Source organism: Limanda limanda, chromosome 12, assembly GCF_963576545.1.
Source record: "Limanda limanda chromosome 12, fLimLim1.1, whole genome shotgun sequence".
In the NCBI taxonomy this organism is placed as follows: Eukaryota; Metazoa; Chordata; class Actinopteri; order Pleuronectiformes; family Pleuronectidae; genus Limanda; species Limanda limanda.
Genome location: NC_083647.1, coordinates 12,547,019 through 12,607,966, shown reverse-complemented (window position 1 = coordinate 12,607,966; position 60,948 = coordinate 12,547,019). Strand labels below are relative to the sequence as shown.

The following is a 60,948-nucleotide window of genomic DNA, read 5'->3' as shown; positions in this document are numbered from 1 at the left end:
TTTTCCTCTCTTACCCACGCATATATACATAAACACACACACACACACTCACACACATGCTTACGCACACGCGCGCCCACTCAATCCATCAGAGTCCAGCATACCTGTGCAGGCTGGGGGGGTGCGGTGCCGGAGGGGCTGTTGGGCAGCGTTCTTGTCTCTGAGGGTGCTCTGCTGTCATTTGGGGGAAGAAGCCGGTCTCAATTGTTTTCTCTTTCCTCTTCCTCTCATTCCTGGAATGCTAAAACTGGACTGATGGACATTTCAGAACTTTGTCTTCCAGACCCTCTCAGCTATCATAACCAGTAGGTGCACCTCCTTTTCTTTCTATTCCTTCTTTCACTTCTCGTTTTAACAGCTCTGTTGCAATGTACTTTTGTTCCTTCTTCTTCTTCCCTGTCTTTCCTCTTCTCTTCTCTTAATCTTTTTTTGAAATCCTCACCTGCTCCTCTTATTTTTGTTTTATGTTCCTTGAACCCTACCAGTCTAGTGACTTAACTTTTTCCCGTCTTAGCAGTGTGTACTTTTCTTTTTCTGTCTTCCTCGTTCCTTCACCCTCTCACTTTCTTAAACTTTCTCCTGCTCATTGTTTTAAGGGCTTTTGAATCATGTAGGTCTTTAACAGTACAGAGCAACAGGGCAGGTGCTACTGTGAGTGTGTGTGTGTGTGTGTAGGTTTATTTTATGTATCCATCATGTACGCCAGTCTTTACAAATCTCATTCACACCATGGCAGATTGATTTAGTGTGTAATTTTCTTTTTTCCTAAAGAATTTTTTGGGGTATCTGTCTGGTTGTGTTAGGGGCTTGTTTGCTGATGGCTTTGTTCCTATAGAGGTGGCCGCCCGGGGAGAGGGGGAATCATATTTTAAGGAGATGAGATTAATGGGAGTCCGTGGAATTGGAGAGGATGAATTACACACTGTGATATGTGCAGCCAGGGAAAGACAAATAAAAGGAGCGTGTAGCCTCAGCAGGTCTGTCCCATGCAGACAGCGGCGCGCAAGGCTGCTGGGACAGTCAGGGCTTACGCCACATTACAATGTGATAAATCCATCAATATCTTATATTTGTTTTAAAGGAAATTATATCAAAGTTGTGAGAAAAATTTAATTTGTATTCATATTGGAAGCTGTTAATATGTATTTACTTCAATGCCTGTAATGTGTGTATTTTCATACACGTATTCATGTATGAAAAACCAGGGTAACAAGGATATTTTATTATATCGGTCTTTGATATTTTATATAGATATTAATGATAAAGTGTTATGAATGCAGAAATTCTGAAAACCAGTCAGATGTATTTAGATAATTAAATATTTTCATCCACTGAAGGGTTTGCTTATAAATGTCTAGAAATGTGTTCCATATAACACACTGAATACTTTTTTTTACATAAATGACAAATTGCCTTATTCCAACTAGTCTTTTCATGTTGTCAATATTATCTAATTCTGTCATAATTAAGCAATTTTAAAGAAATACATCCAGTGAAAATAATTCAGTGTAAAGTTGTTGAGCTGAATTCTGTACGTGTCTTTACATTGAGCTTTAATCACTGCAAATCCCCCAAATTCATCATCTAAGCATTTTAATATTTTACACCTACATGTAAGAATCTCCATTGTGTCTTTGTCTAAAATGCATTTATAAGTTTGACTTTTCTCTCAGTTGCTCCTTAATATAAATGTATTCAAACAGCAGAAACAAAGTGGAGATTCCTGCAACACGTCAGGTGCATAAGTTCAAGTGTATTTATATTTTTCAGTGTAACATGTCGTTAAATTTAAAGACAAATTTTATATTTTTATTTAATTCTTAGCTATAAGCAGTGTTTTGCCCCACCCCAGCATTTCCGTAAAATAAACACGATAATCATTTGGTTTTAGGATAAATTAAGTTATTTCATTTTCCAGTGATTTTCCCTGCAAATGCAGTTTACATCAAATACAGAGTCATATTAATTCAAATTAGGAGAAAGGCACATTGACAATTTGTGTTGTAAAATCATTTATTTAAAACATGTTTTAGTTTGAGTTGACGTTGACATTTCTACATATTAATTTATTCAGTAATATATTTCAATTAATGCTGTGCTAATATTTACAAATTATTTATCCAAATAATACAGCTCTAATATTATAATTGTATTATAATTTCTAATCACCCCAAACAAGCAAAATGTAAAATAACAGTGAAAAGAGCTCTGAGCTATGTGTTCAATGTGTAACTTATAATTAATTGTATTGTGTGTTTATTTCTAGTAGAATGTGGATCTGGGGGAATATTTTTCCCACCTCCTAAACTAAAAATCTCTCATAGCAGCTTATGTAGAAATGATCACAGTGAATGAGTGTTTTCCTGTTTACTCGGTAACAACCAGTTATTTGTGGGATTCCTCCAGCATTGGCCCCAGGTGTGCTGCTCACTTTGCCTCAGCAGTGGCTCTCCTCTGCTGATAGTGCAGCAGTGTTTGCAGCCATTCAGACCTGGACGTGGCCGTGATGCTCGGCTGAGAGGATTATGAAGACTGTACGTGCTCCTTGTAATTAGCACAGCGCTGTTGTGGAATCGTCACTGTGTAAACTCCACAGACTGACCTGAGGTCATCGCTACAGTCTGGGACTCAGACTGAAACAGAATAGAGAGACACACTCTGCTTGTCTCTTTGCAAACGGACAGTATTTAGAAATGCGTGTGCATGGAAGTGATTACCAAAGAGACACTGTATTTGCTCAAATTTCGTACATTACCATTTATATGTGCCCCGTTGCAACCCAGCCTTTTATTTACTCCTTGGCTCATGCAGCCAGACGAGTTGTTCACTGTACGACTTTGACAAGCTTATTGTTCATCTGGTGTTGCAGTAGCTGTTTGTGCCACTCAGAAGTGAGCCACTGCTGAGGACTGTCAGTTCAGATTCCTCCGTGCTCGCTTGAAAACACACACACACACTCACGCGCGCGCGGTCTGAGCGGCAGCGAATTGAGATGTGACTTGTTTCTTCTCCTAAATGTTCCATCAACAACCTTAAAGCCCCGGGCAGAGCCACTGCTGGAAACTCACCACCCCAGCCCGTTTCCCCTTTCGTGAAATAAGAGCTTTAATGTATTTTTTCAGAGAAGGAGAAAGAAGTTATCGCACAATGATGAATTAGATTTCAATTTATTTGACTTCATTCCCAGCTTGCTGCATTAGAGGCCTGAAAACACCCCATCCAGCAGTCCGTCCGCCTGATTCTTATTAGGTTTCAGAAAACAAGGCGAGGGAATTGCATTAGTGTATCTTAAGTTAAAAGCTCTTTGCTCTTTGACCAAGTGTTTCATTGTTATTGGGTTAATCAGATTTTTGCTGTCTTCATGGAGATGCTATCGCAGGGTAGAGGCAGTGGTGGGTAACCAAAGCAGCCGCACACAGACACTATCCAGATGGGATCAGCTTACGGTAATTTGGTTTCAGAATACATTACCAGAAGAGGCTCCTGGCCGAGAGCGGCCACCCCCGCCCCGAGCCAGGAGCCGGTGGCCTCTGTGGCTGCAGTGACCGGCCAAACCACCTGTCCCACTCCCGCACACATCTCCCATGAGCTTTCAGGAGGTGTTGGGATGTGTGGCACTTTACTGCAGAAAACCAAATGTTTTGAAATTCTATTATATCTGTCATCCAATTCTAAATCCCTCTTCCTTATACCAACAGGGCTTTGTTGTCCAATTCATTAGAGAGATTCCTGAGTCCACTGGCCACGCTGGAGCCCTCTCATTTCTGGTATCTAGTATCATTACTTTCACTGTAAATATGTCACTCAGCTCAGGCTGAGCGGGGGGGTGGGGGGTGGGGGGGAGGGGGGAGCATGTTGTCCCTCTCCAGGCCAAATGGGGGATGCAGAGTATATTGACACTCTGCTGGATGTTCACTATTCTGTGGCTGCAGAGCTTTCAGGGCTCATGCTTGTTGTTAGCACTGAGGCTGAGCTGCCACATCAGACCCCGCCCCCGGGTGATTTATCACCCAGGTCAATAATTGGGGGGGGAAAAAGAAAAAGAAAAGCATGCAATATTATTTATATCATCAATTCATCTGAAATTCTGTGTATAAAATCTGTGTTGAAATAGTCACATTGCAAGTATGTTTCTGTTTATAACCTCCAACATGGCACAAGCAGAACATTTTAGAAGATTTTAACATTCTGTCCTGAGACGCCATCTGATGTTAGGCCTCGGCTACCGCGCCTATTCCACGGCGTCCACCTGCACAACCACCGACCGTCACCGCACTCGCGTCCCTCCCGATTCCTTGTCCATGGTAACCTTGGACACCTCCACCGCAGTGTGAGAATCTGTTTAAAAATAACCAGGTCCATTAGTCAAGAAGGATAATGCTAGCCTACGTGGGCTCTCATGCCCTTGTGGCAGCAGAGTGCTATCACTGACACGGTGCGTCAGCACTTCTTCCTGTTGCTCCACATTGAAGGGCTCCTCTTCATTTCCACACGCACACACACACACAAATGCATACACACACACACACACACTTTAGAGCATAGAAGTTGAGAAAAATAACTGAGTCAAGAAAAGGGCTGTTATCATGATAATGCACTTGACAAAAAGCTGTAAACTGTAGTTGAGAAGTAAATGAGTTTCAAGAAGTCATCAAACTGAGAACTCTAAAAGTAAAGTTGGATGTGTTTGCTGAATCGCTCGTGTTTCGTAACCCTTATTATTTCTGTGACGTCTATTCTGACTCATAAAATCTCTTTGGAGCAAATCTCAGGTCCATTAGTTCACACTCGGTAAGAAAATGGGATGTAGGTGGGTAACGATATGGGTGTTTATCAGTGAAGGCTATTGGGATTGAGCGGCCAGTTGTTTGAAGGTTATGTTTCGGAGCAGTAATTGAAATGCAAAATAACATTAGGATCGATGGTTAGCTTTGTTTATTTATGAAATCAATATTGAAACCCTCCGTCACCGTGGCAGCTCTGATTCCCACTGACAGCTTCACCAAGTCTGGTCTGCGTGGCAGCGCTCAGCCGCGCACTCATTACGGCTTCACACCGAGCTTTGTTTAAAACCAAATAAATCATCACTCCTTGTGGGAAGCTGAGAACTAGTGTTTCAGGCTTGTATGTTTAAACACACAATCTGTAGTTTATACAAAAAGATGTGTGAGAAGACTTAGCGGTGTTGGGGTGTGTGAGAGAGAGATAGAGAGAGAGAGAGCGAGAGAGAGAGAGAGAGAGAGAGAGAGAGAGAGAGGGAACAGGCGAAAGGCAGAGAGATAGTACTACGATTGCTCTCCCCTGATTTGCCCAAGGGAAGTAGATGTGACCAATAACAGCCATTAACATAGAGCCAGCCATCACAGGCCTAGTTTCTCTTTGCTGAACAGCCGGCTCTATTGATGTTTCTCTTGATCCATGTCTAATATGCACCGCTCCTATTACAGAAATAACCAAATAGTAGATTTTAAATGCCACAAACACTAAATCTTGAGCTTTCAAATATATTTTTTTACATGGAATTTGCATTTCAAGACTTACTTAATTCTTGCTTTACCCACGATACAAGATAGGCTTTTGAGTTTGTTTAATTCAGGATCAACTTTTAACGTGCTTGGTTCCAAATCCTTCAGCAATTAGACTACGACAGTTAAATACAATATATATAAAGACATAAATAGGAGAAATAGCTTGGCCCTGACTCTCCATTACAGAAAACGATTAGAGAAAATGCTCATTAGACACTAACTGCGCTTGTCTCATTTCTTCTATCGGGGATGTTTTACTCAACTACTATAGCAGCCTCATCCGATTTTGTTAGTTCAAAGTGTGTGTGTGTGTGTGTGTGTGTGTGTGTGTGTGTGTGTGTGTGTGTGTGTGTGTGTGTGTGTTTGTGTGTGTGTGTGTGTGTGTGTGTGTCAGCGCATGCCTTCCTGCTTCCCTGCCTTTAAACTATACAACTTATTGCTCAGGTGCGTGTTTGTTGGTCACATTAAAATGCCTCCTTATGAGTGCCCCCCCCTACAGCACTAAGTGAGATGGAATGGTCACATCGAGTGGCTGCTTGTTGAACCTGCCACTCGGAGCCTCCCTCCCTCCCCCGGCTTTCTCCCAGTGCGTCCGCTGACACCAGACGTTGTGTGAACATGTATGTTTAGATGCCCCCCCCCCCCCTCCCAAAGCCCCACCCTAACCCTGAAAGGAAATGCATTAATTCAGGAAATACTCCCAAAGTTTAATTATTCCTGAATGGCGTGGTGGTTGGATACCAGCGTATAAATCAGTTTGGGCCCACCCGCCTTTTTATCACCAGCACTATTTATGGCAAATGCTGGAAGAGATGAGCCTGTAAAAAGCTGGAGGCTCCGGCTGTGACTGTGTCAGGCGGCGTCGGAGCAATAGTGTTTCCAGCGACGTCAATTCATTTTGCTGCCGTTTGAGTAATGTGTCCAGAACAACATTTTAAATGTGCGAAAATGAAGTCATAGTTTGAACTTGATGATCATGCTGTATCATGCACGTTATTTTAAACTCAGCGCTGAGCCCTGATCAAACACCGAGTGTGAGCCTGCACCAATATTTACACACGTGAGTGTGTTTAAATTCTACCGGACACCTGATAAACCTGCTAATTTTGGCCCGTTAATTCAGACTTTTATATATATACATATATATATTTGTGTGTGTGTGTTTGTCTGTTTATATTTGGCTCTTCCTCGTGATGAAGAGGATTATTTATGGAGCTCTTTGTTTTAAGCAGGTAGAGTCGACCCCCCCCCCCTAAACAAGACCAGCCTATCAGAAGAAGATTAATGAAGTAATTTCATGCATGGCTCTATGTCTCCGTCCCCCTGTACGCACAGTCACTGTGTCTAAACCTGTGATTTACACTGGACTGTGTTAAATAGCCTTAACCCTTTTTTAATAATATGTCTCTCTTTGTTGTGATATATACACACTGCAAAAAAAAACACAATCAGGAATATCCTTCCTCAGACCAGTCTCTTGGATCTTTGACAGATCCTGAACATTTCTAGTGAACCTTTTTTTTTTTTTTGCTTGAGTTTCCAATTTTATAATTTCTCCCTGTTTATTTTACACAAGAAACTTATGTGAGAGGCGTTCATATCTGCTGGTTTTCCAAATCATTTAAGGCAGCTAAACAAAACTCAACCTGAAAAACCTTAAAACACCTATTTGAATTATTCTTGCAGTGTTAATCTGTGATAGTCAGTTAACATTAATACGTTTTTGTGTAACCTAAAATGATTATACATGAATACACTGGTGAAATGATCTGCCTTTTTGGGTGTTTTCAATTTCACACAGTTTTTTAGCCAGACAAGTAAAAACAACTTACTTTTATTCATTCCAATATTGTAAGTAATGTTTACAGTCAAAAGTTAAACAAAATTATTTGAAAACTTTATTTCTGTCATTTGTGGACAGAGAAAAGAACAGACCCAGGGACAACAGACAGGGTCATCACAGGGTAAATAAAATGCCTAATGTAAAATAGGAGAAGAGGTGAAGCTAGGTCACATTGCGTCATCGAGACCTGTGAGTCCTGTGCGTTCATGATTGTCTCTTGAAATCCTAGAGGTCCTTGTGTTTCCACACATTCGTCTCCATTCCGTTGGTCTTAGTGCAGACGATGATACTACAACATTTTCCAATAAACATCAAAAAAATTAGAACATTTTTAACTAAAACATCCGCCCCCTGTGCCTCGGGTTTCAGGAGAATGTACTGTGATATCGGCCCCAGTATCACTAATGTATCACACAACACCAGGTTGTGTCTGATGTCACTACACACACCAGTCGTCTTAATGTCACAAGCTCTTGCAGGAGAATTTTTAAGACACTAAAATGTCTATAATCAGAAACAGTTTTTTTTTCTCCCAGCACTGGACTATAATTACTTTTTCTACTTATCACGAGCCATTGTAAATTGGTGTTGTTAAATTATACCATGGTCTTACCTCATAATGGATGTAATGGAAACTAATCTTTTCTAATGAAAAGGCCGAATTAGAAATTTGATCCCAAATGTGCTGCTCGACAGGCTGGACTTATCACTGGAGCTCTTTTTTTTTTTTTTTTTTACATATACAGTGTGATGAGCTGTCCAGTTCTGCAGGGAGCTTCCCCATCGGGTCTGTGGAGGATTGTTAACTCTTTACGCTCTGCAGTCGGAAATTTAAGACGTTTCCAGACATGAACTCCGGAGAATTCCCACACAATTGGGTCTGGACATTCTCTGGAGTTTGTTCTTCACAGCTGAATAACGCAGCGGGAGAGAAGAAGAGCAGTTTACAGTCCATCAACACTAGCGTCGGCCCTTATCACAAAAATCTCTGTGTCGCGTGTAGGGTTGCAAAGGGGCGGAACGTTTCCGGTAAATTTTCGGAAACTTTCCGGAAACTTTCCATGTGAAGTTAAATCGGGAATTTTGGGAATTTTGAAAAAAAAATAAACACGCAAATTAAACTCTGAGCAATAAAAAAATCATTCAAAACTCTATTTTAGTCAGATAAGTTGCGATGATATCACTGGGGAAAATATATTAGCATGCTGATTGAGGATTGTTCATCTGTTCATCTAGCCTGTTTCCATTCATTTATCCATCAATTGTAAAATATTTTTACAGACGATTCCAATTGTTTGGCTAACTATTTATATCTCTGGCATTGCATTAGTGTTTTTTTACAAACTTTTTTCTCATCTTATTCTACAGAACAATGCCACGTGCACTATCTCATGTGTGGAGACATTTAACCCCATCCAATGTAGAAGGAAGGCTGTGTACATTTGCAAATACTACAGTTAGTATAAATTACCCACAACATTTCCAGTTTGTTCCCGTTAATTCCCGTATATTCCTGTTAATTCCTGTTAATTCCCATGGAAAGTTTCCAACTTTGAATATTCCCGGAATTTTGTAACCCTCCCACTTGATTGCGGTGAATCCTCTGGAAGATCTCCTGCAGTTTTCTCACATACGGGGAAAGTCCTGCAGTCTCTCACTCACATTGTCGTTCTCACATACAGCCTCTCCGGAGAATGCCCGATGATTACCCAGAGTTCACTGCAGGTCTGAGAGCAGCTTCTCACATCTCCCCCCCCCCCCACTGACGGCAGCTCTATCACGAGCCATTTGTCTCTCCCAACATCCTGAACTCAGCCCCTTTATAAGAACCGGATCTGCCCAGTGCGGCCCAGACAGTTTACGTCAGACAAACAGCAGCGCCTGTATCACAAGAGGGCCCTGGCTTTTCCTCCCAGCAGCATCTCCAGCACAGGAAGGAGCGGGAGGGGGCGGGGGGGCGAGATCGATAGATGTGATCTGCTTCTTGGCCGGCACTATCTTGTGGTGCCGCTGGAGCACGGGCTCATGTTGTTGTAGTGGAGTGAGCTCATGGCTTTATAAAGACTTCGGTGACATCGCTGTGGTGCGGCTAAATATAATCCTCTTCTGGAGACTGGAAAAACTTAATTGCCCGAGCCGCAGAGCCAGCGCGGTAGCCCGCCCCCCCCAGTGGTAACCCTGCACGAGCCCCTAGCCTATGGACTATTGATCCAGGGGCTCTCGCTCTCCATCGGTACGATGAACACGCTCTGTCTGTCTCCCCTCCCTCCGCCCGGCGTGTATCGCTTACTTTCTCTTTTCCTGTTTTTCTGTCTCCTCAACTTCCCCTTTTGTTTGCCTCCATAGATCTGCACGTCGTAAATCTCTGTCAGCTTCTCGCAGAGTGTCTCGCGTATCCGTGAATAAAGAGGCGCCGCCCCTGCCTTCAGGTCCCCCCCCCCCTCTGCTCCGTCCTCCCGCAGCCAGAGCAGGACTAATGAATGAGAAACTCCAAAAATTAGGGGCCTCTCCCTCGTAGATTAGAATGGGTCCCTATGGAGGGCCGGGCTTGCCTCCAACCAAACCACAGCCGTCAACCAACCCCCCCCCCCCCTACACAGACCCACATACAACATATTTTCATATTCTGTCTGCAACACAAACTCAGACCTATGAGCTCATGAGTCCATGCAGCGTCCGTACAGACACACACACATTTTGCCCCAAGAGTCCTTTGGCCCCAGAGTCCCCTGATGGTCATTAACCTGGAAATCGTTGGACTCAGAGGAGTCCTCCACATTTCAAGTGTGTTTTGGAATCTCCATTCCCCGACTTTCTCCCAAGGGCCACCCCAACTCCCCTCCCTGAGCCCCCCACTGCCTTTTCATTTACATTATCCCCTGTGAGAACACACAGTGAGCACCCTCGGTGGCGTACAAGCGTCTCTGTATTACTTAGTTGGGGGCTGTGCACATTTCCAGCATGCGTCTCCTCCGCTCTCCCAAAATATGAGTCCCTGGCTGCGTGTCGGAGCGGTAAGAGGTGGCAGTGGCCCCTGGAGGAGAGGTCAGCGTGGCAGCTGCCACTGGTTTGTGGCTGTGGCGGCGAGGCTGAGCCGGGCTGAGAGGAGGTCTGTCAGGAGCTAATTGAGTTCGTCCTACCAGCGCTGACTCTGGGGCCAGTGGCTTATCAGGCCACATCGCCTGGGGCCCTCCAGACAGATCTGCCCCTACTGGGGCATCTGATATCACCATCACCCTGCCTGCAGATGTCAACCCCCCACTCCCACCGCCCCTTTTTTTCCTTCCACTTACCCAGTCTGATCAGGTAGCAGGGATGTGACACTCGGGGATGAGGTTAGCAAATGTTAGAAAATGATGTTTTTTGGCATCTGGTGGCCTTGAGAGGTAAAAGGACATCAGGAATTGACTCAGTGTTTGAGCTCAGCAGCTATGAAGGTTTGTGAAATACACGTAAAAAAGGGAGCGCTCTGTAGAGAACAGCTAAGACTCCGCCTCAAGCAGGAACCTCTCAGCAGGAAAACGTACAAATTGGCTCAATTAGATCCTGAATGTTCAGCATTCTTATACGACAGAGTCACATGACGATCAGAGTCTTGCTGGCGGGCGAGGGAAGTCTCGAGACGCGAGGAGAGGCGTTCTCCTCCTCGGTTCTCCCCTCAAAGTCGAGGAACAGCAAGTGTGAGATGAGTTGCCAGATCATTAGTCCAGCTAATCCTGGTCACAGCAGCACCGGTGGAATGATATTAGGGATCTGAAATGCTGTTAGGAGGGCTGGTCGGAATCAGATTAAAACCAAACTGTGCGGTGTGCCTTTGTGGGCCCATAACCCGCTACTCAGCATGAATTTTGATCGGTACAAAGGGAACAAAAGGAGGAGGAACAGAGAGGGGGAGTAAAGGAGGGAAAGAGGGGAGGGATACTGTATCTTAGACGAGCGCCGCTCCTTTGGTCGGCCAGGCAGCAGAATTTGAAAAGCTCTTACCTTGAGGAAGGAAGTGCGACAGAGAGAACTATAGATTTTACAGCGTCAAGTCTCAGTTAGTTCAGCAGACCCGTTCCGCTCGGCTCTGTCCGTGTAGCACACAAGCTAATTAGCACCTGCCCCACATATTGAATTATTTATCAGGACCATTGCTGCTGTCAAACTATTTAATGTTCGTAATTCATTTTCTTATACAATTGTATTTATAGATTTAAATTGGACCTGTCCCATTAGAGATTACAAATATTTATAGAAATATTTTTGATTAATACGGCAGGTTCAAGTGGTTAGTATTCCCTCAGTATCATTAATCAATATATGCAGCCTTGTTAAAAACATAAGCATAGCAGTGGTATGATGTGTCATAGCAGAATGAGTTAAGGGGATTCTAGCCAGCACATGTATTATAAATGACCACATTGAGCTGGAGGAGAAACAGTTAAGACACTTATGCAATTATGCTAAGTGTCACCCTGAGGATGGCCTTTGAACCGGGGTTAAGCTTACTCTGAATTTGTGAAATAAAAGCTAAATGGAGCCATTTTGTGCTCCTGCGTTTTAATATATAGCCTTTAATAAGCCAAGTGCAGGTGCCCTATCGCACAGGTGCACATATCCATCTGAAACCGAGAACATAAAGCAGATGAACACAGAGCCGCGCGTTAATTTATGGGGATGCAATCTGCATTCATTATCAAGAGCGGCAAGTTCTATTTCAGAGAGGCATGAAATTGATTCACTTTTTCAATTTTCTGTCTGCAAGGACATTTAAGAGTACAAGTGGGTCATTTTTTAAAACAGCAAATCTGACTTAAGTCCCACAATGTCATCGCTAATGGTCACATATTTTATGTTTTGTTTGAATTGAGAGGAACTGAAGGATAAGCGTGTCGGACGGTGATTTTTGTCCCGGGAAGTGGTAGTTGTGTATCAGTTTTATATAGCGGAGGCTTTATATCGTAAGAAGAATTCCAAGGAGTACTCAAGCAAAGGGCTTATTCCACAAGGTCAACGGTTTTAACAGGGGGCATTTTTTATTATTTATTTTAGCAGTTAACCTTTTTGTGAATTTCCAGAAGTGGTAGGCACCTGGAGCTCCGATGAATATACATGACAGCAGGGAAGGAAACGCGGGAATGAGATTTAATTTGACACGCTGACCCCCATCTCCACGGGCCTGGAAGCCAGGGTGAGAAAATAAGGTTGACCCACTGACCCCTGGGCCTGAACCCCTCCGTAACCCACCCTCACAATTAAATCAGTCTCAGAGAGCCAGAGGTAGTGCGGCCGACCAATAGGGGACACAGCCGAGGCCTCTCGTTCTGAAGCACTCTGAGACAGGCGGCTATCGCCCGGCCCGATAGATCCAGAGAGGGGACATCCCCCCCCGCTCTCAGGGCTGACGGTAAACTGACATGTCAAATATGTAAACATTACCATTAGTTGGCAATATGCTAATGGAACTAATGTGCTAAGGCATAACTTGGGCTGTCTAGCTGCCACTCACTGGAGGCCCGCGTGTCTGCATTTGCATAAGCCATGCAAGGCTCAATTTTGTTAATGCAGGCGAGCGCAGGTGACCTTTCACCCCTTCCCTGGTACCCAATGCAAAGGGGTGTGTGTGTATGTAAGTGTGTGACCTCGCCTTGACCCTAGGAGGTCACCGTGTCCACACGGCATCCCCAATACATTGAGTTATCCATCTCCTGCAGTCCACCCGTTCGCTTCACTTTATTTACAGACAGGAGAATGAGCTGAACGTGTCCAGGCTAAGTTTTCTGCCCCTCGTCGCAATTTGAAGTTAAAGGTTACAGAGCGAGAATGAAATAGATTTATATGGAAGGGCTTCAGAGTGCATTTTGTGGCCACAGCCAAACGGCTGCACTTTAGTCTGCACACGTTACAGCATCGGATTGCATGTACTCCAAAATACAGTTATTAGGCAGACAGTGAAAAAGTCAATATCTTGCCATCCTGATTCCTTTTGGTTGACTGCTGACTGAAGGAGACAAGCCAAGGTCCACCTTGCTCTCTAAACTATGGAGATGCCCCCGTGGCGATGCGCTCTTTGTGTCTGCACCTCTGTGTGTGTGTGTGTGTGTGTGTGTGTGTTATATTTGAGTGCTCTCTCTTTTCTTCTTCTCTCTATCCTTCCCGCACTCACATTTTCTCTCGCTTTGCTTTCTCTCTGTCTGTGTGTGGGGATGTGTGTGACTCTGAGTGTGTGTGGATGTGGATTTGTGTGTGTGGATGTGTGTATTTGTACACTGAAGCACGTTTGCAGCTGCCATGGTGTGTGGCTAATGAGGCACTTACAGTAGGACCCTCCCCCTGGTTCACTTGTTTATGAGGAAGGTTAGGAACAGAAAATTGGAAAGACTTAAAAATAGATACAGGACAATAGTAGATGTGAAATACGTTTAAATCTGATTATTAATAAATTAGTGCTGCTTGGCCAAACGAAACCCGTCTAAACTCTGCCATCTTTTCTACAGTCGACGTTATATTCAGAAACACACTTTATTTGATTGTATTTAAAAAAGATTTAAGCATGAAATCAAAGGGTTTGAGATCTACTAGAAGAACAGTTGAACTGTGTCATTAAATAAAGTATAAGTATGTTCAAATACATCTTATTTTAAAACCTAGTTAAAGGAAAGGAGCATTTGTGTTGTAACTGTTGTTGGCTGCCACATAAAAACGTTTTTCTGTCACTCACTTGATTGATGAGATTCATTTGCACGATTTGAAGACCTCTGCTAATCCTCCTCCTCTTCTCCTCCTCCCTCTCCCCTCTCCCCTCTGTGTCTCACCCCTTACCTCACCCAGGCTGCTGAATAGAATGGCCGCTGATGACCGGCACATTCCCTCCAGCTGCGGGTCTTACATCAAGACGGAGCCGTCCAGTCCCTCCTCGGTCATCGACACGGTCAGCCACCACAGCCCCAGCGGCAACTCAGACGCCAGCGGCGGCTATGTCAGCACTATGAACAGCCACTCCAACGGCCTGGACTCTCCACCTATGTTCACCCCCAGCGGACTCGGGGCTGGCACCTGCCGCAAGCGCTATGACGACTGCTCCAGCACCATCATGGAGGACTCGTCCATAAAGTGCGAATACATGTTGAACTCCCTCCCCAAGAGGCTGTGCCTGGTCTGTGGAGATATAGCCTCGGGGTATCACTATGGGGTGGCCTCCTGTGAGGCCTGCAAAGCCTTTTTTAAAAGGACAATACAAGGTATTTTCCCCTCCTCTCACCACCTCCCAACAAACACTCAATACCAGTTATTCAAATCCCATGTCGCCGCATCACCAGACACAAAAACAGGCTCCATACAAGCCACCTTTGGCCCCACAACACTGGGACATACTCAGTCCAAACGATTCTCTATGTAAAAAAATCATTGGAGTGTGCAAGATGTTTCCTCTGCCTCCTGAGACCAGGAACATCCATACAAGAATCTCGTATTTGTATTTCCGAACAATGAATAATATCTAATATGAGAGGAACATTAAAAACATGCCAACTTTTTTCAAAATAAATGCATTTTAAAAATATCTGTTCACGCTGACTTAAACGAAAACAGAAAACAAAGAATAATATGACATGGGCCAGACGACGAGTGAGTTATGATGACATCATCTGTCGTGGTGTCGGATAGACATGACATCATCACTCAGAGGTCAGATTTTGTGGAGTGTAGGGACTGTTTGGGGGGGGCTTAGAGAATGTGCTTTATTATCCATGTCCTGTCTATATGTGTGTGTGTGTGTGTGTGTGTGTGTGTGTGTGTGTGTGTGTGTGTGTGTGTGTGGGTGTGTGTGTGCGCACGCCTGGGGACTATAGGGTGCGATTGGCTATCTGCGAGTCATGATGTATCACAGCTTCTCATTAGAGAGGCAATGAAAGCCCCCCCGCTGTGAAACTGTGCGCTCCGCTCCAGATTAATCAGGAAGACGTGGATATCGTTGAGCCTCGAAAAAAAATAAAAATCCTCACAACAGTCACAGCTGCTCAGGTCCAAGTCCTGCTGGTGGAACACATGCACAAAAAACAACTAGATAAAATAGGTAAGATGAGCCAGAGGGTTCGGGTGACGGTTAAATGAGATGAGTAAGAGTGGAAGAAAAATAGGAAACTTGATATTGTAACCGAGTGAGTATCCACTGCTTTCAGTCTATTTTAATCAACACATAATTTTATGGAGAGCAGCGTGTGCGTCTAGATGTGAGGTGTTGATTTTGGACGTTGCAGCCATATCAGCTTTAGACAGTCTATGTACCTTTTGCAGGCAAACAGAAGCATTAGGCCAAATCCTCCTGTTTACCCATGCTGCCATCAGCAATCCTGTCTATTGACAAAAGATGAACATTTTCTCTCAAGTAACATAACTGGGCTTTTGTCCGCTGACTAAAAGTACACTGACGGCAACATAATGGAACAGAAAAGAGGCATCGGGGGAAGAAAGAGGCGTCTTAAGTGGAGCAATGGCCCAAACAATTAAGAGGAAGGTACATGGAGGGAGAAAAAACTGAAAGCTCCTCTTTTCTCCCCCCTCACTTTGCATTGTCGATTTGAAATCCCTCTCTTTCTCTTCTTGGAGGGCTGCCTGTAATGGAGCTAATCTGCCGTCGTTTGTCCGAGCCACAGGAGTTTTGTCAATAACAATCAGCGTTTGGAAAGTGTAATTAAGGCCGAGGCTTTTCATTAGGAAGAAGGGAGGGGGCCGTCTCCAGGGACAGGCATGCCAATTAGAAACTCAGGCACGCGTCGCCGGGTAATTTCAGGGAAAGGAGGGAAGAGAAAAAAAAAACCAGGACTTCTTTAGATTGGAGAGGGACCCTGCTGCTCTTTCAGAGGAGAGGAGGAGAGGCTTAATGGCATAATAATCAGACAGGGGTCCCAGGCAGAGGAGGCAGGAGGAGGCAGGGACTTTTTTTTGGTGGGGTAGGGGGGGTGGGAGTGGAAGCCTTCCGAAATGATAAAAAGAAACGCACGCTGGATCGCTGGAGGAAATTGGAGGAGGTAAATAGCGGGGATGTAGAGCCCTTGAAAAGAACGAGAGGGTGCCGTTGATGAGAACTGATTAATTAAAGGAATAACGAGGCAGTGGAGGGTGGAGTGTGTGAGACGACCCTCTCTAATGAGGAGAAAACAAAGGAGCTGTCTTTTCCAGCCCTTTATCACATCGTTCTATAGCACTTAGGGCAAACTGAGCCCTGTTAATGTTAACCATGGACATGACACATTTGTTATCACCTTGAGTAACTGGGCCTTTTCCTCTTGGAGCAGCAAATTCTCAATAGAGACATTTGTATGAGTTTCTTAAAGATATATTATTTGATTTTTGGATTTAAAATATATTTAACAATTTAGGCCTTTATTAACTGAAGCCCCTTTTCCACTGGGCAATAACTCACATGGAGCTTTGCCTGCACCCCCGGGTCAGATGACTCTGCAGTGGACACAGGATTTAAAAGGCTCTGATCGGCAGTGATGGAAATGTGACACTCAGGTGAATGCGCTAATTTTGCAAAACACAGAGGCGAGAGAGTTTACGGTGCATTCGTGACGTCAAAGATGTTTCACTGGGGGAAAAAACTGAAAAGCAAACACCTCTTATGGCAATGGGAATGGAGTCATTTGTCTTTTTTAGCAGGTTTACCCGCGTTTCAATAACCCTCTCTGTAAAAGAGTGGAGCGTAATCATGGTTGTCTTTGCACCCGTTTCGATTCCCTCTCTGGACACACGTCCTCAGATAATCCCTCCACATGTTTCCGGAGAATCCATCTTGTGTCACCTGCTCAGCCATCGAAAAGCCCCCTGAACTCTTTGGTGGTCACGGTTACATTAGTGAAGGCCGGGTCCAAATTAATGTCTACCTGGATCTCCATCTGTCCCAGAAGCACCCCCCACCCTTTTTTCTGCAGTGCTCCCTAATCACCCCCCGTCCCCATCACTGCTCCTCATGTTGCCCACCAATCAAAATCATAAATCTCTTATTGAACCATGTTTTCTTCTCGTTTTGAACCCCGAGTGTAAAATTGCCCGAAAAAACCAACTGAACTCGGTGGCCCTCTTTTTATATGAAGTAATAGACCTTGACAGTAAGCCTGTAAAAGTCAGTTTAGATTTTGATGAGAAATACCTGCCATTTTACTGTAATTTACTTACAAGACCTGACTTCCCCCCTCTGTGCCCTGGCATGGGTCCTGAAAAGCCATAAAATAGATTGAGACAGATACTTATCAAGAGAAGAAGGAGGGAAATCTTTTTCTTCTGCCTTCACTCCGTAATGTTATTGGTAACCATACCGTAACCTCTCTAAAGACGGATCAACCCGAGAATGGCCCTCGGGTTAAAGGGGTTCACGCCAGAATGCTTCATTTCTGAAAGTGAAACACACACAATGCTATTACTGTCTGAGCTACGAGTCCAGACATCGTTTCTGAACGGTAAAATGAAACGTTTCAGTCTATTGTAACCAGAAATCCCTTTTTTAAATCACTGCCTACATGTCTCTCTGTATTGAGACGCACATTAGATAGATGGTTTCTTCTCCTGTTCAGAGTCACAAGCACACGGTTCAGTTTGGCTCAGTTCTCTCCGCTTAGTTCTTTCCAGGAAGAAAAAAAATCCTTTAATACGTAACTTTAAATAACTTTAATGACATTTTTATTTAACAAGAACATTAAAGGGCTAATCGGTAATTACCCAAATAAATTGCAGGCATATTTAGCATGTAGCATAAATGAAATGAAAACTTTGACGACCGGCCATAAATGAAATTGTAGGCTTGTTACTCCAAACGCTACTGATGCAAACAAACATTTAACAGGATCAGATAATAAACTAAATTAAATTGAGCTCTTCTCTGGTGTCAATCAGATCAAAGCAAATTCTAATCCAACAGGCATTAGGCGATGAAGTGGGACTTCCTGTATGTATATGAACTCTAAACTTCTCTCCTATATATATATACGTAGTGTTGACAAATGACAGACCACCAGACGCACAGGAAGCTCGACAGGACAGGTGGACACAGTAGCTCAGCGGTGTGTGAGTTTGTTGTGTGTGTGTCTGCCGTGCGAAATAACAATGGGCTGACTCCTGTCTCAGTTAGCCACCAGGTGTGGTGTAGAGAACCCCCCCCCACCCACCACCACCACCACCGCCCATAAACAAAGCATCCTCAGGGACGCACAGGGTCAACTGCGGTCAGAACCCACACACACGTGCAGAGGCGATTTGCTTTTTTTTTTTTTTTTAAATGATATACGGTAGGGATTTAAGTTAAAACAAAACATTTCTTAGATTCAAAATCAAACTTCCATGTTTTAAAAAAATATTTAGTCCTTTACATCCTGCTGATTGGTTCGTGAATAATGTGAACACTAACCAAAAAGGCCTCCAGGAATTGATTCCATCGCAGGAGCCGCTGCTGATTATCCCTCCCGCCAGCATATGGGAAAATGGGTTAGGATTATTATGGTCTGGTTCTGCTCAGACAACAGAGAGAGCAGACAGAGGGAAAGACAATCAGGGCTCATCAGCCGACTCCCTCACACCTTTATTTACCCCAATCCCGACGAGATGAGGAGAATTAGCATAATGATTTCTAACCCAGATATAAGGAGGAATTTCTAATTATTTATAACATCTTGGGAGCCTCGGCTTGATCTGTCCAATAATGTTAACATAATTGCATAAGTTGTCGAAGGGTGTTGGAGGGCTAGTGGAGGGAGGACGCCGGCGGAATACTAGGCAGCCCTGTGTTTCCTACGTACAGGAAGATGGAGTGAGGGTCAGAGGAGTGGAGCAGCTGCAGGATGTTGGTGTGCTGTGTGGATTTGTGTCCGTCAGACTGAAAAATGAGAAAAATACAAACTGAGATCTTGCATGTCTGTTCGGAAATATATTGTTTTACCTGCATGTATTTAAGTGTATTTTGGGAATTATGATGATTAAATTACATTTTTACGTGGCTCAATAACCCGTTGTCTGTCAGATACAAAGGCATAAACCCGGGGTTAAAAAAAAAGTTTAGAAAAATACCAATGTCAAATGCTTTAAAGCTGAAAGCCCTTTCAGGAGGAGGATTGAAACCCCCCCGAATACAGTAAAATGCACAGGAGCGGAGGAGGTGCCTCACAGATCCGGTCGCTCTCTGGCTAATGCTAGAGCCGAGCAGAACCCACTCTTTTATTGTGCAGCAGTGAAACTCTTTCATTGCTCCGTCCTGGAATCAGACGCTTGCACTTGAATAATGCATCAGGCCTCTTGCCTGTACACTATGTAAATAGTCAACAATGGGCAACAGTGGTAACAACAGGTTTGGGTCGGCTGCAGTATTATGTAAAGTGGTCGGGGGGGGGGCGGCGTGCGCGTGGCTCCTCCAGCTATCGAGTCCAGCGGCCGGCCCCTCTGAGCGCGGTGGGGGGGGGGGGGCACGTCCTGCGCCCCGGGGCCCGGAGGGGACACGCGCAGAATTAATGAGGCCAATTTAGTGCCGGACCAGGACGGGGTCTACTTATGGGTCCTGGAGGACTAGAGGAGCTTTGCCTCCAGCCAGCCCCCCCCCCACACCCCCCTCCACCACCAAACTTTACCTTTTTACCCCAGCTCCTCCTCCTGCTGTAGCCCCCAGGAAGGTTCTGTGCTCGCTGGAGGACGCCCCAGCCACCTTCACACCGCAGAAATTGGTTCTTTAGGAATCTGGATGATTAACAAGTGGCTTGGTTAGTGTAGATGATTTATTATAGAGCATTCGATGGCACAGAAATAACACACTGGTGTTTGTTAAACCACCAGCAGGGCCCAATTTAGCACTGGGTTCCCTATAGTGCCAGAAAAAATGCCTCTACACACCCAATACTAAAAAATGATCACAAGATTTTGCTTTGAATTTTACTTCTCTAGGCCCTCAATTGAAATTTTGCGGGTGCTAACCTGGTTTTCTTCTTCTTCTTCTGGTTCCCAGGTAACATAGAATACAGCTGTCCTGCCACAAACGAGTGCGAGATCACGAAACGAAGACGCAAATCATGTCAGGCCTGTCGCTTCATGAAATGCCTCAAAGTGGGGATGCTCAAAGAAGGTAAGAAGAGTAAGAACATTTTTTATTCTTCCTGCACCCACAAGATACACATTACAGCATACTGTATGTATTATATATATATATTATTTTGGGTATAAAAACACATTTATGCAAAAACAAAACCTCCATTCACGTGATAAGGGGAACAGTGGAATACTACGACATCACACTCTCACGATGCTTTCTCGGCCCCTCCCTCCTCCCCCCCCCCCCCCCCCTACCTACACAGCAGTAAATAATTTGCAGTTGAGCTGGGGACAGAAATATGCTGAATAGGTTGATCCCGCGGTCTGAGTAATAGAAATGTAACAGTATTCCGCCTGGAAGGGCTCGGGCCGGGTCCCTGAGCACACACAGGCTCAGCTCTCCCCGGCATATTGATCCACTAAATGTTTTCCGAACATCTCAGCTCTCTTCCTGTGGATGCTTCCCCCCCCACCCCCACCCCCCCCTTTTTAAGTCACACCAGCAGGGAATTCAGCGACAATTAAACATGCTTCCGATGGATTTGTCTGGCTGGGGCTCACTCCCCTATCCGTTCCCTCTTATCCCCGTTGTATTAGTGAATGTGCTCTCACCTGCCTCTCTTTCCCTCTCTTTCACTCTTCCTCACTTGTTGGTGGCTCCAAGAAGCGCCAGACAAATGAATAATGAAAGATATGTGGCTCGGGGGGGTGAAGTGACAGTGTTGTATTTATTCAAGCCTCCTCTGGGAGCAGCTTAGGGATTCTGTAAGGAAAGATGTTATTCATTTTTTCTTTCTTCTTCCTTTCCTCAAGTGCTGATGAGTGTGGGTCAGGTGGGGCGTCTGTGTGATCGTCTCTCATAGTTATATAAATACGAGCAGATAGAAGATGTAACCATGAATGAAATTCTGCAAAAACCATACACTTTTTCAATTCCCTGTCAGTCTCTTTAGAGTATATATATATATATATTCCACCATTATCCTTCCTATTATTCATCAGAGAGCAGGATTTATAGATGCATATATATCCTTTTGCCACCCGAAGCCGGAGTCATAGCCCGTATGGATCTCCTCCCAGTAACAGAATCCCCTGGACTGCATGCAGCCAGATAAAGCCTCAGTGCCAGAAAGACAGAGTAATCGCATTACTATCTGATGAAAAATTTATGCCAATATATCATCTTGGTGAATAAGAGACTACAAAAATATGTGGCCGTGGCTATAAATGAATGACCAGTGTCAGGTCAGAGTTAAAAGAGTGTTAAACTCAAATATGCAGACTTCGGCTAAGCCCGGGGTTCTAATGCACACTTCTGTGTGTTCAGCACATTGCTAGAATAGGAATGACCCTCCTCTTTTACATAGCGCCCGCCATCGCCAACCTCTGCAATTATTGTCCCAGACTGATTGAAGCCTTGTGCAGGTGCTGCCGGAGATCCTGGTTCCTCTCACAAATGATGAAACGCGCTCGTTTTGCGTCAGCAGTGTCACCGGGGTAAAATGGAAAGAGAGAGACACGTGGTCCGTGGCCACCGTAAGCTCCACGAAGCCGTCGGGCTCAACGCCATGCTCGGGCCCCGGGTGTGGAGATGGTCACCGCTCATGTGACTGAGGTTGCAACTTACTTTCATTACTGCAGAAAGGTCACATTGTATCTGAATGGAAAGTCGCCTAATTATAACTCCCTCAGCTCCAACAAAGTGCAGTGCTGCCCCCCAATGAAACAGAAGTTACAATCCATCACTACTTCCCAACAATATTGTATTAAACTTAGAGGAAGGGGCGGATATTTCTAATTTTACACTTCAAACGATGAGTTCATACGAGCAGGTGGAGGGAAAATGCTCCCAGAAGATCAGCGGTCTAATTACAGGAGAGCTGCCTAAACCCTGTGTTGAGTCGCTGTACTTTCCCTCGACTGTATAAAGGAGGAAGTGATCAATAGAAGAATCAAATGTCGGGGGGGGGCAACAGGTTTTTCCCTCTGATCAATGGAAACGGATCAGAGCTTAGAGCGAGAGAGAAGACAAGATACTATTGAGAGATTACATTGACATCATTCAGTGGCAGTTGCTCCCTGCACCGACTTCCTTTCTCCGCCCCGCCCCCCCGCCCAACCACACACAGAAGCCTCCACATACACAAATACAAATAGAAAAAAAAAAAATTGTTAAATATATTTAGCTGGACTGACCATGGTCCAGTTTTACATCGCAGCCTGACTGATAAGAGTTGAGTCCATGTTGAGGTTGGACAGCCGACCGCCTCATGATTGACTGAAGTTCCACTGATAGCTGGAAGTTTCTCAGTTGGATGATTCCTTTTTTTTTCAAATTAACATCTTATTAGATTTCAGGCGGCCAACTGGCCAGTGACCACGATGACACTTAACCTCTTGGCATATTGACAGTGTTGATATTAATATGCACTCTCCCTGAAAAATAAATCTTTGTCGATACATTAACCATGTTCTCACACCCTATTTTTTCAAAAAGCTCTGAGTGACCAATTAACCATATTTTTGGACTAAGACAGTTTTTGAAAGACATCATTACGCTCAGTGGAGCGCATACACAGCCGTCAGAGCTCAACAGCCACCTTAAATTCAATTAAGCTGCACCAAATTACACACACTCTTAGATATCAGTGCCCTAAATGATGCCTAATTCTTTTTTTTTTAATCCAAATACATGAATTATTCCCTGGGAAAATGGGGAAAAAGTAGAAATATTTGGCAATGTTCCTGGATCCAGATATATGCACCTTACTCATCCACCAAGTTTCATGGAATCCGTCCAGTTGTTTTTATGTAATCTTGCATTTAAACAAACAAACCAACCAACAAAAAAACTGAAAACATAAGGAGTATTTTAACAGTGCAGTGCAGCAGCTCGGAAATAGTTTGGAAGTGACTGTTGGGTTATATTTGATTCCTAATTGGCCTTGTTTCAGACACTGATATCAAACATACAAGTGACGACAGGTTCATTGACAATTTTACTGTTCTCAAATGGTAAAATACTTCATATGTGAGCACAGAGAGTCAAATAGAATCAATCCGATAAAGAGCTGAAACCAGCTGACACAAGGCAGAAAGCAAAACGACAAGACGCATCATGAATAAGCAACTAAGACCAATGTGGTTTCACAACTTCTCACATGCACACCTCACATGGTTCGGTCATATATATAAGAATTTGACCTTGTCTAGTTCTGTACCCGTCTGCTGCCTTGACTACAGACAATATATTGTGTCCTCACAGCGTAACGAGGTAGAAGAGATCTTGCGTTACGAGAGCATGGCGACACTCGTGTACATTTACTCAACGAAGAAGCAAAGTGTGCGAGTGCTGATATACAATACACCTCTCATTGTCCAGCAGACATGGCATGCAGAGAACCACCACGTCCCACAATAGCCCCATTACAGTCGCATACACAACATACAGAACATGCATGCAAACCACACCACGCTCACATGTATGGTTCCTGAAATACTAGACATGTAAATGCGCCCGTGTGTCACCGGCCGTCTGTTCAAAGAGCCTCCGGGACGTAATGACAATAGTGAGATAGTAATAAAGAAGCTTCTGCTGATAAACTTGGAATTTTTAATTCTTTTCATTACTTAAATCTAAAGCAATTAGCAGTATGAGGCAGGGATGTCAGCTCAATAGGGATGCTGCAGCTAACCTGTAAATGGAGTATGTGACGAGGGTGTCACTATGGCAGCCCCTGAGGGTCAGCAGGTTGTCGGGGGGGGAGCAGAGGCCTGACAGTTTTTCCGCTACCCTCGCTCATCACCACTCGTGATTAAAAATGCTGCGGCACACTTACAAGCATGCAAAGCTGGCAACGGGGGGGGGGCTCTTTGAAATAGTGCTGATGGCGGTTTAACAGGGGGCGGCTTCCTTGAAAGGCAAGGTTCACCATGCCTTTGCCATGTGGCCTTCTGATTTTCCCAGCTAAAAAAGGGTCCGCCTAAGCCCCCCTTGGCATTGCCAACCATCCCAGACATCCTGACACTTTCCCCCCCCCAGGGGAGAGACACCCCTAACAGGTGAGCGACTCAAAATAAGGGCCCCCGAGCACGGCCCACCGCACAAAGTGAGTGAAGACAGCCTCTTCTGTAGGAGTGTGCTTGGAAGGGGATTATTATTGTTTTTGCAGAGAAAGAAGAGCCCCAGGTCAGCTGGCCCCAGCCCCCACCCCGAGGCCCGGGCTAATCCGTGCACAAATGCCAGCCGCCTTGGCCGAAAGCCCTCTCCCCCAGCTCGCTGCTTTGAAGAGATGATACCCGAGCTCAGCCGCCGCTACCCTTGCTACACGGTGTAGTGGGCCATAAAACAGTGAGACGACTTTAGACGATATGGCGATCAACCCTTTTCACACTTTCGGAACACACCTACTGTTTACTCTGGAAGAAGCACAACACACCGGTCACTTAAAGCCTCGGGTGTCACCAAAGGGACACATGAACCTCACAAAGGCTTCTATAAAGTCCCGGACTTAGTGTCTGACAGCGCGAGTGAATGAATCCCTCTAGCTGCTCTTAATCACTCTCTTCCCCTCTCTCTGCCTGTGTCTGGCCCCGGTCGGACAGTAAAATGAGACAGGTTAGTGCCAAGCTTTAATTCCTGTCAGCATCTGTTAATTATGGCCAGGACTGCTCTAATTAAAAGAGGCACCCATCTACCTTGATGGCTGGCTTTACACCGGCTGACACAGCCACATGACTCAGGCAGCCGAGAGGGTCGGGGGCGAGCAGAAGCGCAGCCACCTGGCAGCGGCCGGGCTCATCGGCAGAGTGTCGGGAGAAAGTTTAGAAAGTGGTGACATCAGGTTTTGACAGCGAGAGGAATTTTTTTTCCCGTGCCAGCAGTCGGAACGGCAACATGTGCGCCGAACTGCAAAGTTCTTAAGCACTTAAACCCCGAGCAGCGAGTGCAGGGAGGGGGACACTTTTCTCGAGACGCCTTCACAGTGGAAAAAGGATTTCTCGATATGATACACATAAAGTTTTAAATTGTCGTCGTTTGGGATTGTGCGTGGGTGTGTGTGTGTAAAGCACAGGTTGTTGCTATCAGTTGATTCCCACCCCCCCAGTGCCTGCTGGGAAGGTTGGGGCTCTGTTGGGAATCGGGGGTAATTAGGTTAGTGGGTTGTCAGTGTCAGGAAATTGAAAGACAATCCTAATCAGATTTGTGTTTCCAGGGAATCAAATAATTTATATAAGTAGACAAAATCTCTCTTCTACAGTTGCATGATAATAATACAGTTTGCTGGACACCCCCCCTTCCCCACCACGCTCTTAGTTTTGGTAAAAGGAGCCCTGTGAGATAAAAAGTAATTTTTGCATAAATCCCCTGTTTGTGGAATAAAGGCCAGCGCTTCCAACAGACATCATCTGATTTCCCTTTTCCGCACCGGGCGACCTCCAATCGCCACGCATGGGACACATCCAAACTCATCCTCTCCAAGAGCACTCGCTGACGGACAAATTGTATTAGGCTCATTTGCGGTGGGCTATACAATGCCCGGGTTTGACACCGTCCTCCCTGTTATAAAGTGATGAAATCATCAAGGAAGTGCTCTGGCTGCCGGGTGTTGTTCGCTCAGAGGACGCGCAGGGGGCTGACAAATTAACTCCACCACCACCGCCAGCGTTTCATTGAACCTTTCCTCCTCCACCCTTTAGTATTAAATTTGTTTTGTGTGTGTGTGTGTGTGTGTGTGTGTGTGTGTGTGTGTGTGTGTGTGTGTGGTGGGTGGTGGGAGGGGGGGTTGCATTATGCATACAAGGTAAATTGAAGGGATTCTCCCTCTTGACAGGATTAAGATATCAGGGATATTTAGGCTGCACGGTCACAGTGACACTCAACGGTGCCGGATATAAATGTTTGCATACAATTACATTAAATAACCAAATACCTGCCCGGTGGTATCAAATAAATAGAATGAAGAGTGTAGATGAAATATTTTAACTATGTTGGAAAATTAATAGAATAGAAAAGACATCCAAATGGAAACATCCTTATCAAATAATGAGATAATAAATAACTTATGTTATGATGAGGCCGGTTTGACATTTACAGTATCAGTGTGGAACCTGGGCCCCTAGGTGTGGCCGGGGGTGATAAGGCCCCGGTGCTCCTCCGGTGAAAGAGGGGTGAAATAAGGGTCTTTTATGGGAAAGCAATACCTAGTTATCTATCTGCTGGATGACAATGGGTGTTGTGTACAGTGTGTGTGGGGACTGTGTCTTTGCTTGTAGGCTGGTAAAGTTTCTTTTTTCTGGATCCTGACAAGCACACACCTGAGACCGCTCTCTCTCTCTCTCTCTTATACACACACACACACACACACACACACACACACACACACACACACACACACACACACACACACACACACACACACACACACACACACAGAGACACGCAAGGAAGCATGTAGCTGGCAGCTAATTAGTATGCAGTCTGCCTCGACCAAAAACCTAAATAATTAGAAGGCCAGTCTGTGAGATCATTGACCCTGCGTTAAATATTCATATGTTTAGACCTGCTCTGGGCTCAGCTGTGTCACAGTAGACCAGCCAGGCATGGACCACATATGGGAAGGCAGCCGCGCCTCTGACACATTCGCACACACACACACACACACACACACACACACACACACACACACACACACAGACACACACACACACACACACACTGATGCACCTATGCAGTCCTTTTACAATGCTTACATACAAACTAGAGACAAGCGCGGTCACTCCCACCACAGCTTTTACGCATCATCTAATAGTATGTTGGGATGCATGTACATATGGAGGATTTATTTTGCATATATGTGTTTTTTACCGCTGTAAAAATCTTCACAACTTTTAATTTTCATGTATTTGATAAAAGAATGCACAACTCCTCATTGAGCGTCCGTTTGTCATGTGGCTCCGCAGGGGTTCGTCTGGACCGCGTGAGAGGAGGCCGACAGAAGTACAAGCGGAGGCTGGACACAGAGAACAACCCGTACCTGGGTCTGACGCTCCCCCCTCCCACCAAAAAGCCTCGTGAGTACAGCTCTGCCACTTGCCCCTTGTCTCCCTCCTCCTTCTCCAACCAAGACTAAATCCGAGGGCGGACTCATGTTTCCCTGTTTCTCCCTGGTACCGTTGGTAGTGTATCCATGTACTCCAAATAAATTTTCAAAAATAACTTATATTTCTTTCTGTGAGAGTCGGGGAATCAGACTTCCAAGTCATTGCTATACATTTCCTGGCCACACATAAAGCAATTTCTGCAAATTTAATGGGGAGCTTCGTTAAAGACCCGTTGAAAGTTGTAAAGTTTCCCAGTAAACATAACTCGGGATCCAATGGAAAGGTAACTCCTGTGATCTTAGTTAGGGCATTACAAAAGTCATACCAAAAGGATCTCACCTTTGTGCGAAGCCAGGTACAGTGTAGGAAGGAGCCAACCTCTATACCACATCTAAAACACATTTCTGACAATTCAGGTTTGGATTTATGTAGCTTCTGTGGGGTGAGGTACAGTTGATGAAGAAAATTATAATGCACAGGAGAGGAGCTTTTTACTTTGTTCCATTCATTAGTTTGCATAAAGAGAAATAGAAAGAAATAGTCAAAGTGCATGATATTTCACCAATGTACAATTCTTCCTTATCAGTGCGATGCATCTTTGTGCTTCGCTGAGCTCTGCTGTGATTCGACCTCTGACCCCTGCTTTGCTTTGACATCCCCCCCCTTTCCTTCCTCCTCCTCTATCCTCAGTCACAAAGATAGTGTCTCACCTGTTGGTGGCGGAGCCGGAGAAGATCTATGCCATGCCTGACCCCACCATGCCCGAGAGCGACATCAAGGCTCTGACCACGCTGTGCGACCTGGCTGACCGCGAGCTGGTGGTCATCATCGGCTGGGCTAAACACATCCCAGGTATAACGCAATTATTTTTCATTTTTATTTTGAGGCTCTTTTATCCCTTTTTTAAAAATGTCTTTTATATCCTTCTCTTCCTCCTGTCTCACACACACACCCAAAAAACCTGCACACACACACAGACACACACACAAAGATAATTAATGACAGCAGCTCATACAGCCTCGGGGTGTGTGGAGGTTGGAGGTGGTGCAAAAATTGACGTAGCTGCGAAAGGAACAAATCAATAGAGGGCATCTAAAAATCCCTGCATTGAATAGAGAGGGGGGGGAACACACCCGGTGCCAATGTATGCTGTAATCACCAGGGAGATTTAGAGCAAAGTTGGGGACCTGCCCAGTCAAACAAGACATCATATCACACACACACATATGGACACACACGAGCAAACACACACACACACGTTGAATTATTGATGGGCATAATCGTGTTTCTTCCTTGCCCCATAGACATTCTGATAAACGAGGTGTTAGGTTATGAGAGGCCGTCGAAGTAAGGATGCACTGCCTCACGTCGGCACAGATTTCGCTTCCTTCCAGAGTTTTCCCTCTGATTTTGACGGAGAACACCTTGTTTAGCCGCTCCTTTATTTTTTTTTTCTGCAACCGAGGCAGATTCTCCTTGATCTCGTGCTTGACCCCCATAACTCTATAACATTACGGTGCTCTGCAGGCGTGGAGGGGGGAAACAAACTATATGAATGTGTCCCTCAGCGGCACCTCCATAACCTCATCTTCTCATCAGCATAACTTGGGACAGGCAGACAGCTGTCAGCGTGGGATGTGCCACATCGCTGCAGCACCGATGCACACACACATAAACCGGCTCGGTGGCGTGTGCATACTGGAGCATCATAACAGTTCATTTAGGAGATTAATCCACAGATTCACGTGTTCGTTTATTTCCCAGTAAAGAGAAGTGGACTCCAGCTGACCTCAGACAGGTGCATTTTGTTCCGAAAAGGTATTAGAGGCACTTCTCAGAAGGAGGGGTATTAATCGGGTACAGATCTGATAGTAAGGAGATTAGAGATGGATATGCTCCCAGGCCCTGGCTTCAGCCGTGGCCCCTTACGCGTCTAAACTGCTTGGATCACTCCTCGCAGACCCTGCATGGTCAGCACCCTGAGAGTTTAACCAAGGAGCTTACTCAGGACTGGATCACAACTGACCCGGTAACACACTCTCATCGTTGTGACCCAAAAATTAGAGCAAACACTGCCACATTCCCGTGCCGGCTCCTGAGGGTAGATTGTTTGCAGGCATGGTGGTATAACTCAGGACGACACACACACACACACACACACACACACACACACACACAAACACACACATACACAGGAGAAAGGAAGTCTTATCTTTTGTATTTTATATTGTGGAAAAAAATAGGACACTTAAAAGCCTGAATGTGAAAATTGTTAACAACACTAGACATTTATAAATAATTGTTTTCTTCATTAACAAGCTCTTGACACACTGTATATATACACTGGGTTGAAAGTTTTCAGCTTGTATCCTGGAGTGCGTCATCATTTTAAGATGTGTACACTGTAACTCGGATTTTATGTGTCATCGTGCTGAAGCTCCGTTAATCAGATTACACTAACACGTATTGTACAGTGGACTGATCCATAATGTTAATGGGATTTGCCCCATCAGACTGCGGCAGGGAACTTGTCATTCCGAATGTGTCGATAATGATCATGTAACTCAAAATGCGGGGGGGCAGTAAGCCTGCTGGAAGGGAGCGAGTGCCTTGTACCCAACAGTTGCTCTGCACCTGCAAGCCGATGCAGTTTAAGTAGATTATTCTGGTTTGTACAAACACAGACACTCAGACGCTTGTGCTGTTGTTTTATGGTCACGTTTTAACTTTTAGACAAGAATCACACGTATACCTCTTAGATCAGAGAGACAGTGACAGAATAAAGACTTCCACTCCAGCGAGAGTGCCTGGTTTGTGCCGGTCCCTCTGGTGGTGTCTGTATTAGGACAGTGGGTGTCCTCTGGCCATGAAATGGCTGCATAATTGAGTTGTACATGGCTGAACCTGATCAGAGACGGTTCACTGGTTGAGCGAGACTCCGTGCACTAACACTCCGTGCACCAACGGTACCCCAGGGCGGCCTACCATGCTCCGCTCCTACCATATTTCTCCCTGTGTCCGCTCGGGGACAAGAAAGGAATGGAGGTATAAAAGTGCTGATTGCATTCTGATAGATTTTTGCAGCCTTAGGCAAAGGAATTAAAAAGATTAACAGTTCATTATGAACTAGACCACATTGATTAGGGCCATTGACAGATGGGCCAATAACTGAAGTCCAAACGTAACAATTTAAATGTCACGAAAATTGGCACTTACCTTCTCCCAATTGATTTTTAAATTTCCCCCTATTCTAAGCTAACATTTGAGAATGTGTTTCAAAGTGGGATAATATGGAGTCGAGTGGCCCTATTGAGTTTTAATTGGAGGGCAATGGGAGGACATCAAAGCTCTTGTCATTAGCGGAGATGGTGTCTTTGCCGCACCGGGTCCAATGTCATCTTTGTCATCCCGGCCCTCTTTAGCATACCATGAAAGGTCGGCTTGCATACGTGAAGTGCTTTATCTGTTGTACAGGATTTTAAGAAATGATTTCAAATGAAATGAAAACACAGTTAATCAATCGGATCAGGTGCATTTGTTAGTGTAATGAGTTAGACATTGAAGGCTGCTGTCACTCATCAAGAGCCTTTTCACAGGTTGGCCATCGCCAGGCTGCGGCCTCGCCCTCGCTCTGAGTCTGCGTTTGATTAATTGATAATCGCTGCAGAGCTTTCGGACACGAGTGTGACTGCTCTAAATAGCACCATGAAGCAGTCTAACACGGCTGTTGCCTGGGGGGCAGGGTCATTAGGAGCAGTGGTAGGGGGATGCTGACAGATGGCTTGTTGCTCCTAAGGTGCTAACAACCTTTGACACACATAGCAGTGCACTGTCCACCCCTCTGGCCCCCTTCCATCCCATAAAGCTGCATTTCACTCTGTCCGAGAGGTTTAGGGAGGAACTGAGTGTTCTGACAGCCCCGGTACACCCGACCCTGTTTACCACCTTGACACTGTCGGCTTCCTCAGGAGTGACAGGACGTCGGCGTGACCCCTGAAGCCCTTTGACCACCCAGCGCGTCCCTTCCCACCCGCTGTGGGAATGTCATGTGTTCATATGTAAAAACTGCGGTCGGTGCATGCTGCTTATCCAAGAGGCGCTTGTCGTTTGGTGTTTGCCAGCTTCCGCCGCCGCAGCTTCCCCGGCCCGAGTGGTCTCATCTGGGAATTCTCTGAAGGGTGAGGGGCCAAGCAAACATTGACACTCTGCTGCTGCTGCTGCTGCTCCTACACAATAAAACATATTTTTGCTCTGGCATGTCACCACTAGAATGTAAAATATTTAAACAACATTATAATTTATACCGTGTCAGACACCTATTTTTGTTTATGGGGTTGAGATATTAATTTCCTACATCCTTCTCTTGTGTCGCTACATTTTTTAGTATTAGATGCCGACCAGATTAATCTAATGAAACAGGATTGGTTTGCATTGTTCTCTTCATTACTGGTGTTTTGGGAATATTCATCATCTGCGCGTTATTGGATTCCAGCTCATCAGCTCGGGTGGTTGACAGACAGCCGCCTGCCGCGTTAGCTGTTAGCATCGGAGGCAGCGACGTTAAAAAGAGATCGCACCTCGTGTACGCTGTCGTGTTTGTGTCAGCTCAACCCTCCGCCGTAATCACCCCCCCGCCTGCCCATCAGCCCACCCTCCTCCAGCCCCCCTCCGGGCTCCTGTTTTCTCTTTGCCATTAAATTGTGAAATCTACTTACTGTGTTGCCAGCCTGATCCCACTCAAGCTGCGTAATCTCCTTGTAATAGAGTGTGAATACTGCCCAGCAATAAATCAGCACCTCATCAGTGCACTATATTAAATATAGACACCAACAGACAGCTCTTAGTATATTCAATTTACCCCTCTGACGTAGGCTTCAACACAGGAGATAAAGATAGATTGAACAATCAGGTGGATGCTGAGGCCCCGGGACCCGGGCAGGAGAGCGGGAAGACGGCGGAGAGATTGAGATGAGGGCGTATCGGAGACAGACAGGCAGTCAGGAGCGAGCACGGCCGGGAAGGGGTCATTTGCCAGGCAGGGTGGGGGGAGGGCTTTGTTTAGTTACTGTGACGAATGAGCAGGTACATAAAGCATCACCATTATATATGTGTACACTGTTGTGAATCGGTAGAAAATTCGTACAAATACTAAAAACCCATCCTCACGTGTTGAACTTTCCGCAATATTTGATTTAGATTGCTCTGCAGGAAATCTTGAATGCTGATGTGCCTTTAAGTGATCGTCGGCAGTGCACCATCCCTCATTAAGCAATGTTGCTTGATGGCAGCGGAGATAAATTATGTGTAATTACGGCAATGATTAAAGCCTGATTCGCGCTGGCCTTTGCGGCTAAACAAGAGATATGTAACAGTCAGTGTCGGGGCGCTGGGACCCTGGGGAGGGCTAAAGACTTCCCCCGCCGGGGTCACAAGGTCACTGGGTCCAGATTAAAACAAGGGGATTACTGTATTTGATGTTATTCAACCTAATAACGTTCACAGGCTACTGGTCAAATCGCCCATTCCCCCAGCTACTTACAGAGGGATAATGGGCTGGTTATCACGTCCAAAGTCGGCAGATAGCTGTCTCTCTCTGAGAGAGTGAGCGCTGGAGCTGAACAAAATTAAACCGAGATTAATTTTCAGTCTTCAACCTGTTTTTTTTTTTTTTTTTTTGGGATCGTTTAGTTTGTATTGACACGATTTTGTTTGCTATAAAAACTCCCGATCTGTCATTAAAATCGTCATCCAGAGGAAGCCGGAGCTGTGTGTGTTGTACATGTGGCCGGACGACTCCAGGTCACATTATTTATGTCAGCACTGCAATTTATGACCCAGCAGCTATTGATTGGGTCCTCCTGATGCTGTCATGTAAATTCAAGAAGAATCATGGTCGGCAGCTGCAAGCCACACACACACACAGAAGCACACAATAACACACACACACAGACACACAAAGAAGCACACAAACAAGCCTGGGCGCACACTCGCCATTATAAAGCTGCTCTAAATTGCCATTCATTGCCGTGCTGGTTATAGATCTTACACTCGTCAGATCACAGGAATCTATACAAGGAAAAGTGCACACCTTCTTTCCGTCTCATATTGAAAGCTTTGATACGGAATAATCTCGTGATCATTCGGTTCAGTTTGAGGTTAGGAAAGGGGGGGAACGAGGCGTGCTGAACCTCGGGGGTCCTGTTAGGGGCAGTTTGACTCCAACTGGAGCCCGGAGAGCACTTGACTTGGCTGAGGTGAGATTGCCTCTGGGCAGAAGTCTTCAGGGCCTGCTTGTCCTTCTGATAGCCGGCCATGATAGATCAGCCCGCGTCCAAGGCAGAATTACTCTCTTTCCTCTTTCTATCTTACTATATCTCTCTCTCTCTCTCTCTTCCTATTCCGCTCATTCTGCGGCCCCCCTTTTTCTCTCTCTTTCCCTTATCGCGCTCCTCTCTGGCCCATATCTTCTCTTCTCTTTTATCCCCTATTTCTCTCTCTCTCTCTCTTGCCATCTTTTTTCCCCTCCTCTCTCTCTCGCTCCCTCGCTCCCTCCCTCCCTCCCTCTGTCTGCTCCGTTGTCTGATTGAGGCTGAGTTACGAGGGGGCTGCAGCTGTAGGGGGCCACCGTGCCTCGTAATTACATCTCTTTTTATTACCCGTGCTAATGGCCCTCGGGGAGAGGGAAACAATAATAAATTAATAGAATATGAACTCCAGCTCAACAGAAATCTCCAGCATTTCATTTTGGACCGTCCCATGATCTGGCAGATGAAGCGGCGTGCTGATTAATCTCTACGAGAGGTTTGGAGCAGCCGTCTGTGGGTTCGGCCTGCACCCCCCCCCCACCTCCTGCCAACAGCCGAGGGCTTTTGGGGAGATAAAGGAAGAGATGATAGTTTTGGCTTCTGCTGCTGGTCTTCAGTTGGTCTTGTTTTCACCCTCTGAGCTATGAGTGATGGTGTTGATGCAGTTAGTGGTCAGCTGGGCTCTCGGTCGTCCATATATCTTGTTCTCCCTCTGTCCTGATTGAGCCGGATTTCGGTCGTTTGCATGCAGGACGAAACATCTCGGAATTTGAAAATCCTTTTAAGAAACAAATGCATGATGTTGTTTTTTATATAAGTGGGATGCTTACATCAAAGTGAACAAAGACAAACTCTGCATGGTTATTATCTCTGTATCCCCGCCAACAAAGACTTTTAGACAGATATCTGCGGGTGCACTCAGCAGTGGAGTGGAAACGGCTCTTCAAGTGCGCAGACAGGCCTGTCTGATTTGGTCAATATTGTGTCATGTTTGGTCAAACCCCGCCAAGGCAGTGGGCTGGAAATGAAGATGTAAATATTGATATTTCATTAGAGGAAATCACCCACTCCGACGGCACTTAACCGGGCCACCTTCAGAGTGTGGCGGCCGGAGCGCCGGCGTGACCTGCGGAGTCGGGAAGTCACTTCATTACTCGATTAAATTGAGTGGAAAAAGGCGAGGCAACGACACGAGATCCCATTTGGAGCGATAATTTAGGCCCTGAAGAGAGGGGATGGAGCAGGGGGGGAAAACACTACCTCTCCATCGCACAACACTGGATTAAATTCAAGGACTTTTAGCGTCAAAGGTAATTGTAGGCTGCTGGGGCTGCATGTGTGCATCTGGCTGAGAGGTGTCTGCCGTGTCAGAACAACTCGAAAGCCTCCACAACGAGCCCTGAACAAGGCCTCCACACGGGCTGTCACATTGGGAGCAGCGCTTTAGTTCCGCTTCGCTCCTCCTTGGCATTAAAAGGCTTCGACAAAGCCTCGCCTGTGATTGCGATGCCAACCTGATGCGGCAATCAAGACCGCGTCCGCGCTTGCATGACAATTTCCCTCCGGCCAGTCCACATGCTGTCCAACTTAATGGCCACGTATGCAGACAAGGAAATAACACAACAGAATTTTTAAGGCGCCGCCCGGACACGGGTAATGGCGCGGGCCCCTTCCGCAAAATATGGCTTATTGCCTCCGCTGATAATAGTTAAGTGTTGTGAGTGCTTTCGGCAGTTTGCTGCGCCGGGTCTAATTTGGGCTCTTCAGACCTCTGACCGGTCCGGTCGGGCACCGGCACCTTCCTGTTCGCACTCTATTCTACTGACTATTGATTCCCCTTCAAAACGTGAAGGCCCTCACATTCTGATCACAATCTGTTAATTAATGTATCCTCCAGCTCTTCCCCTGCAGTGGTCATCACCACGATAAGGGTAATTGAACACTCTGGTAGCACTCTCGCTGGCTCTTCTTTTCTCTCTCTCTCTCGCTCTCTCTCTCGCTCTCTCTGTCTCTGTCCTGCTTCTTTTTTAACTTTCTCTCACGCTTCCTCATCATGTCTTTTAGATTCCTCACCCTGCACATGTGTGTGTGTGTGTGTTCCTGGTGTCCTGGCAGGAGAAGATAAACATCAGGCTGGTGGCTGCACCCCAGTGAGATCATTTATATTTAAGCGGAAACAGGGGCATGTGCGTGCGAGTGTGTGTGTGTGTGTGTGTGTGTGTTTGTTTGTGTGGTGAGCAGCCCTGGTCAATACTGTAATCTATCGCCTCTTAATCACGCAATGGCAGGTAGCGTGGCAACACCAAAACTTGTGAAAGCAATCATATTAATCAGTGGCGTAACAGAAGAGCCTAATACGCTGTCAGAGAAAGGGCCGCCTGCAGGCACACAGTGGGGGTGTGGGAGATGAATGGGGAAAAAGTGGAAGCTGAGTATGTGTATGTATGTGTGTGTGTGAGGGGGGGTTTGTGCAATTTATTGACAGCTGAAGGATAGCACGAAGGGAAAAACGGGTATGAGACATAGCTCTCTGGATATCTGCGCCTCCCGCTCTGCCTTTACCGGCTCTAATTTGTTTGAGTTTCTCAGCTCATCTTTGGGGGATCTGGCGGTTTGTTTTATTTGATGTTCTATTCTGAGCACATGTAGAGGTGTTGAAGGGGAAATGTCGGCGGTTCGATGCCACCGAGCCAATTTCAGCTCATCCAGCTGCCGTTGTTGGAGAATGAGACCCGGGGTTTAAGCAGGTCTTCGGGCTGGGCTTGAACCACGTGAACCCAGCAGCTCTCGTGTGTGTGTGTGAGCGAGCGGGTGCTTGTGTGTAGTTTTATGTGTATGGATTTATGTGCATACATATATGTGTCACGATCCGCATGTGCGTCTTGTTTGTTTTCCTGGTTCGACACGTTTGTGTATCCGAGCACGTCCATGTATGTGTGCGTTTTCGTGTGTGTGTGTGTGTGTGTGTGTGTGTGTGCCCTCATCACCTCCTCCCGCTACACAGTGCATGTCATGTCCTCCACCCCTCCAATGAGAATGTGTCTCGGTGCTAATCCCCCTCACACCAATAGAAGTGTGACAGGATACAAGGGGGTAACCACATGGCTTTGTGTATCCCGGACCTTTGCACCGATTTACTGTCCTCACTCAAAGTAAAGCCCACTCAAGTGCTCTGACACTGGCTTCAAAGAGGACCTTCCACTGTGCATTTAAAATTAAACACCTCTCGCTGACATGGGCCTCACCGTGTACTCCCGGCTACCACGACACAGGACTTTTCACTTTTTAAAACTCTACAACAAAAAGAAGACTTGTGACTGAACCATTGAAGCTTCACTATTTCACTTTTTTCTCTTCTTTTTCGTGCATTTAAAGGTATATTTATTTTTGCGTCTTCTCACACTTTTCTCCTCTGTCCCTCCAGGCTTCTCTGCTCTGTCGCTGGGAGACCAGATGAGCCTACTGCAGAGCGCCTGGATGGAGATCCTCATCCTCAGCATCGTGTTCCGCTCGCTGCCCTACGAGGACGAGCTGGTGTACGCCGAGGACTACATCATGGACGAGGAGCACTCGCGGCTGACGGGCCTGCTCGACCTCTACGTGTCCATCCTGCAGCTGGTCCGCAAATACAAGAAGCTCAAGGTGGAGAAGGAGGAGTTTGTCACCCTCAAGGCCATCGCGCTCGCCAACTCAGGTGGGATTTCTTGCGCTCATTGACACATCAGAAATTATATTCAGGTGACATGATATTGGATTGAAGTAAATATGGTGTGGGTAATTTTACATGAGAAACAGAAAAACCCAAATGATTTTAGGTTTGTAGGTTTGGATAAATATTTTAATTTATTAAGTGAAATTAAACACTTTTATATTTTATTATTTAAGCATCGCATGATATTATATAATTTGTCAAAAAATATATATATCTTCAGTGTGATTTAACAAAAACCCTCATAACCTTATAAATAAGACATTTATTAAAAATATATTTGACTCTAAACTTAGTCGCTATTAGAGGCACAATCCTCTAATTTGTTTGGAATATTAGAGAACATCTTTGTTGTTTCTGTATTATCTATAAAGTTAATTTGAGTGACTTTGTTAAAGGATTTTCAGAAAACTCAATAATTCCACAGAATTTTCTACATACTAAATTACCAGAGCTAATAATAACAAACTACATATTGTATTAGCTTAGTATAACATGTATATCAATCATTTAGAAAAAAAAGAGAAAGTAAAGAAGAGAAAGTAAAGAAATAAAATAATTAAGCATTTTGTAGTGTAATTACAATTCTCTATTATACATTGCATGGACATCAGTTTTTCTGAGATGTTCTTCAGGTTTATTATTCACTCAGAATATTTCACTGTGTCCTGACTGGCCCTCTGACTAATGCTGCACGGTGTTATATCCAGACGCAGCAGGATTCTGTCCAACAGAGTTTTCAGAAATGACATTTCTTCGTTGTTCAGGAGTTTCTCGGTGTAACCTTTAGTGTGGCGCTCGAGATGGAGAGATGGAGAGGAGATAAGGGCAGTGCAGGAGACAGAGGGATGGAGAATTGAGCTTTTTTTAATTGAACACCTTCCGTGTTGTGGTATTTCTCCGGCGCTCCCTCTCCCCCTCTCTTTCTCTATCTCCATAACAGTAGCTGGAGGGCACAGCAGCCACGGGAGATAAATTTAGCATTTCATTAGGAGCACAGGGGCTGTCAATAAAATGTGTTAAGTCGAATGGAATGAGTATCAGGGAGTGATAGGGCTCGTTTGTTCCGATGCGGAGACGCCACGCCGCTATCGACAGGCTCCTTTTGAGGAGGCACAACCTGTCCCGCTCTGATCAATGCACGCCTGGGTCACCGGGCCGCTCGCTCCCTTGTTTTTGTCCGGGACTGGAAAATGAAAACGCTGATGGTGGGGCTTTGCTTTCAGACAACAGAGCCCTGGTCGGGGAGATGGGGCTGTGGGAGGGGGGAGAGATGGGGGTCGAGGGAGCAGGAGGAGGTGGAGCAGGAGGAGGAGGGTGTCCGGAACGTTAGAACAAGGTCTCTGGGAGATCACTCTCCCGGGAGCCCCTCTGTCTGACAGCTGTGAAAATTCATAGCGATTGATTTTGTAATTAGCAGTTTATCAATCGGATCGACGTGGGCTCACTGATGGATTGCGAGGAAATTGTTTCTTCAGAGTTGTTTTTTTTAAAGTCTACCCCTCCTCCAAGGGCTACCAGCGGAGCGCTCGCTGGCTCCTGCCCTCCTTTCCCTCCCATCTGTTGAGATGTCTTTATCTCCCTTTTTATTTTCTCCTCTTTCTCCCCCCCTCTCCCCTGTCACTGCAAAACATTTCATCACAGCACAGTTCCAATCAGGGTTTATTGCTAAACTGTGTGTGCGTTTGCGAAAGTGATAAACAGAATAAAATATTAGTTTGATTTGTAAAAAAAAAATGCCGCTTGTTCCGTTGTGAATTCAGCCTCCATGAAAAGAACAAGGGATATTTATGTCACACCACATCCTCATCTGAGTTTTTTTTTCTCTATTTTTTGCCTTTTGTTCTTTCCATCATCCCCCTCTCCCCTCCCTCCCTCCCTCTCATCCGCGTTCACTTTACAAAACGACCTACTTCATTTTACCACTGTGGATTTGAAAACCGTCAGGGTGAGAAATGTCTCAAGGTCTTGGGAATACAGTTGTTCCAGTCAATGAATTTGGGGCGAAGTCTGAAATCTGTTTTGCCTTTTATTGTCCCGCGTGGTAAAATATGCAGCGCCAAGGTGAGACGAGTCAGGCAGCCAATGACATGCTGCCTCTGGAGTGCCAGACACCGGTTAACCAGTGTGAGAAAGCGCAACAGCCCTGGACCTAGAGAGGGAGAGAGGGAGAGAGAGAGCGGGAGCAAAGCAGAAGAGAAAACAGAGGCAGAGAAAAGCGAGAATGAGAGTGGAGGCTGTAACATGATGTGCAGAAGAAACGGAACAAAACAATGGTACTGTAGATAAATGATATAGAAGCCAGACTGAAACTAAAGACTGCTCCAAAACAGGAGAGGAGGAATAGATCTGGGTAGACTGAAGCTGAGAGAGTCATAGGCTGTGTCTGAAATCACTCACTAATCACTATACAGTTTTCTTTAGTGAAGTTTTTTAGACCCGATATAGAGCAGTCATTGTTCCCATAATGCATCATGAAAAAAGGATGTACAACTGATGGTCACTAACTGAGCAATATCTACCATCATGCATTGCACTTATGGTGAATAGACGAGAGGAGAGAGGAGCGTAAATACGAGCAGCGCATCACAGCACAAACTGGGAAATAAGTTTATTTGATGAAAATAAGATGACCATTTAATATGTTTTTTTACCTTAAAGTATTAATACTAAGTGAGATCAGATACATAAACTACATAAACATGTGTTTTCTATGAACTGCTTACAATTTCACCTGTTTACACAGGTTAGCAGTTTGTATGCCTGATTGTTTTTCATAAAGATTGTGGAAAGATTATGAATTGCGCCAATGTTAAAGTAAGTAAAAAAATAAATTATGATTAGTTCCTTGATCTGGATCCACACCAAATTTTATTGGTTTCTTCTTTGGGTCATGCAGCAGGAACATTTTAATTTGCCTCTTTATTTACATTTATTTCCTGGATTTGTTGTTGAATAGATTAACATTTCTCGTCTCCTTGTCTGTGATGGTCAGAAATTCCTTTGAGGGCGAAGCTAAGGGTTTAATTGAAAGGAAGTGTTGAATTCATCTCAGCCTTGTTTACAGCGTCCAATTCTCTAATGGAGCCCCCTCTTTTTTTCTCCTCTTTGTTTTTTTGTTCTAAAGCAATGTGTCCTTTGGAACGGAGAGGTGTTTAATGTGTACTTACTCAGCAGAGATTGGGTGCTATTCATGCCATTGTTACTGGAGGATAACATTGATTTTCAGTCTCGCTGGTCAAGGGCCATATGAATATCCTGCCCAGTCCACCAAAGAACAAATATATAAATAAATAGAGTAAAGCAGATGTTCTCTTTTTATGATCTATTCTTTATCTTGTCAGGCTGTGAGTTATGTTTATAATGTCTCCCATACCTTGCTGCTACTGACGGAGCAGTAAAGATCAATCATGAGATTTAATTTTGTTTTAGAAAAATCCATTTCCCATCACTCCTGTTATATTACCAGTGTCTCAAAGTGCAAACTATATTTCTCACAAGTTACTTTTTCCGCCCTTTTTTTTTTCAAATTTTAAAAACCCATCAATCCTCACAATCCCTTTTCTTCTGTCCTCTCGTCCAGACTCCATGCACATAGAGGACATGGAGGCGGTCCAGAAGCTCCAGGACGCCCTCCACGAGGCCCTGCAGGACTACGAGAGCAGCCAGCACCAGGAGGACCCGCGGCGGGCCGGCAAGCTGCTCATGACCCTGCCCCTGCTGCGGCAGACGGCCACCAAGGCTGTGCAGCACTTTTACAGCATCAAAGTGCAAGGCAAGGTTCCCATGCACAAACTCTTCCTGGAGATGCTGGAGGCCAAGGTCTGATCGGAGGGTGGCTGATTGGGCATGGCAACAGAGGAGGGCTGCGTTTGGCGAGACAGAGAGGGACTTGAACCGAGGCGGAGGGTCCCCAGGAGAGGGGGACCCCCACTGACTGAGACTGTCCTCTCTCGCTCCCCCTCCTGGAACCCTGGGGCACTAAATAAAAAAGAAGAAATGCAAAACGTGGTTATTAGTATAAATATAAAGAGGATGCAGATTAATTTAAAATATATAAGAAATACTATGTACAGTAATAATTTTTGGGGTTTTTGTTAATTGTTAGTGGTCATGCTGTATATGAAGAAGGACCCCTCTGCCCCTCAGCGTCTTCAGAATAAGTAGTTGCCAGTTCTTGATAGAGACAAGTTTTCTTTTTGTTTCCAGAAAACAAAAGTTGTTTAAATTTGTTCCGGCAGCAAAGTTGTCGACAACCATAAACAGACTCAGTGGTCTCCCAGTTGTGTTTTCGCCTGGACCCAACCAGGACCATGTATATATTTATTAATGGAAGACTGAGTGTACAGATCAAAGTCTGGTGAACTTGGTGGCCATTTTCTCTTGTTCTCCTACTGGATAAAAAAAAAAAAGATGAACTAAAATTGTTACTTAAATGTGAACTCTTATCAGTTTAAATGTCCTTGGATATACCTCTCCAGAGCAGTGAGCCGGGTGGTCTTTGTGGCTCCTTCTCAGACTGGAAGACTTGCTGGTCCCATGTTTAGCTGAACTAGCATAGGCAGGTACAATATTCAGTCGAATTATTCTGTAGTAACTCAGCAATAACAGGGCTGTGTGGGGAAGCTGAGCTTGACCTCCTATCTCTCATGTGCTTTTCAATGCTGCTGTTGCTAAAAGACCATGCCTGTATATCTCAGTCCCACCAGTGGGACACACCACTGTACCACTGATGCACACCAGTGTTTCTCCTCCCCTCTCCCCTCCTGTAGTGGTTTGTGTCAGTGCTGTTTATGCAACCCATTGAACCCCAAATTTGGTCATTGCATCTTGGCATGCCAACAGATGACCTGATTCGGGTTAGGTGAAAGATGATCAGCGGGTTTGGTGTGGCAGTATCAAAGGATTTATGCCGAGTGGCAGGAGTCCAGGAGATTCCATGTTCAAACAATCAGAGGTCCATATGTCAGCCGCTCTATTTTGGGCTCTTTTAAGCCTGTGGCAGAGTCATCCTGCACACAGGGAGCAAGGTGCCCAGCATCTGCTCTCACCATTTTAGACACCTCCCATCTTTTAATAGCTGTGCCTGCATTTATAGAGCTTCAACCAAACGGAGGTAAATAGCAGGTGCAGGGCCGGAGTGGTGGCACTTCACACTGGGTTTATTTTTAACCCGGCAGGAGGTGGTCCACTGCGCAGCCTCCCTGGAGTACAGTAGACACGTGGAACACTTCTTCTTGACCTCATGTTGACACAGTGGCCGGAGCAGAGTAACACCTTTCCCTCTGGTCCAAAGGCGGGCAGGCATCTGTGAGGAGAGCTCGGGATGCCCAAGAATACACCATTGAATAGCTATGCAAGAAACAAAGTGTCAGCATGCATGCTTCGTAGGGTAACAGCAACCCGACAGCGTGTCAGTACAAGGTGTGATCTCTGGTGGGAGAACAAGATGCTGCGCTCCCTTCTCCCTGTGTTTAGCTGCGTGTCCATGACGCCGGGTGGGAGTAATACGTTAGTCCAGTCCAGCAGAGCTGCCGCTCATCTCCATGTGAGGGAGGAGGTGTCAGAGGTGAATACTTATACTACTGAAAGATTTTATGTGATGTGATAAATTGTGGCACTGTTGCAACAATATGATACTGTGATCAAAAGAATCCCTAACATTGCAGTAGGGTAGGATTGCCGCCATTCTCCAGATATCAGTGGCTAGCACTGATCCAGTGATGGCATGCTTTTTTTTTACAGCAGCCTGACTGGCCAAGCAATGGAGGATGTTTACCTACTCCAGCACCCAATCATCTTTACTTGAACCGCTGTCCAGTTAACAAGCTCCACTGTAGACAGTGACAATATAACTTGAGTTATTTTACTGTTGTGCAATACAACAGGGACCAATTCTGACTGAAACCATGCTGAAAAGCATGCTTTTACTTAGATTTGGGAGAATTTGTACGCTACTAACTAACACCGCATTCTAAAGCCCTCTAATTTCAAAAATGTATCCCGTATATCAGAAGAGGAACTATATTTGATTTGCTTAGCTGACAAAAACTCTTTTGTGCTTGTTTCAATAAAAGTGCAGTAAAAATTTAAACTTTTGCAGAAAATCTTTACAACTAGTATTTTATAGTGTCCCAAATGATCATCCATAAGAATCATAATAACGGGAGTCATCTCATCTTCCTGTTTCTTTTTACATAGCAAGGTGGCACTGTGTTAAGTAAAAGATAACATGTCTTACATTACAATCTGTGTCGAAGTGTATAAATGTATCAGCGTCAATACAGTAGGTTGCCGAAATACCATTGAAAATAAAGTATGCAGCACCCTGCTGACTACTACCTCATTATCATATTGTCAATATTTCTCTGATTCAACACTTTCTGCTCTTTATCAACTTCACATGTCTGTGACATTCAGTACCTGAGCCATCCATGTTTTTATCAGACAACCCCCCCGCCCCCCTCAGTGCTCCTGCCAAAATGTTTGTAATCGTAGTTTCTGATCTTCCTGTTTGTCCTTCATAGACCTGTTTGTAAAGGTAAAGCATGCTTCACGTCGACCACGTGACTTGGCCATTGGTGGGTGTGACCCCCATTTTGGTTACTAAGCGGGTATGTGTTTTTATGAGCATCAGTGTGTCAGAATTGGTCCCTTGATGATAAATTGCAGACAGGGGCAGGTGACTGATTTCCTGCTTCTGTGCTCTGAGTATTTATGGTGTGAAATATATCATTTGGCAATGGTGTACATTGATATCTCTGATGGTTGAATCACCAATATCTGTGTAACTTTTATGTTTTGATTTTCAAAAAGGTAAAGGATCAACAAATTAAATACTCCCTGAACTCTGACTCGTCTGTGTAATGACTAAAATGTGTAGTAAACCTTGATGAAAACTTTTCTATACAGCCAGTACACACCAGTAAGTTTTTTTTCTGAGTTGTGAAAGCACTGAACGCCATTTTCTATATAAAACTGGCAACTGACATAACAATTTTATTGAATCAATCACACAATTGGCAAAACTTTGAACACTGTTCATCTTGTAAGACACACTTTGCAAATCTGATTCACCCATTTTACAAATCTCTAAACATAGTCTCAATTCACTAAACACAACTAACAGTTGTCATCGTTAACACACAACCACTCAACAATGAGCACACACATCACGTGTCAAATTAGGTTATTTTAGGACCATACCATTCAAAACGTTATCAATATTTCTGGATGGCCCACCGGATGTTGAGCAGGCGGAGCTTCCTGATTATGTTGTCCATTGTGACAATGTGATCTTTCACTGTGGTCAAAGAATACGTGGATGGTTTATCAATAACCATCGCTTTCTCAATGTTTGCCTTCCATCACACTCTCCCTTCCTAAATGCAGGGATACTCCAGTTTCTTAGCAGGGGAGCGGATTGCCTGTGATGTAGATGAGTCCTGTGGCCTGACCCGGCCCAGACGCATGATGCTGAGGCAGAATTAATGGTTGACACTGCTTACTGTAAATAATTTAGTGCAGTTCTTTTTCTGCTGCAGGTTTTCTTGTTTCCATTAGTTTTTATAGGCACAGCAGTTTGTAATGATTTCCAAGTAAAGATTTGCCCAAAGCACAGTGTTTTACGTTTACATTTATTTATTTAAATGTCTCTTTGTTTACTTGTCCATGTCCCATTCGCTAACATGGATGACACAGGTTTATGATCTATACTGCGGTCAGCCACCAGGGGTCTAAGGCTGTAGATTGGACCGAAGTGGTGGACCAACAAACCGATGCCATCCACAGAGCCACGTCGATAACATTGCTAATAGCAAAGCCTTACAACTGTACAAGTGAATAGCCCTCAGCTAAATGTAATGACTATACCGAAGACACTTGTTCTTTACTGTGTTTACCGTCATGTGTCTACCTTTTCATTCACCCAGTAGAGTGACTCTTACCCTAACCCTTCCCACTGCTCTGTGTATTTACCCACTCCACTGTGACCAGTCACCAATACGCAGACTGGGAGTTCAGCGATGGGACAGAACAAAGAGCAGGTCAGAGCTCCCAGCAGACCAGAGATGAAGGCAGTGACTGAGGCGAGCCAGAGATGCTCGCAGGCCACCCCCGACCCTCCAGCCGTCAGCCGCCACCACCGCAGGGCCAGAAGCCGTTGAAAATGGATCCGTCACAGGAAACAGGCACGCAGACACACTAACGCTGATGGAGGTTGGGGGGGAAGTGAGGGGCTGTGGCTCCATTATTTCAGGAAGCTGATATTCTTGGGAGTTAAAGTATTCCCCTCTCTATATAATTATAAGAGCCAATTTCCCTTTTGGAAATAATGTCTTGGCAACCAATTAATTGTAATAATCCTCTGCGTGGAAACAATGGCATCACAAGGCAAAAGAGGCGGGATGACTTGAGGATGAGAAGAAGAAGAATAAGTAGACGTGGTGGCCCGCACAAATAAAATATCGAGCGCGCTTGCCAGGTGCTGTATTTTTAAAAGCAATGTGCTCCTCATTTCTCATGCAAATCACCGAGTTGGACCAGAAATTGCCATCGATACGTTTCCCACAGATACAGTAGCAGGGCAATCATTTACCTCCATTGACAGGTCCAAACACCTTTCATTAGAGTTATGAGGCATCTCATCAAGATGCGGCCCCACTTGCAGCTGTACGACTGCTGTGTGTTGCTTAAGTGTGTTTCATTATTCCCAGAGCAGCGTTCATGATGGTGAGGGAAAGGATTACACGTCAGGGTGAGTGATTGGGTTTGAACAGAGCTGCTGCATACACTTTGTATCAACCCAGGGCTCAAATTACACTTAGGTTGAAAACGGAGCATGCAAATGCCCAGGAGAGCTTGTGGCACAGAAATGAAGAGTGGGCCACCATCTCACTCTCTCACTCTCTCTCTCTGTATCCCTCACACACACACACTCACACACTCACACTCTTCATCTCTTTCCTTTGTCAAATTTTCTTTCAACCCCCCCTCCCTCTCACCAGTTACCCTCCCCACACTCACCTCCTTGTTTTTGAGGTACAACCATCATTTCATAGCCATTCTTATTGTTCCACTGATTCTGTTAAGTGTATTTATTGCTCCATTTGTGAAATTGGAGGCACCGGCCGACAAGCCTATTACTATTCAATAACAAGGGCTAGGCATTTTCACGACCACGTCATGTCGGTGTCCCAGACAGAAACGGACTGATTGCTGTATGGTTGTTGTGTAGAGCAGAAGTAAATTCTCCCACAATACATCTGGACATCGACAAAGACACGATGTAATTGACTCCAGAGCAGGTATACGTCCTAGGTCCCAGTTTCCGCATACTGTCCTGTACCTGTCGCACTGGCAGCATCCGAGCCAAGCATCCCCACACCTCTGACCCTGCCCAAGACTCTCTGTGGCTGATCAATAGGCTGTCAAAGTGCCTCGCAGGCACAGCAACTGGGCCGTCTGAGATTTCGCCCCCTCATTGTCCATCTTCACTGTTTTAAGTGCATTTATCAGGTTACACGCCCGCTCTCTTCATCACTTAATGCATGGCTGAGCTGCTGTCCTAAAAAACCTAATGGCCATCAGCGGACCTTTGTCCCAGTTAGTCAAATTACTCTGGTTACGTTTTGATTTTTTTCAGACAGACCATTATGTAATCATACAGGGAAAAGCGAGATTTTTTTCTTGCACTTAAATACCCAATTTGATCTGATATCAATCAGACGTAGTTGTCGGCCTTAAATATTGTATCAAGTATTATCACTTGTATCTATGTTTTTTGGGCCAAACTTGGCCCTGTACCACACAGGACGCCATGTGAGGAAGAGACCTCACTGACCCTCCAGCCCCGCAGAGAAAATACTGCTTTTAGCTTAAAATCCGTGTTGTGTTTTGTAACACTTGGACATTGTGATACACAAGCACTGGAAGGGAGCGGGTAGGTAATAAACTGTACACACACACACGTTGCATGTGATAACTGCATGTGAAGGGTTTTGTTCCTTCATTTGAGATTTATTTCCCCAACTGTATCTTTATCTGTGGTGCTCACTGATATGAAGCTGTGGGGGAGCAGGAATATTTCCAACTATCTGCCAAATGTATCTCCCTCCAGCCAAGAAAACACTGTTGTGGGATATGTGTGTGTGTGTGTGTGTGTGTGTGTGTGGTCGGGGGGTGTCTCTCCTCCCTACTGTTTTATTGCCTCTGCCATGTATTCACATGTTCTTATGGGCTTTTCCAATTTAACCACTGGTTTGGAAATAATGAAGGGAGATAAGGAAAATTGATAAGCATGGATACGTCCATCAAACGGAGAAAAACTCGCACTGAATGGTTTGTGTGCTTACTTCACAGGCGTTTAGCACAATTACTGTGAATTACTGTGGATTGGACCTGTGGACACTTTATCATCTGAATACGTAGGTGTGATTTTTTTATATATATATTTTCTGGGCATAGAAAAAAAAGATTTCGCTTTTTAAAAAAGAAATTTATTTTTACATCTGTAATTTATTTGAGGCTTATATTAATTTCCCTTATTTTCTTCTGCTAAATAAATGTTGGTTTTACCTACCTAATTAACTATGCATTTGTTAAATATAGCAACATAGCTATCAAAATTGTTCACCTAAGATTTAAGAAGGGAAAACTAATTTTGTCATATGTCGTTTCCTGACTGTCCCTAGCATGTGCTTGTTGATACTGTGGATCCCAGGCTTTCCTTGGGTGCACAGGAGCAGGGAGGGAATGGTCAGGCTCAACTCCAGAGGGAAGCCACAGATGGGCCTGACCTTTTCGGCATGTCAAGCAAAGGTTAGAAATCTCCACTGGCCTTAAAGCAAATGCACTTGTTTGCCATAATGGAGAAAGCCCCTGTCCTTTTTTTTCCAGCTAGAGACCAGGGCTGGTCCCCAGAGAGTTCCCCATGATGGAATTCTGTCTGCGCGCACACACACACACACACACACACACACACACACACACACACACACACACACACACACACACACACACATACACACAGAGAGAGAGAGAGTCTACTGTCTCTATAGCAGTCGGCTAATTAAGTTTAAGTGTCAAGCTTTCTTGTATCCAAACCAGCCAAACTCACCATGTTTATTGAATGAAACATTTAAGTTTCTAAAATGAGCGACATCATGTTCGCCAATCCTTGTTTCCTTCATGTCATTTCAGACGAAGATGATGAAAGTGCTCGCCGTGTGAGAGACGCGGATCCATGATCAACCACCTAAGACCCCAGGAAGGAAGTCACCCATCCCTTATCCTCTTATGAGATATACTATAGAAATCTCATAAATATTGGCAAGTCTGAGGCCTATAGACATTTTGTACATCATATAACACACAGGGCCGATCATAATTCACAGATTTATATTCATAAACCTGATTTTGTATTTAAAATATGACTCATAAAGCGTGATATATGGAAATTGACAGATCATATGTGATTCCTGAATTAAATATCATATAGATCACATGTTTTATGTCCTATTCCTCCCTGCTCTCCTGGCCTGGGAGAGGAGCCTTGACCAGGTAATTTACAGTGTTATGGGATGAGTGCAAAACATGCTGTAAATAAATAAGAGTAAACCCATTTCATTTTAGGAGAGAGGGGGAGGTTAGCCACCCCCCTCCCCACCTATATACTCCACCCTGCTGCCCCTATGGGACGCTGACGTCCCCCTTCGCTGGGTGCATCTGTATATCACCCAGAGAGAGGGGGCCACAAATGGGGCAGCAAGCGACACTATGCAGTCCATTTGCTAATTTCAATATGCTGTCCGTCTGTGTGGGTATGGCCTTGGGCAGCGTAGCAACCCCCTTCTTAGTGCACCGCCGCTCCCTCGCGTCTCTCCCCTGTGTCCCTTTGACCTTGCACTCAATCACAAACAGACCTCGTACACACACAGATACACGCATATTGACTTTATAAAAACAAACGATGCACAAATCATGTCTGTTTTTCCAGCTCTTGCATGTGTGTGTTTCTTTTAATATCACACGCACGAGGACTCTCGCATAAAATATTTCAAAATCAGAGGTCATTCACTCGTTTTTTCATTTCTTTCCCCTGTCGAGGTTTGACAGGCATCAATACTCTCAGTGAACAGCTGCAGGACTCTTCCTTTTGTCATGTCTGCAGTGAACAAAACATATCAGCGACACTTTTCAATGGAATTAACACTTTCAATTAGAAAATGTTTCTGTGTGTGTGTGTGTGTGCTCTTGTACAGCTATCTTTGTGAGGACCAGTACTACCTGTGAGGACGTTTTGGGTAAGCGAGGGCCTTTTGACCGGTCCTCACTTTGTAACCTCCCTTTAATGGACTGTTTCGGGTTTAAGACTTGGTTTTAGGGTTAGGGTTAAAATTAGGTCAGGTTAGGGTAAGGCATTTCGTTTTGGGGGTTAGGGGTTAGGGAATGCATTATGCCGATCAGTGTCCTCACTAAGATAGCTGTACAAATGTGTGTGTGTGTGTTTGTGTGTGTGTGTGTGTGTGTGTGTGTGTGTGTGCGTGTTTGTGTGTGTGTGTTTCTTGGCCCCAGTAGCACTGACATACACTACATATGGCCTCACATGAATTGCTGTGATTTGCTTAATAACTCTCTGCAGTGATATTGCTATGATCATTGCCCAGCTGCACCATGCAAATCAAATGAGCAAATGAAGGGTGCTTTTGTTGTAATATCGTTCCGGTAGTGTCACCTGCCCACCTTCAACTAAACTGTTTTTCCCCTCTCATATCATCCTCCTCCTGAACTTACGGCTTATATAAAAAAATAATACCAATGATTTGATATAAAACAAAGACATTATATTTCATCCGTGAATAAGTGCCTCAGTGCTTCATCATATTACATTGTCATTGTTTTGTCCTCAGCGCCCAGCGGATCTGACTGACTGCGGTTTAAAGGTTTACTTGCCCGTGAATCGTGATTAAAACATCTCCCGTGAAATGTTTTACGGTTGTTTCGGTTTGTGCCTAGCGACAACCACCGAGCACATCCATGTCGTCTCTCACCCTCCCTCCCATTCCATCAGTGTGTGTGTGTGAGCATGTGCATTAATGTGCATGTGGGTGTGGGTGTGAGGGAAAGGTGTTGGAGCTGAAGCAGAGGGAATATTACACAATCCTCTGTGCATTATTGTAATTAGATTTCCCAGGATAGCTCAATTAAGTCATACTGCTCCAGGGACCTGGTGGTTTGTGGATTGACACTCACTCACTGGGGGTCCAGTGTGTTAAGTAAAGCAGAGGAACACAACTATTAGAATGGTGCATTTTCTGCGGAAGAAAAACTTGGACATTTGAACATTTCTCCCTTACTGAGGCTGCAGCGTGTTTGTTTTCTCAGCAGCCTTTTTCTCTCTCCCCTCACACAGAGGACAGGTAAAGGTGGAGCCCATGCTGCAGCTCAGCTCCTCGGCTGCTGCTGGAGAATGAAGGACAGCTCGCAGTTATCGAGGACAGCTCTGTAATGTAATGTCATGTATATTCTAATGAGAAGAGCTCCATCTATGGACCACCTGTTGAACTGCATTCATGAAGAAATCCCTCAAATCCAGCAGGAGAGAAGAAGCTCCAGAGTGTTTAAAAAAAGAAAATGCTCGTGGGTGGTAAATAATCTCAGGGCTCTATTTTTAGCGGCCGCAGGATAAATCTAACGGACACTCTGTGATGCTGTAGAGGTCATCTTTAAAGGCGCTGTCCGTGCTTTCTGTGATTATTTATTTGTATGAATGGCAACAAACGTGAATATGTTTGGAGGAATTGCATGTCATGTGTGGTGACAAAGGGAGATTCAGCACTTTTGATGATATTTGTGGTTACATTACTGGTCTCAAGGCTGCCGCTGAGTTTAAATGCTCCAGTAACATTTCCTTTTATTTATATCCGCAGACCTTGGCTGAAATAAATGAGTTGAGACAAGTGTGAGAGGCCGATGTTACGAACAATTTCTTCCTGACATCGGGAAACGAGTATGCGCAAGACATTCAACTCTTTCACTGCCAGTGGCTGACAGGCCGTCCCGGCTCGGCAGCAGGAGGCCTCTTAAAAAGATTCAATGTCGGCATCAACGTGAAAGTCGTTGTGTCATTATCTTAAATCTTAACTATCCAGCAGGATGAAAGTGTGAGAGACAACCATATCTGTCAGGGGTCGGCAGGAGATGTTTTATTCTCTGTGTACAGTGAGTGCCCCTCTCACACACCGAGATTAGCAGTCCCAAGCAAGGAAGTCACTCTGCAAGGGTCATTCTGCAGCCTGCCTTCAATTTACTGCCACTTTTAATATTCTGTCATAGTTAAATTTTTTACTGCCCTCTTTTATGACCATATCCTTATGTCCCGTGCTTATGAACTTTTCTATGCAAATCACTCACTTGAATCAAAAAGGGAGTCCTGTGCTCTTTGTTTTCAGGCAGCTGAGGCGTCAAGAAAACCAGCCGCCTGCTTGATGACTTCATGGTCTTCACCTCTGTTTCTCTTCTGCTCATTTTTTGCTACTGCCAATCCCCCACGTGTCTGAGAGAGGGCGTGTGGTCCGGCGGATGGGGGGGGGAACAGCTGTCCGGCCAAAACAACTGAAACCTCAGGTTTTTGGAATTCTATGTGACGTCAACGCACCACTGTGTTTTGTTCCACATATTCAGGACTTTCTCAGTCGGCCTAGTGCGAGCACAAACAGGAAATCCCGAGCTGAATGTAATGATTCTATCTCGACACTGTGCGTGGACTCACAGGGGACCGGTTTCTCCGTGCTCAACATTTGTACTTGCTTCACCTCGCTATATTTTCACACTCCCCTTCCTCGCTCTTGTTTTCTCTTCCTCTGAGGCTTGACAGGCCAGCGGGCGTTGGCAGAGGGGGGGAAAAAAGGGAGTCGAAGAGGAGGCACCGGAGATTTACGAGTGTATGGATCCTCCACTTTGAGGATGAAGTTCATGAATATGTTTAGATTTTGTCCTCTGACGCTGCTGTCCTGAAGACGCAGAGGGCCATGTCTTTTAATCAGCTGCAGTATGGATCATCCAGCCCGCCATGTGGGGGAGGAGAGCGACTGGGAGACTGACCAGTGGCCGGCAGGACCGGGCTATTGTCCTGGTGCCATGGTGACTGGGACCAATCAATATTACATTAGTATGATCGTACCATATAGATACTTGGTGACTGCCGCACTAGCTTTCTGTCTGTCGCTCTGTCACACACACACACACACACACACACACACACACACACACACACACACACACACACACACACACACTCACACACATGGACTTTTCATGATAGTTATTTGATTTGGTGCGTGGCGGAGAGGGCAGAACTGACCGGGGTGATGTGTGGATGTGCAGGGGGCCTCTAAGTGCTCATGAACGGCCCTAATGAGGGTGGCAAATGGAGACATAAAGAGGGAATGGGTACACTTTTCACTTTAGCCTGACACACCGTTGCTGCCCCCCCGAAGCCCTTGAAGGGGCATTTGGAGAGGGTGCGACCATGCTTCAAATCCTCCTCCTCCTCCTCCTCCTCCGACTAATTGTTGAGGATATTGACCTTGGGAAGGAGGAGAGAAGGATGGAGGGAGGGGAAATTGGGTGAAGGGTGGAGGTGGCTCACAGTTCATGCCGGTTTGCGTGACCTACGGACAATCTATTCCTTCCTCAAAGCGGCCCATGTATGAAGTTTACCTGCTGTACTCTGTGCGCGGCTGCTCCGGAGGTAAGAAGGAGGAGAGTGGTTCAAATCCAAAGGCGTCAATGAGCGCGGCATCATAACTGCCTGAATCAATCACTCCAATTTCAGGCCTCATTTTCAGCCCATGTCATTGATTCGGAGCACACGCAGCACTATCGGATCCACGTTGGAGAATGTGGTGGTCTCTCGCACACAGACATCCCCTCCGCCCCTGTCCTCTGGCCTGACCCTGATCTGTGCTGGACAAGTTCACCATCCTGTTCTTCCTCAAGTCCCAGTCAATGGGGTGTCGATACGCTGGATTGGCCGGGCGACAGGGGCTAGAAAGGGAGTCGATGAGGGGCTGATAAGCAGCGAGGGGCTGCTTTGTTTCAGTAATGACGGCTTAAACAAACGCCCATAGGCCCTTCCGTTAACCCGCGGCGTCACCTCAAACAACAAGCCTCCATCAATAAGGGGACAGTCAAGGGACAGACGCAGATTGCGGACCCTCACCCTACACACAAAACCCGAGGGGCTCAGCTGGAGGAAAGCTACGTTGTGTTTATTTCAGATGTGTATATGATGCTGTGAAACATTTCCTGTAGTGTAAAAAACTTCATAGAATCCCTGCTTTCATTAAATGCTTAAAATCTGCTGGGAATATTTTCGCATTATTCATTTTTGTGACAAAAAATTAGAAATCTATAGGTTTTTGAGCAGTAAAATCCTCCCTTTTATTTTGCAAGCTGATTAATTGCTGGCTTAATGGCATTTTATAATGTTACATTAACACTTTAACGATTTAATGCTCTTTGTTCTGCATTGTAATGTCCAAAGTTCATTAGAAGTAAATCTTGTCTCATTACGGATGGTTCTGTGGTTATTGAAATTATAATACAGATTTATATCTCGGCAAAGATATGTGGAAAGAGATTCCGGGATGCACCAAATATCAGAGGTGACAGGGTGCACATACATCCGAACACACACACACATGCACACACACACACACACATGGTAAATGTTAGATTACACATGAGAAAGCACAGGGCAGAGCAAAGTGGGAATATATGTTTCGGTCTCCGAAGTCATTGATTCAGTCTCAGTGCTTGCTCAGTTTCTGCAGGCATCGCTGTACATCAAACTGAAACAGTCCACTTCTCACCACTCTGTCTGCCTCCTTGATTTTCACCAGTTGTTTACAGGTTAGTAGTTTAATCACATCACTCCACCTACTGGCACTTTCACCAAGTAAAGATAGTAAACATCCACTCCAACATTACATTGCATTGTCGTTTCACTCCTATAATTGACTCATTTACTACTGCTCATAGGGTTAATTTTACAATCTGAGATCGTGTAAATCACTACAGTATAAAAGTAGAACTGCTGTTATATATTTATCACATTAATACGTTCTGTATGGTAGCAGAGAATAAAAGAGTTGTGTTTTCAATGGATCATTGCCCTTGCTAACATTTAGCATTAAGGCTGTCGCCCGTTTGCTTTGACCACTTGCTCTATTCTACGACTGCAAACAATAGCCTTTTGCTATAAAGCCTTCCTCCTCTCCTATGACAGGCTTTTATGGTGTGACAGTTGCACTATACCTCTGCAATTACTTTTCAATTAGTACGATGAACATTTCCAACACTGCGGCGCAATTATTTTATAGCCCAGTGTCTTAGCCCATTAATGGGTCTACCAACAGCACGGGAAGTGATAAACCATCTGGCCGGGCTCCCAAAGAGATAGAGCACACTTAATGGAGTGAAAAAGTAAAAGCAATTAATGTCACATTAATATAATGATAATAATGCTTTCCCGTACAGCTCTGGCAGGCAGAGCTGGGGACTGGGACTAAGCTGAGGAGAGGGACTCTGCTGGGACTCCACACAGCTCCACCAAACAGCCTGCAGATTAGAAGAGGGAAAACAAGCTACTGCCCCTGCAGCTGTCAATGGAAACATTAGTCCAGCCATGGACGGACAATGTGTCTTGATGGAGAAAGGGTACGATTTTGGAACATGAGGTGATAACATCAGACAATTAGTGTGTGTGGTGGGTTAAAAAACGGATTCACAGATGATCCATCCATTAGCTTTAGTGCTTATGATTTTAGGTAGCTGAAGCCAGTCCCAGCTGACATTGGGCGACAGGTCAGAGCATACATGGTCAAACAACCATTCACAAGTACAAACAACTCAGACTCTCCAAAACTGGATGTATTTGGATAAATATAAAGAACTTGGAGAAATCCACGCTGACATAAGAACATGCAAGTGATTCAAACATTAATCCTTCTGATGCTAATCACCCAACCGCAGATCGTCATGTCATATTTTAATATTTCTACTGTCAGATTCATAGTTGACGTCTATCCAAGATGACGTCACCTTGTAATGTTGCAAAGTTTGACACGTAGCTTGAATTGAATTGTTGATCACGTTGTCAAAAGTCTGCAAATGCACATGAAGCGTGTGAGTGCAGGTGACTGCATGTGCTTGCTTTTAGTTTGCCTTTTGCATCTGTGTCTGCGTGTGTGTGTGTTTGCGCGTGCATGTGTGTGTGTGTATGTGTGGCTGCAGCGCCTGTCTCAGGAGTAGCTCCCCTGTCCTATCTCCTGACCCCTCTGTGTTCCCGCCGCCCTGCTCTGTTTGTGTTAATTCCTCTACATCTCCAGGGTGGCTTACATTAGAATATCTTAACCACTGGGCTGCATTAGCATAGTGTGATGGATGCTGCTGAATCTCCATGCCAGATAATGTCCACATTTTGCATTTTAAACTAAGCTACGCTATGGACGTGCTATCCATTTTCACTGGGGGAAATTAGGTCCTGGTGGGAGAGCGCCTGGCACTCTGTCATCCCGAGCAAAGCTCCCTGCCCAGGTTTTATGACACCTCTGGGGCACCATACAGAGACAGGTTGAGGGTCATTGTCCAGCAATGGTCAGCTGTGATGTCACATAAACACTTAGTAAACTTGGGTGTCAGTTTACTCCACGCGCTTGTTTTTTAAAAAGCTTGCCAAAGTTGGTGATATAGCAGCTCGTGCAGCTTCCTCCTGCAATATTCATGTGTTCCTGTGTGTCCACCTGTCTGCCAGTCTCTCTGCAGCGCGCCCTGTATTTCTTCTCATGGAGTTACTTTCAAGTGAAGCGTGATAAATCATGCATAATTTCCATTTTAATCCGTATAGTCCGGCAGACGACTTGTGTGCATATGTCTCGGTGCAGCCAGACTGCCTTGGCTGGGAGGGAGTGTTGATTTCCGTTACAGGGCTGTCGCGGCCCCCGGCAGTTGATCAATAGGAATAAATCAGTGCGGCTCCTTTATGTGACATGAGATAGTTGTACATTTATAAGCCTCTTTATGAGATAAGATCTCAACACTTGAGCTTGCGTCACACACTCTGTGACACACACGCGTGTGGTGCCAGGGTCCTGGATGCTTATTAGGCTCCAGAATTACAGCATGTCTGTGTACTTTGCCTGAGGTGGGATGTTACTCAATAAAACAGGTTATCATTTTTTATCCTTATTGACAGCGGTAACTCAGACGGTGCCAACTTTTAAATGTGATTGTGCTGTAAAGAAATAAATGGAATATAACGGTGCCGTTGTAAATTGTGTTACAGCAGCGAATTGTGTTACAGTCAAAGAAGTGGTATACGTTTGCCGTATATACAAACACTATCCATATCAGAAGAATGATAGGCCCATTGATTAGCCGTCTCCTTGCTTTCTCTTCACACAAGCATGAAAGGCATTGCTGTGCAGCCCGGTGATTCTGTAATGTTCTGCTAATTACGTTTGACTAATTATGATTCTTTTATGAGGCAATATAAGCTGGGAGTTTCCCCCCTTATTACAATATAGGTCCTCGCTCTGCTTCATTGATCCTGATTGGATACCAAAGGCCTTCGTTTTCTGTTTATTTCCTAATTAAATATTAGCTTTAACCACATTGGGAAGGGGGGCAATAATGTAACTATTACACCCCACCCCCCCCACCCCCACCACCACCCATTGACCGTTTCAAGAATGTGATCAAGTGAGACTCGAGCTTTAATTAGATGCTTGGACATCAGTGTTTTTTCTTTTTTCTCCCAGGTTAGGAGAACCAGGCAGGATGCTTTCAACACCAAGCACATTGACCGAGCTCGAATTACATCCGCCTTTAAGTAGCGGATTGATTGGGGGAGAGGGGAGGCTGTCTTTACGAGCTAAGTGTTTCTGAATAGAGCTGCGGCACATACCTCTTCTCCTGTCCCCTTCACAAGCCCCATAAAGAGAGCTGCGCTGGAATGGAGTGCGGAGTATGTGAAAAACAGGAGGGATAATTTAACAACACACGTGTGCAAAAAAAAAAAGAAAGAAAGGATGTCTCAACAGAGAGTATAAGAGAGAGAGGAGTGTGCACGGAAAGGTGTGAGGTGTGTGTGTGTGGAGGGGGGGTGGAAAGCAAAGTGCCACGGCGCGCTCTTTCTCTTTCTCCACAGATGATGGATAGCAACAGTGGGGAGAACAAAACCAAGCATTCCTCATGCTGTCAGCACAATGAAACGGGGACATAACAGGATTTGGTCACAAAGCGAGCGGAGCACTTCAGAGAGATGCCAGGCCATCATGCCACTTCTACTGGAAGTCAAAGACTCCATCCATCACTTGTAACGTCCCCTTAGCGTTTGACTGGGGCTGGCGTGGCTGTCTTCCCTGGGACTTCCCAGTCTAACGCAGGAGTCTGTGTGATGAATATATTGCACCGGCCATTGTTTTGCTGTTGTTATTCCAATGAAAGGGTCTGACGTGGGGGTGTAGATCATTTCATGGAATGTATGCATTCAGAGAGAAAGGTTATTTTGTTATTTTTTCTTAGGGGTCTTTAAAGGAACAGTTCAACACTCTTGCAGAACGATAGATAATCAATTCCACTTTCATATTTGTTCTTATCTCATTTGTATGTAGATGGCGCCAGCAGCCTGTTAGCTTAGCTTTGTCTGAAGGATGGAAACAAGCCACTGAGTGAATTCATAAAACACATTTAAAACAAACAGAATTGACAGTGTTGTACTTTGCAACCCAATAACATAAAAATTAATATAATATAATGAGAGGCCACACACAACTAAAACCCAAGAGATACAGGAAGGACAAATGAAATATCCTGACATGACCAAAGACAACAATACTGACCTTCTATAGCACCTCTATACCTCACTAATTAACACATAATACTGTTTGATTCACAGACAAGACAGCTGACATGTCTCTTCCTCCCACAAAATGAAGCCAAAATATCCGGGGAACGGAGCCAAGGTGATACAGGTACTCGATGAATCCTGAGTCATTCCCAGCTGTCAATCATGACGCTTCACCCTGTTTTTATGGCTTCAAATAAATAATTGAAACCCCCCAAAACATGTGGATATGCATCATTGTGATAAGAACGACCCAAATTTACGGAAACCATCTTTGAAAAAATGGATTTGATGTGTACTTTGACTTTTTTTAATTGTTCCATGTCCTTTGCACTAACACTAACACCAGGTGGGGACGGGGATGCTTTGGCTTCACTTTTGGGAGCCGTCATCAATCTCTGCCTGAAACAAATGAGATACAACGTGTACATTTTCGAGTTGTGCCATTAGACCATTGAACAGAGCCACATGGACTGTTTCCCCCTTTTTTCCAGTTTTAATGCTGAGCTAAGCAAACAGGCTTCTTAGTGTAGCTTCATATTTAATGGATAGAAAGTGGATGAATGTGTTTCCCCACAATGTCAAACTATTCCTTTAAAACATATACTTCAAATATCAAGATCTTTAAGGTTGTGCTCTTTTGTTTCATTGAGAGAGTTCTCGAGTCTGGTCTCATGTACAGCTGACTGTAACTGCTGATTTGGCCGTAGTATTTTATACTGACCAATTTTTTATACCTTGTATTACTGTATATATATATATATATGCATATTTATTTCATTCTTATTTATTCAATGTATTAACTCTTCAATGTATCAACTCTTCATTGTACCCTTTGCACCATTGTAAATGAGGGTCTTATCCCTCAATGTGTTTTCCGAGGCTTAAATAAATATTCAATCAATAAAAAAAAAAGATATCAAGAGCATATTCTTGAGCATTTGGATTAAAATAAATAAATGCGTAACTTTTTTAAGAAAATCTTGTTTCATTAGAAGTCGTCTCTATTGATGGTTCTAGTCGACATCCAGGGAGCACAGTGCCACAGCAGGTGTTTCCCCAGTGTCCACAGCCAGAGATCAGCTCTATCTGTAGCGGTGGGTCGCGCTCCAGTCTGGAACGTGAAGCCCCCCGGCCACACCACACAAAACTAGGACTCAAGGGGAGGAAAGCTTTAACACAATAGGGCGTCTGAATGGCTGGCACCTGGGTGATAAACATGATTGTGTAACGCTCTCCTATGTGATAATGTGAATATCGTGCTGTGAGGAGCGGTGGGAGGGGAGTGGATGGGGGGGTGGACTAGAAAATGAAGGATTGGAGGAGGGGAGCATTGGAGGGGGGGGGGGGGAGTCGCATTCTCAAAATTAAAAGTTGTAGCCTATTAGTCTGTTTTTGGTAGCTGAGCACGCGCCCATGCCTAGCACGGTCGCTAATAGGAAAAGATGTGTGGAAGTGTATGATTTATGGTTGCACGCAGGCAGGGGTGGAATAATTTGGTGCAGAACGGGTACTTACTGAACGGCAACAACTCGGCTACTTATCCGTACTTTCTGGTGATAAATTAGCTCTTGTTTAAAGTAGCTGGAGACCCATTTTTCATTTTGATTACTACACTTGATATCTCTTTCTTTCTTACTCTCTCTTTGTCAGCAGTGGTTCTTAGCATTTTTGGTGTATGGCTTAGTGTACGGCCAATGTGTTTATGTGCATTCAGCCCAGCCCCTGGACCTTAACCCTTTCATGACTGGCCACAGGAGCACGGTCCCGTGTAAATACATGGTAACATTGTCAGTTGTGAGGAGACCCCAAAATGGCCAGAGTGACATGGCTTTCCTCATTGACCGTGAGCTGTCCTGCTGCCAGCTGGATGCAGGGCTACTGTCAATCAGCGGCCGACCCCTGCCAGGACCTTCCCCTTCTCAGACAAGGTTCCCATTGATCCCCCCGTCGCCCCTCTGACAGGAAGCAGCCTCAGTGGGGGAAATAAGCAGGTGAAATATTAAGTTATAAGTCAGCTTCCAATCAATAAAAACAGCCAGTAGCAGGGAGGGGCAGGGCCAAGTCCCCATGGCGAGCGCTCTGCACTAGCTGTGGGCTAATGCGATTGAGCTCTGTGGATCATACCTGCAGGCAGAGCCGCTCCCTGACTGTGGCCATCGCACCAGCTCCTCTGCCAAGTCGTGCGGCGCAAGCTGGCACCGGCTCTTATTGTCCTCTCTTTGCCACTGCCAGCCATGCCAGTGCCCGACCAGAGCTGGACACTCTACAGACGGCATAAATAAAACATATGAGAGCCGTAATGAGGAAAGAGCCGCAGGGCCAACAGAGTCAGCGTCCGTCGATACACACAGATAGAGAACACTGGAAACAGACCAGTGCGATTGCAGTTGCAACAGAACCAAAAGCTCCACCTTTAGTTTCCACTGAGAACAGGCAGCAGTGTGGTGATGATCACACATCTACATTCGCCTCAAGTCCATTGTCCTGACACGTTT

At 45.1% G+C, this 60,948-nt stretch overlaps 1 protein-coding gene across 8 annotated transcripts; it reads left to right on the top strand.

Annotated features, from left to right (window-relative positions):
* The first annotated feature begins 255 nt into the window (after positions 1 to 255).
* esrrb (estrogen-related receptor beta) lies at positions 256 to 41,367 on the top strand. 8 transcript variants are annotated; one of them, XM_061082903.1, is made up of 8 exons: positions 256 to 305; positions 3,699 to 3,767; positions 14,185 to 14,594; positions 20,339 to 20,455; positions 27,385 to 27,495; positions 28,216 to 28,377; positions 37,255 to 37,524; positions 41,123 to 41,367. In XM_061082903.1, exons 1-8 carry the CDS (start codon positions 256 to 258, stop codon positions 41,365 to 41,367), a joined length of 1,434 nt encoding a protein of 477 aa, XP_060938886.1. The 8 variants fall into 8 exon arrangements, with proteins under 8 accessions (XP_060938886.1, XP_060938885.1, XP_060938889.1 ...); XM_061082902.1 differs by having other exon boundaries at positions 20,339 to 20,464; XM_061082909.1 differs by lacking the exons at positions 256 to 305; positions 3,699 to 3,767 and adding exons at positions 18,404 to 18,417; positions 18,581 to 18,593 and having other exon boundaries at positions 14,192 to 14,594.
* The last annotated feature ends 19,581 nt before the right edge of the window (positions 41,368 to 60,948 follow it).

Excerpts from the sequence above, each read along its gene's own strand:
- esrrb (XM_061082902.1), top strand. The coding sequence starts at position 256 with ATGGACATTTCAGAACTTTGTCTTCCAGACCCTCTCAGCTATCATAAC. Across the intron at positions 14,595-20,338 it reads TTTTAAAAGGACAATACAAG|GTAACATAGAATACAGCTGT; the intron begins GTATTTTCCCCT and ends TCTGGTTCCCAG. Across the intron at positions 20,465-27,384 it reads GCTCAAAGAAGGTAAGAAGA|GGGTTCGTCTGGACCGCGTG; the intron begins GTAAGAACATTT and ends GTGGCTCCGCAG.